Source organism: Arabidopsis thaliana, assembly GCF_000001735.4.
Source record: "Arabidopsis thaliana chromosome 1 sequence".
NCBI lineage: Eukaryota > Viridiplantae > Streptophyta > Magnoliopsida > Brassicales > Brassicaceae > Arabidopsis > Arabidopsis thaliana.
In genome coordinates this window covers 16,807,091-16,863,979 of record NC_003070.9, presented here as the reverse complement: position 1 = coordinate 16,863,979, position 56,889 = coordinate 16,807,091, and the positions used below count along the sequence as shown (strand labels likewise).

General features: G+C 31.9%; 8 protein-coding genes, 4 long non-coding RNA genes, 1 other non-coding gene and 3 pseudogenes across 21 annotated transcripts; 10 read left to right on the top strand and 6 right to left on the bottom strand.

Moving 5' to 3' along the window:
• Positions 1-6,144: 6,144 nt before the first annotated feature.
• Positions 6,145-10,533, top strand: AT1G44510 (annotated as a pseudogene; the record flags this gene model as incomplete). Its single annotated transcript has 1 exon — positions 6,145-10,533.
• A 208-nt stretch (positions 10,534-10,741) lies between these two features.
• AT1G44478 (Cyclophilin) lies at positions 10,742-11,639 on the top strand (the record flags this gene model as incomplete). The annotated part of the gene is made up of 4 exons (NM_103549.1): positions 10,742-10,780; positions 10,895-11,002; positions 11,102-11,207; positions 11,311-11,639. The coding sequence occupies 4 exons, from the start codon at positions 10,742-10,744 to the stop codon at positions 11,637-11,639; spliced, it is 582 nt and encodes a 193-aa protein (NP_175089.1).
• A 1,069-nt stretch (positions 11,640-12,708) lies between these two features.
• Positions 12,709-15,672, top strand: CH1 (Pheophorbide a oxygenase family protein with Rieske 2Fe-2S domain-containing protein). Of its 4 annotated transcripts, NM_103548.5 has the most exons (9): positions 12,709-12,914; positions 13,043-13,279; positions 13,548-13,652; positions 13,731-14,006; positions 14,089-14,236; positions 14,312-14,496; positions 14,585-14,697; positions 14,774-15,068; positions 15,152-15,672. In NM_103548.5, exons 1-9 carry the CDS (start codon positions 12,828-12,830, stop codon positions 15,314-15,316), a joined length of 1,611 nt encoding a protein of 536 aa, NP_175088.1. In that variant the 5' UTR covers positions 12,709-12,827; the 3' UTR covers positions 15,317-15,672. The 4 variants fall into 4 exon arrangements, with proteins under 4 accessions (NP_175088.1, NP_973970.1, NP_973969.1 ...); NM_202241.2 differs by having other exon boundaries at positions 12,756-12,914; positions 14,585-15,068; positions 15,152-15,621; NM_202240.2 differs by having other exon boundaries at positions 12,756-12,914; positions 14,774-15,602.
• On the bottom strand, positions 15,637-16,296 carry AT1G44414 (zinc-ribbon domain protein). The gene has a single exon (NM_103547.2). The coding sequence runs from the start codon at positions 16,197-16,199 to the stop codon at positions 15,894-15,896; it is 306 nt and encodes a 101-aa protein (NP_175087.1). The 5' UTR covers positions 16,200-16,296; the 3' UTR covers positions 15,637-15,893.
• Positions 16,297-16,654: 358 nt separating this feature from the next.
• AT1G44382 lies at positions 16,655-17,245 on the bottom strand (annotated as a pseudogene). Its single transcript has one exon.
• An 8,172-nt stretch (positions 17,246-25,417) lies between these two features.
• ILL6 (IAA-amino acid hydrolase ILR1-like 6) lies at positions 25,418-29,770 on the top strand. Its single transcript, NM_103546.4, has 5 exons — positions 25,418-26,249; positions 26,916-27,041; positions 27,606-27,905; positions 27,981-28,109; positions 28,863-29,770. The coding sequence occupies exons 1-5, from the start codon at positions 25,779-25,781 to the stop codon at positions 29,229-29,231; spliced, it is 1,395 nt and encodes a 464-aa protein (NP_175086.1). The 5' UTR covers positions 25,418-25,778; the 3' UTR covers positions 29,232-29,770.
• Positions 29,771-29,968: 198 nt separating this feature from the next.
• hemb2 (Aldolase superfamily protein) lies at positions 29,969-32,964 on the bottom strand (the record flags this gene model as incomplete). The annotated part of the gene is made up of 10 exons (NM_103545.2): positions 29,969-30,406; positions 31,186-31,239; positions 31,322-31,443; positions 31,513-31,568; positions 31,655-31,724; positions 31,813-31,896; positions 32,013-32,081; positions 32,256-32,329; positions 32,502-32,613; positions 32,728-32,964. The coding sequence occupies 10 exons, from the start codon at positions 32,962-32,964 to the stop codon at positions 30,064-30,066; spliced, it is 1,221 nt and encodes a 406-aa protein (NP_175085.1). The 3' UTR covers positions 29,969-30,063.
• A 7,193-nt stretch (positions 32,965-40,157) lies between these two features.
• AT1G44286 lies at positions 40,158-40,542 on the bottom strand (annotated as a pseudogene). The gene has a single exon.
• Positions 40,543-42,156: 1,614 nt separating this feature from the next.
• On the top strand, positions 42,157-43,051 carry AT1G44224 (ECA1 gametogenesis related family protein). The gene has a single exon (NM_001084209.2). It carries the CDS (start codon positions 42,224-42,226, stop codon positions 42,917-42,919), a length of 696 nt encoding a protein of 231 aa, NP_001077678.1. The 5' UTR covers positions 42,157-42,223; the 3' UTR covers positions 42,920-43,051.
• Positions 43,052-45,765: 2,714 nt separating this feature from the next.
• AT1G07267 lies at positions 45,766-46,170 on the top strand. Its single transcript, NR_139218.1, has one exon. It is a non-coding gene; the product is annotated as an other RNA (long non-coding RNA).
• Positions 46,171-46,661: 491 nt separating this feature from the next.
• AT1G07263 lies at positions 46,662-46,932 on the top strand. Its single transcript, NR_139217.1, has one exon. It is a non-coding gene; the product is annotated as an other RNA (long non-coding RNA).
• A 2,314-nt stretch (positions 46,933-49,246) lies between these two features.
• AT1G44191 (ECA1 gametogenesis related family protein) lies at positions 49,247-50,381 on the top strand (the record flags this gene model as incomplete). Its single annotated transcript, NM_001084208.2, has 1 exon — positions 49,247-50,381. One exon carries the CDS (start codon positions 49,247-49,249, stop codon positions 50,324-50,326), a length of 1,080 nt encoding a protein of 359 aa, NP_001077677.1. The 3' UTR covers positions 50,327-50,381.
• Positions 50,382-51,035: 654 nt separating this feature from the next.
• AT1G07257 lies at positions 51,036-51,234 on the bottom strand. Its single transcript, NR_139216.1, has one exon. It is a non-coding gene; the product is annotated as an other RNA (non-coding RNA).
• Positions 51,235-52,039: 805 nt separating this feature from the next.
• Positions 52,040-52,603, top strand: AT1G07253. The gene is made up of 2 exons (NR_139215.1): positions 52,040-52,122; positions 52,351-52,603. It is a non-coding gene; the product is annotated as an other RNA (long non-coding RNA).
• Positions 52,411-52,635, bottom strand: AT1G07247. The gene has a single exon (NR_139214.1). It is a non-coding gene; the product is annotated as an other RNA (long non-coding RNA).
• A 779-nt stretch (positions 52,636-53,414) lies between these two features.
• AT1G44180 (Peptidase M20/M25/M40 family protein) lies at positions 53,415-56,152 on the top strand. Of its 3 annotated transcripts, none has more exons than NM_001333229.1 (5): positions 53,415-54,412; positions 54,728-54,865; positions 55,326-55,565; positions 55,658-55,776; positions 55,885-56,152. In NM_001333229.1, the coding sequence occupies exons 1-4, from the start codon at positions 53,567-53,569 to the stop codon at positions 55,739-55,741; spliced, it is 1,308 nt and encodes a 435-aa protein (NP_001321916.1). In that variant the 5' UTR covers positions 53,415-53,566; the 3' UTR covers positions 55,742-55,776; positions 55,885-56,152. The 3 variants fall into 3 exon arrangements, with proteins under 3 accessions (NP_001321916.1, NP_001321917.1, NP_175082.1); NM_001333228.1 differs by having other exon boundaries at positions 55,658-55,778; NM_103542.2 differs by having other exon boundaries at positions 55,658-56,152.
• Positions 56,153-56,889: the final 737 nt, after the last annotated feature.

Genomic DNA, 56,889 nt, shown 5'->3' with positions numbered 1-56,889 from the left:
ATAAAATATATATTCAGAAAAAACATTATATGGAAATTACTTTCTCATTAAAAGATAAACATTTTATGGAAATTTACTATTTTACAAAAACAATATGCATCTTATATAATGAAAATAGAAATTAGATAAGCAGTCACTAATTCTAATTCAAATTACCAAATATTTTAAAAGGGAAATTTTACATCAATTATTAAAGAAAGAAAAAATGATGACTTTGTCCTTAAAAGTTAAACATTTTATGGAAATTTGTTTGAAAAAAACTAAATAAGATAATTATACAAAAACTATTTGTATCTTATTAGATAAAAATAGAAATTAGAAAAGCAATCACTAATTCTAATTCATATTACCAAATATTAGAAAAGGAAATATTAAATTAATTATCAATTATAGAAGAAAAAGGAATATATACATAATTCTACAAAAGAAAAAACAAATTGCAAACAAAACATTATCAATTAAAATTGTTAAGATTGTAATTATGTATAGGAACATATACATAATTCTATATAACAAAGAAATAATCTCTTTTTTTCTCACACAAAACAAAAAAACCTCAAAATCACTATTGACGGCTCCGGTCTTGAATTGCTAGCAACCGTCGGGAAGCTCTTTTACGCAGGGTCTCTTGGTACGTAAAACTTCTTTCTGGGCTGTTGACTATAATACTTACATCTTTCATATTTATTTTCTACTTTAGACGCGCATGACCAGAGACATTGCTATTAGAGTATTATTATATCATGCATGCGTTTGAAAATATTATTCTTGGTTGTTATGTTGACTATAATACGTATTATATCATGCTTACGTTTGAAAAAAACTCTTGGTTGTTGTTTACATTTACTTTTGTTCGATTTTTTAGAAACAATTTAGAATAGTTGTCATCGTGAAGACACAAGTTCAAAAAACCAACAAAGATTATATAACAATAGATCAACTTAACAAGAAACGATGCTATCGTCGAACGGTGGTACGTCTAGCAACAAAGTGAGAAGCAAGAAATTTTTTTGAAAAAATAATGAGTTCATAGGAATAAATTTCCTCCTACTTGATGAAAAAATAATTTTTCAGACTTTAATCAAAAATATTCTCCTATTTATTTATCTTTTTTTAAAAAAAAATACAGAAAAATAAATTCAAAGGTCTCTCCATTATTCTCTTAATGAAAAGTTTGGAGCTCAATTATGAGAAGGAAGCCTTATCAAAATTTGCAACTTTAATGTGCAAGATTGCAATAAGAACTACAAGGTCTTCGATCAAAAATTTCAGATGATACTAACAGAAAAAACAACAATCAAATCCATCGATCAACAATTTTGTAAAATATCCCTCAAAAAATTTCAATTTCGAAAGCACGAGGATTTTATAAAATTGAAAGATATGACACAACAATGTTTAGCCTAATAATCATTCTTTTAATTTATATATATATATATATATATATATATATATTGGAATGGAAATTCAAGCCACAATATGGGCAAAATAAGCAGAACAATTGGAAGATAATATTGTTCTCATCATGACAAATGTTCTTATCAAGACATATCAAGGTTCAATTTGTTTGTCAGCATCTTCTGGAACCAAATTCTATTTGAACCTTGACTTTGATCCTGTTAAAGCCTTTCGGAAAAGATACTTTATTAAAAAAAAAATTAAAATTTATCTAAATAGTTAAAAATTATTAATGAAAAATCAATTACAATTAAAAGTAATTATTTGGCTTATTAATTAGTTTCAGCTACGATGGTGGGTGTTTTGTTAACCTTGGCGGCATGATTGAACAAGCTCCAATGAATAATACAATTTTAGAACCGCTACATTCAATAAATGATATTTAGGAGTTTATCGCATTTGACATCCCTGAGGTAATACAGCTTCATGCAAATAATAATTTCCCAACTTATGAATTTTAAAATTGCAGAAAAACTTTTGTGTGTAAAAGCAACTATTACTAATATTATGTCACGTGATGGTTGGAATTACATATCATGTTCAACCTTCTCAACAAAATTGGAAAAGACAGGACCATCTCTTAAATGTCATAAATGTGGTAAATCATGAGAATATGTAGGAGTTCTAAAGTACTATTGGTTATCTTTTAATATATATTGCCTAAATATAATAAGTTATTATAAAGTTTAAACCATTATAAATAAATATTATAAATATTATATATCTCAGATTTTATGATTAAAGCATAGAACAATGTTTTACAATTTTCGTAAGAATTTAATAGGTTAATTAAATAATATTATTTTAGTGTAGGAATTTAGTAGAGTAATTAAATAATATATTATTTTTAATAATTATTTTCTACTAATTTTTTACTATTTTTTTCTAATGATTTTTTTTTTAATTTTCTACGATAACGGATTCATGGGAAATTGGAAAGAAATCGTTCCTACATTCTTTTCTCATGACTTTCCTTCCAATTTCGTACGATGATAAATTTTGTAGGATTTTCGTACGAAATTCTGACGACTAATTTTGTAGGAATTTTCTTTTAAATTTCCTATAAAATATATATTTCGTAACCAATTCATAGAAATTTGGTAGGAAATAACTCCCCCTATCAAAACTTTCATAGGAAAATTGGTAGGAAAACTCTATGTTTTCTTGTAGTCGATCTTGGTTAACGTCCAAGAACATCATCAAGTTAGACCCAACTATCATTTCTTCCTCTGTTTTTCGATATTGTTTTCGTATCAATCCTGAGACAGATTGAGATTTTATTTCAGGTAAAAAGAAAAAAGCAAGATCAACCATAGTCACTGAGCGAAAACGAATGAGAAGACGAGTTGCGAATGAGTTAACGAGAGAGAAATTGTATCAGGAGAGACATAGGGAGAGAGAGAGAAAAATGGTATTATATACAACATTGATTCAATTCTTTTTCTTACTAATAGAGATTTATTTTAAAATATTATTTTTCTAGTTCATTTGGTTCACAAAATAGAAAAAACAAAATGAAACCCAAATTGTTAATATATACCGTTTTAGTACAGAGAAAGAAAAGAAAAGCAAAACCCAATTATAATTTTCGGTTTAGTACACTATTTAAGATATTTATTTTAAAACTAATGTAAGAAAAAACTATTTATTATTGTTAGTTTACACAAGGTTTGAAAACTATTTAGTTACTGTCTCAGTAGATTATTATTATAAATTGCAAGAGAAACAAAAAAAAAACTCATTATAGTTTTTTTGCGGAGCCGTTGGATCCTCTTTTTTCTTACACTTGTCAGCATCTAGCTAGTTATTTAGATTTCAGAGATTATTTATACACAATTATATTTATTTCTTACATCCACCTAATTAGGCACGCTTTGTTTAGGATTGTGCTACATGTCAAGTCTCTCGATCAGATATTGACATATGTTAGAAAATTTTATTTTTTTTCCTTAACAAAATAGAAAACTAAAAAGGAAACAAATTTTTATGTTTATATTTATTATTTTTTTTCTTAACTAAAAGGAAAATTAACAAAAAATAATTTACATGTGTTATTGGTCGATTAATTTAGCATGTAAAAAAATTTTTAAAAAATTATTGAGTAAGGATAATAATACTAATTAAAAAACATTGATGTTTTCATAGATAAATGTGTAGATAATTGTTTTCAACAAAAAGTTGCACTTGATATTAAGACGCTATTTTCTTTTTAATCTAATTTAATATTACATTAAAAAAAGAATTAGTTCACATGAGTTAAAATTAACTTATGAGATTACAAAATATAGTTTTGATATGATATAAATATTGTTTTGATATACAACTGTTATTACTTAAGGTGAAGTGTATAAAATTAAAATCAAGTTTATTATGATGAAATAGATAGTTAAACTGTATTGCAAAAGAGAATGTGTAAGATATAATTTGTTTTTCTTATTCTCATTACTAAATTAAATATAGAAAAAATGTGTGAGTTACTATTAAGAATTCAAAAATCATCGATAAGATTGAGTGCGTATAACTAAAATGTATAATAATTATAAAATATGAATACTATCAATAAAAATTTACATTTATATCTTACACTCGCCTATTTAGGCGGACCTTATCTAGTATTACATAAAGTATTATTTTCAAAGTTAGTAACACATAGAATCGTGACACATGTCAAATTTATCGATCTCAAATTTGACACGTGTAAAATAAAGTTTTCTTTTATTTATTTAGAAAAAACATCTATCAAGAAATTTTAGTATATATCTTATATAATACAATTCTTAAAAAGTAAAGAAGATAATGATAAGAAATTTTTTTGTATCTTACTAAACAAAATATCAATTAAAAAATATTTTACTAATTCTAATTTACAGGTACAATATCTATAAAAAAGGATTACTTATTCCTTCAAATTTAAAAACGATTTAAGAAATTATACAATATTTAAAAATGATTTAAGAATAATTAAAGAAATTTTATAATCAAATTTTAATTATAGAGGAAATGATTTAAGAATTGTAAATGCCCACCTCTGTATAAACAAATATATAGTCTCATATTTTCTCACCAAACAAAAACAAACCAATTTAATTTGGCATGTATTCATTTTAAAAATAAATCATTTGACATGAAACTTAGCTAATAAAAAAGATGACAGTTCGAGTTTAAAATCACAATACAAGTTATTAAGATTAAGTTAATTGGATTAAATTATAGTTATCATTGTAATATAGTATTTTTCTTCGCTAAAGGAAAACACAAAAAAAAAACTGAAAAACAGATGAGAATAATAGTATAGCTATACTTATATTTTATTATAAAAATACAAAAAAATTGGAAAATAGCTTATCTATATATATATTTTTGCAGCCATTTTGTGAAATAAATCCTGGAGTTAGGACTTATTTACAATGGCTGCCATTGGCTTTTAATTATTGATTTTTTTCCAGCAATAAATTGATTAACAAACTAAAACTATTCCAAATATATTCAGCAACTATTTAAAACAAAAAATGTTTGACAAACAAAAATATAATTGCAATCCCTTAAAATGAGCAAAACACACCTAAATACATTCTTTATCTATCCAATAAATCTTTTTTCTCCAAAATTTGAACTAGATTTTGGCAACTATTTAAAACAAATATTTGTTTGACAAACCAAAATACAATTGCAATCCCGTAAAATATTTATTTTAATTATATATTTAAATTAGCGGTGTACCGCGGGTTTTTTTTAGGGGACGGATTTGGCGAGACGGGTTTGGTAGGACGTTACTTAATAACAATTGCAAACTATAAAATAAAAATAAATAGATTTAATTTGCAAACTTTTATATATACTAATTTAAAAAATAAGTTGTCCCCGCGGTATACCGCGGGTTAAAATCTAGTAGGAATATATTTTTGAAAACTTGATGAGAATGTTATTAGAATTTTTTTATGTTTTAATTATTAATTTTAATTAGCTCATTTAAAATTAGTTTGACATGAGGTAAAATTAACTGATGAGATTACATCATATGGTAAAAACTATATTTTAAACATTGTTTGTTTTCCAAGAAATTTTATCAATTTTGAGTTTTTATTTAATTATAATTTGTTATTTGTTAATATTAACTAAGATATATATTTGATATGATATATGTTACTTTTATATAAGAAGTTTAGCACATATTGATTAAGATGAATTGTGTAGATTTAAATCAAGTTTATTATGATGAAATAGATAGTGAAATAGTATTGCCAAATAGAATGTAAAATATTGAAATTGGGTTTAAAAATAGTTAATAAATTAAATTAAAAAAATATGTGGGTGACTATTTAAAATTCAAATATCTTAGTATATAAAGTATGGTATGTATTCGTTTTGTAAGATTTTTTTTTCTGCAAGAATGAAGAATGATGTAATTTGGTAAGATATAAACTTGAAATTGATGACAAAAAAAAAAAAAAAAAAAAAAACTTGAAATTCTTGGTATTAGATATAGAGTATATTAAACATGAAGTCTTAAAGGACATAATTGTAATTAGTTAATCCCTAATCATAGGGCTGTGCCTTAGTATATATATGTACATTCCTACTCTAATAATATTCAATACATTAAGCATTTACATGGTATCAGAGCTTCGATATCCTAAAACCTACTTTTCTTTTCTTTTTCTTCTTTTCAAAACCTAGCCGCCAATCATGTCTCAAGTCAACGGCCTCCCCGCCACTAGAGACGAAGCTATCGTTCTCACCCCTCAGACACTCTTTAACGTCAATACGTCGAATGTCACTAAGCTCACATCGACCAACTATTTGATGTGGAGTATTCAGATCCATGCCTTGCTTGATGGTTATGATCTAGCAGGTTATCTTGATAACTCTGTTGTCATCCCACCAGAAACAACCACCATCAACAGTGTTGTCTCTGCCAATCCGTCGTTTACTCTCTGGAAACGACAAGACAAGTTGATCTTCAGTGCTTTGATCGGAGCCATCTCTCCTGCCGTGCAATCTTTGGTGTCACGAGCCACTAACTCGTCTCAGATCTGGTCCACTCTCAACAACACCTATGCCAAGCCAAGTTACGGCCACATCAAGCAGCTCCGGCAACAAATCCAGCGTCTCACGAAGGGAACCAAAACCATTGACGAATATGTGCAAAGTCACACCACTCGCTTGGATCAGCTAGCTATCCTTGGGAAACCTATGGAGCATGAAGAACAAGTGGAACACATCCTCAAGGGTCTTCCTGAAGAATACAAAACTGTTGTTGATCAAATTGAAGGAAAGGATAACACACCGACTATCACCGAGATTCATGAACGACTCATTAATCATGAATCCAAGTTACTCTCTGATGAGGTACCTCCTTCATCCTCTTTTCCTATGTCAGCCAATGCAGTTCAGCAACGTAACTTCAACAACAACTGCAATCAAAACCAGCACAAGAACCGCTACCAAGGCAACACACACAACAACAACACCAACACCAACTCGCAGCCGTCAACATACAACAAGTCCGGGCAACGTACTTTCAAGCCTTACTTAGGCAAATGTCAGATTTGCAGTGTTCAAGGCCATAGTGCACGCCGGTGTCCTCAACTTCAAGCAATGCAACTTCCAGCAAGCTCCTCAGCCCACTCGCCATTCACTCCTTGGCAGCCCAGAGCCAACCTAGCTATCGGGTCTCCTTATGCAGCTAATCCATGGCTTCTTGACAGTGGCGCAACACACCATATCACCTCCGACTTGAACGCACTCTCTCTTCATCAGCCCTACAATGGTGGTGAATACGTTATGATTGCCGATGGTACAGGTCTCACAATTAAGCAAACTGGTTCCACCTTCTTGCCTTCTCAAAATCGTGACTTAGCTTTACATAAAGTGTTATATGTACCCGATATACGGAAAAACCTAATTTCAGTATATCGCCTATGTAATACTAATCAAGTCTCGGTGGAATTCTTTCCTGCTTCGTTTCAGGTGAAGGACCTCAACACGGGGACCCTATTGCTCCAAGGGAGAACTAAAGATGACCTCTATGAGTGGCCAGTGACTAATCCTCCAGCGACGGCTCTGTTCACAAGTCCTAGTCCAAAGACCACTCTCTCTTCATGGCATTCACGTTTAGGCCATCCATCTGCCTCCATTTTAAACACTTTACTATCTAAATTTTCTCTTCCAGTTTCTGTTGCTTCTTCAAATAAAACTTCTTGTTCTGATTGCCTTATTAATAAAAGTCATAAACTCCCTTTTGCAACCTCTTCAATACACTCTTCTTCACCACTTGAATACATTTTCACTGATGTCTGGACTTCTCCTATAATCTCTCATGATAACTATAAGTATTATCTAGTGCTTGTTGATCACTACACTCGATATACTTGGCTTTATCCTCTGCAGCAAAAATCTCAAGTCAAAGCAACGTTCATTGCCTTTAAAGCTCTTGTGGAGAACCGTTTTCAAGCCAAGATACGTACACTCTATTCGGACAATGGCGGAGAGTTCATCGCACTTCGAGATTTCTTGGTGTCCAATGGAATCTCTCATCTAACGTCTCCTCCGCATACGCCTGAACACAATGGCCTCTCCGAACGTAAACACCGCCACATTGTCGAGACGGGACTTACACTACTTACTCAAGCCTCAGTTCCAAGAGAATACTGGACCTATGCGTTTGCCACAGCGGTTTACTTAATCAACAGAATGCCCACACCGGTCCTCTGTCTTCAGTCTCCATTTCAAAAATTGTTTGGCTCGTCACCAAACTATCAGCGTCTTCGTGTGTTTGGTTGTCTCTGCTTTCCATGGCTAAGACCCTATACACGTAACAAACTTGAAGAACGGTCTAAGAGATGTGTGTTTCTCGGCTACTCTCTCACACAAACGGCGTATCTTTGTCTTGATGTTGACAACAACCGGCTTTATACCTCTAGGCATGTCATGTTTGATGAATCAACATATCCTTTTGCTGCATCAATCCGTGAACAGAGCCAGTCTTCTCTTGTCACTCCACCTGAGTCATCCTCCTCGTCTTCTCCTGCAAATTCCGGGTTTCCGTGTTCGGTTCTTCGCCTCCAATCACCACCCGCGAGTTCGCCGGAAACGCCGTCTCCTCCGCAGCAACAGAACGATTCGCCGGTGTCTCCTCGTCAAACCGGTAGTCCGACGCCGTCACATCACTCTCAGGTACGCGATTCAACTCTATCTCCTTCTCCCTCTGTTTCTAATTCTGAGCCCACTGCTCCACATGAAAATGGGCCTGAACCTGAGGCCCAGTCCAACCCAAACTCACCATTCATAGGCCCACTGCCCAATCCAAACCCTGAAACCAACCCATCTTCTTCGATAGAACAACGACCGGTTGATAAATCAACTACCACTGCCTTGCCACCAAATCAAACTACCATTGCTGCCACCTCTAATTCACGATCTCAACCACCAAAAAATAATCACCAAATGAAAACACGATCCAAAAACAACATCACAAAACCAAAAACCAAAACCAGTCTCACCGTTGCTCTCACCCAACCACATCTCTCCGAACCAAATACTGTGACTCAAGCTCTAAAGGATAAGAAATGGCGTTTTGCAATGTCCGATGAATTTGATGCACAACAACGCAACCACACTTGGGATTTAGTTCCTCCAAATCCAACGCAACACCTTGTTGGATGTCGATGGGTTTTTAAACTCAAGTATCTACCCAATGGACTCATTGACAAGTATAAAGCGCGATTAGTTGCTAAGGGTTTCAATCAGCAGTATGGTGTGGATTACGCGGAGACGTTCAGTCCGGTTATTAAAGCGACAACAATCCGAGTTGTTCTTGATGTTGCGGTCAAGAAAAATTGGCCCCTAAAGCAGCTAGATGTAAACAACGCCTTTCTCCAAGGTACTCTAACCGAAGAAGTGTACATGGCTCAACCGCCGGGCTTTGTAGACAAAGATCGTCCTTCGCATGTGTGTCGTCTTCGTAAAGCAATCTACGGACTCAAACAAGCGCCACGTGCATGGTATATGGAGCTGAAGCAACATCTTCTGAACATTGGTTTCGTCAATTCTCTAGCTGACACATCATTGTTCATCTACTCGCATGGTACTACATTACTCTACTTGCTTGTATATGTTGATGACATTATTGTCACAGGGAGCGACCATAAGTCAGTTTCTGCGGTTCTGTCATCTCTTGCGGAGCGGTTCTCGATTAAAGATCCCACCGATCTTCATTATTTCCTTGGCATAGAAGCTACAAGAACGAACACTGGCCTTCACTTGATGCAACGGAAGTATATGACCGATCTTCTTGCAAAACACAACATGCTCGACGCTAAACCGGTTGCGACTCCTCTTCCGACCTCCCCAAAGCTGACTCTTCATGGAGGTACTAAGCTTAACGATGCGTCTGAATATCGATCTGTTGTAGGCAGCTTGCAATATTTAGCTTTCACACGTCCAGACATTGCCTTCGCGGTCAACCGTCTATCTCAATTTATGCATCAGCCTACATCCGATCATTGGCAAGCAGCAAAACGAGTTCTACGCTACCTTGCGGGAACCACCACACATGGTATCTTCCTCAATTCATCGTCTCCAATACATCTTCATGCTTTCTCCGATGCAGATTGGGCCGGTGACTCTGCTGACTATGTCTCGACCAATGCGTATGTCATCTATTTAGGGAGAAACCCCATCTCGTGGTCCTCTAAGAAGCAGCGTGGTGTCTCGCGTTCATCTACGGAGTCGGAGTATCGAGCGGTGGCCAACGCTGCCTCTGAAATCCGATGGCTTTGCTCTCTCCTCACAGAATTACACATTCGATTACCACACGGTCCAACCATTTTTTGTGACAACATTGGAGCCACCTACATATGTGCCAATCCAGTCTTTCACTCACGCATGAAACACATAGCTCTGGATTATCACTTTGTTCGCGGCATGATTCAATCACGAGCTCTCCGAGTCTCACACGTTTCCACAAATGATCAACTCGCTGATGCACTCACCAAGTCTCTCTCTCGTCCACATTTCCTTTCAGCCCGTTCCAAGATTGGAGTTCGTCAACTCCCTCCATCTTGAGGGAGCGTATAGAGTATATTACACATGAAGTCTTAAAGGACATAATTGTAATTAGTTAATCCCTAATCATAGGGCTGTGCCTTAGTATATATATGTACATTCCTACTCTAATAATATTCAATACATTAAGCATTTACATTAGAATCGTCTCGTCTTTTGGTTTAGGTAGAACATGTCAGCAGCCTTGGGATATAGTTATTGATCTTTACACGGACAAATGTCCTTTGACCTGCAAGAGCTTCCTCAAGCTCTGAAAGTAAGTGTCTTTCTTATTCAGGAAACATCTCTCACTATATATATGATTCCATGAGGTTTGGTTTGTAACTGATCACTCAAAATTTTGTTAGGTCAATTAGTCAATTACTATAAGGGGTGTGTCTTTCAAAATGTGCAAAAGGGTTTCATAGCACAGACAGGTGATCCAACCGGCACAGGAACTAGTGGAGATTCAATATACAGATTCCTTCACGGTGATCATGTTCTTTTTTTAAGCGATGAGAACCATCCCGTCTTAAAACATTCAATGTATATATACATGTGTTGTTTGGAGCTTTAACAAGTTGTTGTTCTTACGCAGATGGACGGTACTTTTATTGATGATAGAAAAATACATGTAGGTTTTAATCAGAGTTCTTTCAAAATTTGGCGTCAGGTCTGGAGGAAAGACTCTCAACATGGTAAAGGTAAAAGCCCATTTTCCTATATAGACCAAACAAATCATGATTCATGAAATCCTTTCTTTGCCAAAACATGGAAAGTTAACAAAATGTTTTACAAGGTCGGGAGATCATGTTGCCAAAAGTCCCGAGAAGAGAGAGCTTCGTCGTCATGGCAGTGAGAAGATTCATAGGAGAAGTTCTCATGGTTATGGTGAAGGCAGAAAACGACACGGAGATGAACGTTATACTGAAGACAAGGCAGGCAAGTACGATGGTAGAAGACAAGAGTTCAGAGAACTGGAGAGGGTTTTCAATGATAAGTTGAGTAAGGAGAAGAAACTACAAAGAGAAGAGAAAGAGATCGTAAGGATGATGAACACAGAAGAAAAATATGCCGCCAAGAAACGAGAGTGGGGATTACATCATGTCCCGGCTCATGAGATAGGGCAGACGTAGAAACGAAATAACTTTTAGATTTAGTCGAACATGTATAGTATATAAAATACATAAATTTTAACTTTAGAATGTGTATTTTTAACTTCGTAAATCAAATTTTAACGATCCAAAACGGCAACAAAAATGACATATTCTTGACATTACATGAGTCTTCATGTCTTCTTCATCATTTTTTTCACGAGTTGCTTGATTTTTTTTTTTGAAAAATTTGATTAAATAGATAAAATGTTAGTTTAGAGATAAGTGACATATTACTCTAGAATGCATATATGGACTTTAAACAAACCTCCTTTATCTCCAACTTTTCCAAAAATAAATTATGGTTAAAATATTTTTATTAGTGTGTTTCTCACTATTAAAATAATAATGGTATAATCATTTTTTTTTTCAATTACCATAGATCATGTTTCTTGTACTTGCTTTAGATCCCATGATTCTCAACACGACTGAGAAAACCATCTTAGCACGAGATAATAACCAAAAAGTCTAAAATCCAATTTATCTCAAATTTGAGTTTACATAGTAAATTAGTATAATATATTTTTAGTTTAGTATAAGGTTTTCACATATTAAATGAATCAACCAAAACATAATACAATAATTTAACAAAGATATCCTAAATAATGTAAGATTCAAAATGTAACTTAATACTCTGTTTGGTCAACAACTTCAAATTATCTCAAATGCCAATCCCAAAAATATTGTTTTTGGACAATGAAACTCAATTTAGTTTGAATAAATTTGGGTATTTTAACTACTATCTCTCTAAAATAGATGTTTCCTCATTTTTCTACACTTAATCACTCTTTTAAATCTATCTTTTCTTTATACAATAAATACCATAGCACAAATAACATATACATTATTTTCACATTAAACAAACAAAAAAAACTAGTGATGGACAACCAAACCAGGAAAATGACAAAACATTACAAGAAAACTCACAAAAGCAAAGCTAATCTTAGAAAATCCTACCTGGCAAATCCCTCTTCATCATCATGTGGATATTAATACCGCCACGTGTTCAATTCTCTCTACACGTGTCATCTTCCCGAAGGCATTCTCAGATCGCGGGCAAAATCCTTTTCTTATCAACAAAAAAAATCTCAATAAAATAAAAAGATAAAATCTCAAACTTTCTTCTAAAATTCGTTTTCCATTTTTCTTCACTCTCTTTCCGGTGACGCCATGAACGCCGCCGTGTTTAGTCCTTCTGCTTTATCTCTCCCTATCTCCTTCTCTAAAACCCGATCCTCTTTTCTCTCCAGAAAGAAGGTAACTTTTTACTCTTCTTCTCCACTTTTGGCTTCAAACTCTGTAATCAGTGTCAAAGTTACGTTTTTGCGATATGGGTTTAGTAAAAGTTTAGATTTTTAAGTGATTGAGTGATTGTTTGGTTACAGGGCGTGAAAGGAGAATTTAGGGTATTTGCTGTGTTTGGTGATGAGAGTGGATTAGTTGAGAAGAAGAGTCAATGGAGACCTTTGTTTGATGTGGAGGATCCTAGATCAAAAGCTCCTCCTTATAAAGGAAAGTTTTTAGATGTTAATCAAGCTATTGAAGTTGCTAGGTTTGATATTCAATACTTGGATTGGCGTGCTCGTCAAGATCTTCTTACCATTATGATTCTTCATGACAAGGTTTGTTTCTACATTGATCTCTTTTGAACTTGTTTATGTCTAGTTAGTTGGTAAAGTTGTGTTTTATCGAGTTGTAGTTAAGGACATAGCTATAATATGCTACATTTAGTTCTAGGGTATATATAGTAGACGTATAGCTATGACTCTAGTAGCTCAAGTTCTTCAAATGTTGTTTTTGTAGCACTCTTTATAGTATTGACATTTGACAACCATTAATGGTTTATGTTTAGTGTTTTGATGCTAAGTTTGTGGAATGAATGTATGTTAGGTTGTTGATGTACTTAATCCTCTAGCTCGTGAGTACAAGTCCATCGGTACAGTGAAGAAAGAACTAGCTGGATTGCAGGAAGAATTATCGAAAGCACACCAACAGGTTTTTAACAATGCTATTCACTGAGAATGATTAGTTTTTTTATGAGACTTCCTCTAACTCTTAGTTGAAATGAAACAGGTTCATATATCTGAAGCAAGGGTTTCGACTGCTTTAGACAAGTTAGCCCACATGGAAGAATTGGTTAATGATAGGTTGTTACCTGGCAGAGTTGTAACGGAATTAGATAAACCCTCCTCTTCAACCACTGCTTCTGCTGTCGAGTTAGATAGGGAAAAGACAAACACGGGTGCGAAAAGCTTGAATGTTTCTGGTCCGGTTCCGCCTTATAGTCCACACTTGAAGAATTTTTGGTATCCCGTTGCTTTCACTGCAGATCTCAAGCATGATACAATGGTATGTATAGTGGTTCTTGCTTGATTTAAGCGTCTTCCATTAGTTACAAGCTTCTGAGAAATGCTATTGTTTATTTCTTAAGGTACCAATTGAATGCTTTGAACAACCATGGGTTATCTTTAGGGGTGAAGACGGGAAACCAGGATGTGTACGGAATACATGTGCGCATAGAGCATGTCCTCTTGATCTTGGCACAGTGAACGAGGGACGTATTCAATGTCCGTACCATGGTTAGTAACTCTTTCTTTAGTCTACAATGTTGATAACAAGTGAGAAACCATATCTTATTAAATGTGATTTTGTAGGATGGGAATACTCAACCGATGGAGAATGTAAGAAGATGCCGTCTACAAAGTTACTGAAGGTGAAGATCAAATCATTACCTTGTCTTGAACAAGAAGGTATGATCTGGATTTGGCCCGGTGATGAGCCACCTGCACCTATACTTCCTTCTTTACAGCCTCCATCAGGGTTTTTAATTCATGCTGAGGTAATTCTTACATTTCAAGTATATCTCCAATCCAATCATCTCATATGTATGCCGCATTTTCTCATTTGTTCTCTTATATAACTCTCAGCTTGTAATGGACCTCCCGGTGGAACACGGTTTACTTCTAGATAATCTCTTGGATCTTGCTCATGCCCCATTCACTCATACATCCACTTTTGCAAAAGGCTGGAGTGTCCCAAGGTTTCTTTTAACTCTCATTACTCTGTTCAGTGCTAAGATGAAACTTGGTTTAAGCTTTCTGTTTTTGGTACTGCAGTTTGGTGAAGTTTTTAACACCTACCTCGGGTCTCCAAGGATACTGGGATCCATATCCAATCGATATGGAATTTAAACCACCGTGTATTGTTTTATCGACAATCGGGATATCAAAACCCGGGAAACTAGAAGGCAAAAGCACACAGCAGTGTGCAACACATCTTCATCAACTCCATGTCTGTTTACCTTCTTCTAAAAACAAGACAAGACTTCTATACCGAATGTCACTAGACTTTGCTCCTATATTAAAGAATCTTCCATTCATGGAACATCTGTGGAGACATTTCGCTGAACAGGTAAAAGTACATCACAAATGGATCGATCATCTTCAACCATCGTCACAGTCTTGTTTCTTAAGTTACCGTTTCTATATTTCCAGGTCTTAAACGAAGATCTACGGCTAGTTTTAGGACAACAAGAACGGATGTTAAACGGAGCAAACATATGGAATTTACCAGTTGCTTATGACAAGCTCGGAGTTCGGTATAGACTATGGAGGAACGCAGTAGATCGTGGCGATGATAAACTACCTTTCTCCGGCTAACTGTTATTAAAGAAATCTAATGGAAGTTTTTGCAGCTCCTTATTCACCAGCAACCTCAGACAAGTGTAGGTTATTAATCTGGTTTATTCTCACCGAAGAAAGAGCTTTGCCGAGTAAAAGATCTGGAGTTTGTGGATTCATCTAAAAAACCGATGAAACAAAGAACTTTTGCGTAGATAAAAGGACAACATCCACTGTAAATCCAAAGGAGATATATTGTTATTCATTTTTCCCTGTGTACAGTTCACTCTCTATGAGAAATTGAATATCAGTTTTCCCCACTAAACTAATGTCTTCTAAGAACCAATCGAAAGTTTCTTCAGCAAAAAGAAAGCTAATATTTTCTTAGCATTGGTGGTAAAATTTGGCAATTTTTACCGGACAATTTAACCATACTATATTACCATCCAAGTACATGACTAAATTTCACATTCTGTATATGAATGATTTGGGTTTAGGACAGAACACTGAACACAACTTATAGACTTAGTAAACTGTAAACCAAAACATGTATTAAAAAGTTACTACAGACATATAATCAGAGAGATAAGATCAACTTTTTTGGACAGACCAAGACTCACAGAGAAGAGCCACAAAAAGGGCAAAAACGGAACTCAGGCTCAACAACACGATCACAGAATCGACACGTAGCTAAAGAAACTGGAGGCGGTGACAGAGACTGAGGGAAGAACAGATCACAGTCTCTACAATGAAGTAGAGGATCTTTTCCAGGCCATCTCCAGACAGGAACGAAGAAGAGCTTTATGACTTTGTCGTACTCGACCAAATCGGCTTGAGAACCGCATCTTATGCATGTTCCGGCGCCGGATTTTAGGACTTGTCTCACTTGTTGCCCTAATCCACCGACGAAGAAGAAGAACATTTTTTTTCGTTTTATTCTCCTCGTAACCTTCGTAAGAGTTCAATAAAAGTATCTGTTTAAGATTTCGTATTAAGGACATCAAATAAATATAGTAATAGAGTTTTTAATGTAAATGTGATGCCTTTGTTCTTGTTCTAGTTGTTTCTAGTCGAATGTAAGAACGAAAGTTTTTATTTTGCATTTGTTATTGTTCTAGTGGTTTCTAACTTTCTAGTAGAAAATGACCAAAAAAACAAGATAATAGAATTTTTTACATAGGACATTAAAACAAAATCTTTTAACCGTAGGTATATAATTTTTTTCTTTTTAAAACATCTTATATTTTGAAACTAGGATATATAAATATATATATATATATTTATGTTATTGAATGTTATAAAATAACGATTTAAAAACAAAACTGAAAGTTTTTATATTGAATTTTAAGAAGTCAAAACTAAATTTTGTAAATGCGCTAAAAACTTGCAGTAACATCCGAGCGAATCTCACAAACAAGAAAGAGACGGGCTAAGGTCCTCAACTTACATAATCTGCGCCAAATCCAGCTTCCTGAGGTCGAGGGATTGAGTTCCTAGAAATTCTTATTCCTTATGAGGTTGATTCTTACCCACGACACCCAGAGCGAGCCCGCAGTTGTGAAAAGTATCCAGATAAGCTTTAGAGCCAGCACCTTATTCCAAGCCACTAAGTCACGCAAACCAAGATCGCCACAGACTTTGGAGGTACAGACAATTTCCCAGGATATTTTTGCACCTCTGCCTGAATTAGGGGCTCCTTCCCAAAGAAAGGCATTACACATTTGCTCCAGTTTTCGTAAACACTGATTGGGTAAGAGGAAGATGGAGGTCTAAAAATTAATAGTAGAGAAGATGACAGACTTGAGAAGCTGCAGTCTTCCCGCAAAAGAAAGGTGCCGAGAAGTCCATGAACTATTCACTTTGTCGATGAGGGGTTGAAAATCCTGCCTCCTCATTCTGAGACATGAAGGCATGCTTCGTGTTCATTATACATACCACACATCCATAAAACAGACCAAAACGACATCGTATATCCCTGCCCAAATGCCACGTCAATGCCACAAATCGTTTGATTCATCAACCGTTAATCGCAAATTATCACCGTATATTCTTATGTTGAAATCGTCTAATTTTCTTTAAGTTCAGGTAGATTATTTGAATAATTCTTAGGTTTAGGTTTGAAATAAATCAAAGGTTTGAGTTCAGGTTGGAAAAACCCGCCAACAAAAAGTTTGAGTTGATAAAAGCCGTTTTCCCATCACATGTACTCTACTGATTTATGCTAGTGTTGTATTGTGTTACTATTTGGGTGTAACATGTTAGTATACTGCAAACATGTTAAATTGTAAATGAAGTATACTGCAAACACCTATGTGTTCTTAAATCTTAAGTAACATGTTAGTGAAGGGCTTTAGGTTCGGAAACCCGAAATTTGGTAAATTGGCAACAAAACAAGAATGGTAGTATGAGCAGCCTAAAGTCAAATCTGTTTGAAAGATAGTTTTCTGATGTGGTGAAACCAAAAGTGGAGCTTACGGTCCTCTATTTTGTTGCCTTATATCTAAATACTTAATTAGGGCTTATGGGTAAAATTGTTGTTAACAGAAAGTGAAGCGACAACAGGTATATGGTCCAAGGTAAGCTCACTAACCAAAAGTGAAGTTTGGGAACAAAAACAAATATAAATCAAAATATAAAGTAGAGAAAACCAATGATCTCAACATTCGAGAAACAAAGGGTGGATACTAACCAAAGGCACTCATGAAAGAACGAAGAAATCGTGGATACCAAGCAAAGCCATTACTTGGGTCTCATCAGCTGCAGTTCAAATTCCTCTCCTTAAAAGCATCTTTTGTGTACCGATTCATGTTCCAACAAAACCGTTCTAGCCAAAACCATGTTCAGCTTCACCACTATTGTGAAATACATTTCCTTCCTTATAGAAAATCCATTCAGGGAACAACAACTGAAACCATGAGATTGCATCTAAACGTAAGCTCACTCCTGTAACTTAGACACCTCATGGCCTCATATGTCTGAAATGGTACAGACATAATATAACATTTTAAACCCCAAATTTTCCATACCGAGCTATTGAAAATTCAGGGAGTTCGAATTCTTTTCTTTAAACAATGACAAGAAAAGACTAGCATTCTTCTACTCAGAACAAAAGTCTTATTAAGTACTAGGAATACGATCTTTGGTTAGGTGAAGTCTAATAATAAATTAAGAACTGAAGAGAATCATTAGTGAAGCAACTCTACAACAAATCCACTGATCATGTCAGTAAAATATAATAATTATTCGTCCAATTGATAGCCTAATCATATCAAAACAAATATCAATAATTCCATGCAAGTTTTCCAATGAATACACCATTTCTACATCTATATATATATATATATATATATATATATATATATATATATATTTTTGACTATTTTCTATAGAAAAATGTTTAAAACTTTTTTTTTGTAATTTTTAATGCAAATTTGTAACCAGAAAATAATCATATATTTTTTAGTGTGAGACATTTTCAATCTTATTTTTATTTTTTCCAAATTTTTTCTTTAAATGGATTCCTTAAATATTAGGACACGGAACTGGCCCTTGACAATCGCACTGTTAGCCATCCCTCCTCAACTGGTCCTGCGGAAATGACCGTGTAAAAAAAGGAGGTTTCAACGTTAAGATATTTTGCTTTTAAAGGAATTGTGTCTTCGGGTTTCCACTACAAACATAACATAACGGTTTTGGTTATTTCCAACTTTTTGCATCACTCATATGGAATATTATGAAGACAAAATACGATCCATTTGTAGTTCATTCAAGCTTTGTCAAGTTAATGCAGTTTATCTATCTAACTGCAATCCATAATTTTGAGGGTGACAATTTTTGGTCACACTTGCTTTAACTCTTAATTTTGATGGCCTTGAAATTGACGTGAAGTGTTTTTGGTCTTTGTATGTTTCTTTTTTATCGATTCAAAAAGTGTTTAGAGTTTTCAAGTCTTTTGTCAAAGTTTTACAGGGTTTAGGTTGCTTCGGACTTTGAACAAAAACAAAAAAAAAACGTTGCTTTGGACGTGTAAAGGGTGCTCTAGGCCTATGTGTTCCATGTTTGGTTTCGACTAAAACGCTTGATTTCTTGGGTAAATTATATACAGTAGCCATTGACCATGTTTTTATTTCAGGATTTGGCAAAGTAAAATGGGTCTTCCACCATTTAACCATTCAGCCAAATTCAGACGAAAATACCCCTGAACCATCAAATGGCGTCCAGTACGCACAGATCAGTTAGTTAGGATCGAACGGACGTACAGTCTATAGTTAGTTTATTAAAAATTAAAAATAATCATTTTTCATTTTTACTAGTTTTTACAGTTTTTTTTCATTTTTATTTTGTAAATATTTATTATTTTTGTACTTTTTGTTCAAATTCATTTTTTTATATCATTTAAGACCCACTTTCATATTTTCATTTTTATTAATTTATTTATTAATTTTTACATTAAAGATAATTAAAAATTAACAATATCATGTATACATTTGTACGTACACGTAATTTGTATCTATATATGTACATAAACATCGAAATAATTTGTATATTTACGTTTCAAATATTTTTTGAATATAAAAACAAAACATTAAATCCATGTACTAATTACACCTGAAAAATAGATTAAAACTTAAGAATCAAACGAACATATTCGAAAAATAAGAACTAAACCCAGAACTAACAAATTATTCGAAAGGTATTAAATTTCTATACATGAATAACCTGACATATAGTTGAAAACCCAAAATTTTATCCAAAGCAAACTGAGAACCGAATGTGTATCCAAAATATAGTTATATACTTAACATAAATTATATTTAGACTTTTGTATTCTAATTATCCAAATTCCAATTATAAAATCGAAGTTAACGTACACTAGTACATTTATCAAAGAATATGTACGTAAACTACTAACTATGTATCTGGTGAATTATGTAAAGATGAATGTTTTACGTACACGAATACATATAGGCATGGTAGATGTGAAATGAATTGTAATGGTGTGCAATTTACTATTGGAATATCGGTTTTACCTGAAAGAGAGTACGATTCTTTGAAATATTATATATGCATAATCTATATTAAAATATACAGGCATAAATATAACTTACATAATAACTTAATTTGGATGTCAAAAAAATAAAAATAAAATTTCTTCGTAGACAATGGTTAGAGAATTTTTAAACTCATTTTAATGTTATACCATGTACGTTCCAATAAATATTTTTGTGTACGTACATAGTATTAGATTTATGTGATTTAGACATTTTTATGATGTAACTGTTTGGAGCGGTCGTACACGTGTACGTGTATCTCAATATTATTGTGTACGTTTAGGGGTTTAGTTTAAAAACTTATTTATTCTCACAACTTTAATTCACCAACAAAGATATACGTACATTATTATACATGTACATACATAAAAAAATTCAAAAGTATGAGGAACAACTATACTTTGACCATATATTTTTATTTAATTATTATATATGAATAGATTTATGGAGAAAATCCCAAAAAATATCTCATCGAATCAAAATAACCAAAGTGTACAAACTCAATAAATATTGTGTATGCCGCATTTACAATAAAACAAAATCTAACATGTTTATTTCTATTTTAAATAATATTTTATTTATTATCATCCGAAGACAATTTACGATTAGCAATATCATATAAACATATGTGCGTAACGGTAATAATATATACATACACGGTAGTAATGTGTATGTACACGGTAGTAATGTGTACGTACACGGTAGTAATGTGTACGTACACGGTAGTAATGTGTACGTACACGGTAGTAATGTGTACGAACACGGTAGTAATGTGTGTGTATATGTACGTAAATATTTAAATAATTTGTATATTTACGTTTCAAATATTTTTTGACTATAAAAACAAAACATTCAAATCATGTATGAAAAACACATGACAAATATACATGAAACTGAACTATATATTTATATATTAAATTTGTTGTTGTGGATGGTTAGATATTTATTAGAATTCGTACCATATACGTTCCAATAAATAATTTTGTGTACATAAATTATAAATTATATATATATATATATATATATACATGAAAAAATCCGATGAAAAGTATAACTGTAATTTTCCAGTCATTTTCAACCTGAGTATCCTTTTCTACACTTGAGTGTCACTAATAAACATGTTCTTGACTGAAAAAAGTATCGATCATTTAGAAAATAATTAAGTCATTCAATCATTTGTGAGTCCTAAACAGGAGATAAAACATGATTTTTAGAATAATATAAGTACGCTACTAACTATGTATCCGGTAGAGTATGGAAAGGCAAATATTTTATGTACATGAATACATATAGTTATAAAAGATCTGCAATTTAGTATTGGAAAATCGGTTTTACCTTAATCATATTTGCATAATTTATATTGAGATATATAGTCAAACAAATAACTTAATTTTGTTGTCAAAAAATTAGATTAATGTTGTACGCTCCAATAAATATTTTTGTGTACGTACATAATATAAGACTTATGTGATTTAGGCATTTTTAGGATGTAACTGTTTGGAGAGGTCATACACGTGTACGTGTATCTTAATATTATCGTGTACGTCTATGAGTTTAGTTTAAAATCTTATCTATTCTCAACAAATAATATCATATAACATAACGCTTACAAAAAAGTTCAAAATAACAATTAAATAGAAATAACAACATCAAAAAAAAAATCATATATATCGTACTAAATACATAACATTTGGCTAACTCGCCGTATGTACCATCGTAGATACCAAACGTTACAAAGATTCGTAAAAAAACCATAATTCTCTTCAACAGAATCACATATAATTTTATTGTAACATTATTGTTAAGAAATATAAGACATGACGTGTCAAAGATGTTGGTGACACTCTACTTACCGTGGATCTAATATGAAAATTTAATTAATTAAAAGAGTCGTGTACATATACTAATGAATGTGTACGAGATTGAAAAATTATCGATAATTTTGGAGAAATTATGAGATTCAACCATTTGTGAGTCATAACCAAAAGGGAAGACATCATTATTAAAAGAATTCGATGATGTAGTCAATGTCCGAGTTGATGAAATAGAAGTATAAATGAGTATGACATGAGAGACATTGTAAGTTGTGAGTATGTTTAGAAACACTTATTTTTTTTTTGCAAATAACAATGTCTTCATCTCCACTAGGACTATCGTAGAATATACTCCCACCATCGCCAATATTGGTTTATTATTATATCAATAAATATTTCTCAATAATTTTAACTCATCAACAAAGTGATATGTACATTGTTATACATATACATACATAACATTTTTAAAGTATAAGGAACAACTATACATTGATCATATATTTTATTTAGTTATTATACATCCATAGATTTTATGGGGAAAACCCCTAAAAATATCTCATAGAAACAAAATAACCAAAGATTTCTAATGTACAAACTTAATAAATAATTTTATATGCCATTTTTAATAAAACATAATCTAACATATTTACATGTCTACATGTACGTACACTGTAAATTATAAATACGTACACATAAGAAATTTAATAAAGGGTATAATTGTAATTTTGCAATCGTCTTCAACCTCTGTAACCCTAATTTTGCAGCCGCTTGTTAACATTATCTCATAAATCTTAATTTTTTTAGATTTACGTTTTGGATGTTTAATACATCTAAATATTGTACATTTAACATATTATAAGTTCAAAAAGCTAAAGAGTTTGAGTTTTGTTTAATTATCCATTCATTAAGTCAATTCTTTCGGAAGAACATTTGCTTTCTCACCGGAATTCACTTTCATTTTTTTCGTTTTCATTACCAAAGAACACAAATCTGGGTTTCAGTTTGAGACATTTATTCTGCAATAAATAGTTTTGATTTTATTATAAATTTTAAAAATAATACTATAACTAGTAAAACAAATTAACCGAACATGAATAGTCATAGTTGCAGTTGTGTTGAAGGGTATTTTGGTCAAATTCAGCCCAAATGGCTAAGACGTGATTGAATCAGTTCACTTTGCCAATTGATGAAAGAAAAAATGAAATAAGTGTTGACCGTGAAAATAACTTTTATTTCTTTAATGTAACTCTTGGAATAGTTACTAACAAAATGAAAAAATGAAGAAAGATAAGTATGAGTAAGACTTATTTCGCAATGGTGGCTATGATATATGAAACATAATCTAAAGCAAAATCGCCAAAAAGGAAAACTAGTTAAAGACATCGATGTTTACAAAATGACTCAACAAAATAGTAAAGTACCCTAAAAGCAACAAGATTCTTTTATTTGCTCCAGCTATTTTACCGCCCAACGTCTTGGCAAAATTTTGGACTAAATTCAGCAATTTGTATAAGTTGTGAACTTTCGACCGTTGACTATGGCTGTAGCTACCAAAATCAGTTTCTCGAAGTAAATAGAGACTATTCGCTTTTCTATTTATTTTCATAAACCGACCATCCCCAAACCTTTTTCAAAATTTCTATTGTTTGTGAAAAAATAATCAAAGTTTGATATATGTTACGAAAGTCTACATTGATCTTAATTTATTTAAAAATATGTACGATGGTCTTTATCCGTATAAACAGTTTGTCTCTACCCTGTAATTTGTTTTTAGTTTTCGTTAACTCATTATAGTTTTTTTCTTCTCTAAATTATTTTTAAAACGAAAAAATTACTAGTTTACATATTTCATATAAAATATGAATATATAGTATTAAAATGAGTTTTATGTGCAAACAACTCTCAAAATCATCTATTTTTGTAATTTTACTTTTTACGTCTAAAAAATATAAAATAATTCTATAAATTCTAAAATAATATGCAATAAAGATAGTCATTTTTATTATTATCAAATTTTAAAATTTTGATAAATAATATATCAAATCGAAGCTCTCGAGATAAAGAGTACAATAATATTTTAAAATTTTCAAAAATAAATATATGTGATTGTAAAAACGTTTACAATATATGTAAAATTGTAAAAATAGATTATATTACGTATTATTTTAGATTTTATAGAATTATTTGATATTTTTTAGATGTTAAGGATAAAACTGCAAAAATAGAAGACTGTTTTTTCATAAAACTCTATTAAAATATATTATAAATATTCGGCCATTTATAATCGGATTATATATATTTTCTGGTTTAATCAGTTTTCGCCGTTGTAATTTTTTACATGATTAATAATAGTCATTTGTAGATTGTAGGTTAAGCTTTCCATTTTAGAGCTTCTTTGACATTCTATCAAAGAGTATAGTTACCGGCAATGGGTGATACATGGCATTTGAGATCCCTACGAATATATTATATATCTTATTATCAAATCAAGTGTGCGACAAAAAAAAGAAGGATATAGATGAAATTCTATTATAATATAGTTATTTAATTTATATAATAAATTTCGTTTTGGTCCCCAACGAAAACTCACAATAGTATTTTCTAGAGTCAAACTATTCCTTTGGAATACAGACAAAAGTGTTACAACTTCTCAAATTGTCTTTTTAAAGTTTCAAGAATATAACCTTTCCATCTTTAACAAACAATATTATATTTGAAATAAACCAAGAAAAAAACAAAATTCTATATATATATATATACATAAAAAAAAAATTTTGCTATAGAAACACTTGAACAAAGCAAAAAAAAAAACCCAACATTTTAATATTATATAAAAAAAATAGATTTGAAAGTAGAGGTGTGAGTTTGATGATTACGTTCGGTTCGAGAAAATTAGGTGCCAAATAGAACAAAGTTTGTTTTAATTGCTTTGATTCAGTTTGCCAAATTTTTGTTTGAATTTGGTTCAGATTTGGATAGTTAAAATCATAATTAAAATAATTACTATTGATTAATTTAAATTCAAATGTAACTGATATTTATATATTCAAAAATTGTTTCTTAACTAATAAATTAGAAAATAAAATTTGATTCGAATGCGGAAATTCAATTCAATTTGCATTAGCCTGGCTCAATTTTTTTTTTTTTTTTTTTTTTTGGGTTCATTTGTAGATAATGGTTTTTTTTCAAAAGCCTCTAACTAAATTGTAGTCGAATGTTTATGTGGAATCTTTATGTGGTTTACATGTCTCAAACAAATTTTACATCTCATAGTTTGGCCATCCCATCCATAAACGTTTTAAATAACACAAAAATATCCGATTTTTTTTATAGATTCTCAATAACAAAAATCACCGGCAGAGAGAAAGAAAAAAGAGTGGATGAAATAAAATCTAAAGAGGCGTGTCAAGAGTAAACAAGTCTGAACAATTCTCCGTAGAAAGTGGTGGGTCTCTCCAGCCGTTACGATTCGACATCTAATTAACCCACGTGCCTAAATTACTCTCTCATATCTCTCTATCTTTACCTCCTTTATACCCACATGCCCAAATATCCTCTCTCTTCACTCAGCATCCTTTTATAACCAAAACAAACTTTATCTCCCTCTCTCTCTCTCACAGACAAGAACACAAAGTTATGGACAATCTCCGGAAACTTAATCTTCTCTCTGTCTCTCTAACCATAATCTTTGTCTCTCTTACCATAGCCACCAACTTACCTTTCTTTGAAGTGAAATATCCCAACAACAACCCTTTTGGGATGTTACTACGGCCGACACCGATCAAGAACCAATCCTTGGGTCTACCGGCTCATGTCGGGTCAGATGAGTGTCGGGTTTGGACCAAAGCATGTTCTGATGAGATTCTTAGGCTGACTTATCAGCCGGATAACGTTGCGTGGCTTAAACGCGTTAGGAGGACGATCCATGAGAACCCGGAGCTAGCGTTTGAGGAGTATGAGACTAGTAGGCTTATTAGGTCGGAGCTGGACCGTATGGGTATCATGTATAGATATCCGTTAGCGAAAACGGGTATTCGGGCTTGGATCGGATCCGGTGGACCGCCTTTTGTTGCGGTTCGGGCTGATATGGACGCACTACCTATTCAGGTAATCACAACAAAGAAAAGTTTATTTTTTCTAAATTATATGTTTTGATGTATTTACTTTTTCCTTTTGCATACATAGCTTAAAAACCTACGTTTACAAAATGTAGCTCGTAGTCTAATTGGGCCGACTATATTATACGTTACAAAATGTGGGACTAGGTCCATGTGACATAAAAAATATTATTCAAAAACACATGGTTTTCACGTGTGAGCACACTCTGAGAACCGCCCCTGTTTGTACTGTATGAAACAGTAAGACTTTTGTTTATGTTTTTCTTGTTAAGACTTTTTAGTTTTGAAGTATAGTTTTATGAAAGAAAAGTCAAAATGATTCAGAAATAATGCAAATTGTTTATACGTTAAATGTACAATATTTTGTGTTACCAATTATATTGGCACATAACAATGCTTAAACTAGTTTCATTATATTCTTTGTTCCATGTGACCATGTGAAATGTTCTATTTTTGGAAAGATTTTGTACTTATATTGGTAGTTACTCACTGACAGAGAGGCTAGCTGTGTCACATGATATACCAGATATGATGATAATGATAGATTGTGTGGTTGAGGTGATATGGTTTATACAGATAAGGCATAGAGATTTGTTAGGATTATTTTTATTTACTATATTGACATAATAATATTAGTTGTGTTAATGCAAAATAGGAAGCAGTTGAATGGGAACATATAAGCAAAGTTGCAGGCAAAATGCATGCATGTGGTCATGACGCACATGTGACTATGCTTCTTGGTGCTGCCCATATTCTTAAGGCTCGTGAACATCTTCTCAAGGTACTTCATCAAACTCTATGCTTTTTATACGAGTTAAGAGTTTTGGTGTTTTGGCTTAATTTTGGTTTTATGGGTTTCTTTTAATATTGGTTTTAGGAGTTTTCTTTTTTACACAAAGTATTGTGGCCTATATAAGGTATCTTCATCTTAATAAACAAAAAAACTCCCAAGAATTAACCTTAACTTCCAAGAGAGACTAGGGTTAAGAGAAAGTTTGCTTACATATTTCCTTTTTTCCCCACGTTAATCAACGGCTACGATTACAAGATCTAAGTCTAAGGCTTTGGCTCCTATCACTGTTTTTCATAACATTGTTTTATAACTTATTTAAAAGTGGATGAGATTTCTAAACTTTATTTCTTGGTGGGTCACTGTTTGTTGTGCTATAATGACAACTGATGTGAATTAATGATTTGCTTTTGAAGATAAGGGAAATCATTTAATTTTTATTTTATTTTTTTGGTGTAATAGAGGAGTTATGGTCTTTAGGCCCATGGTTTCGTTGGACCGGAGATCAAAGCAAATAAATTAGTCCCTTTTGTTGCATGTATGATTTTTTTATAGGGAACAGTGGTTCTGTTATTCCAACCGGCTGAAGAAGCTGGAAATGGTGCAAAGAATATGATCGAAGACGGAGCTTTGGATGACGTGGAGGCTATCTTCGCGGTCCATGTGTCCCATATCCATCCAACGGGTGTGATTGGATCAAGAAGTGGTCCTTTGCTCGCGGGATGTGGAATTTTCCGGGCGGTTATCACTTCGGAAGATAGCCGTGGCGCCGCTAATCTCCTTCTTGCAGCTTCTTCCGCGGTCATTAGTCTTCAAGGCATTGTATCCCGTGAAGCTAGTCCTCTTGACTCTCAGGTACTTCATAAAATCCACAACCAGATATTTGAAAATTTATAGCTTAATTCTGATTCCCATTTTCTCGAGTTGTAGGTTGTGTCGGTTACTTCATTTGATGGCGGTCATAGTCTCGATGTGGCGCCGGACACGGTGGTCCTCGGTGGTACTTTCAGAGCTTTTTCTAACTCAAGCTTCTACTACCTCAAGAAACGTATTCAAGAGGTGCGTACCATAGACCATAACCACTTAGATTAGGAATTTTTGTTTATTGCTATTTATTAAAAAGCGGGCCAAAACCAATGATTAAAAGGTTCCAACTATAATTCTCACATGACCAAACCAGTCCAAAATTAGGGCCCAAAATTTTTTAGACCCAGTTATACTTGAGAGTTGTATGCAAACCAAATGGACCAACCCGAACAGAACTGAAACCTAAACAGTAATTACTAAACTAGTACAACATTCATGCTTAGAAGCCTAAACAATAATTACTAAACCTAAACAGTAATTACTAAACTAATACAAAAAAAAATTTATAAAATAATTACAGATTTTAGTGTGATTGAATTAAACTTGAACTGAATAAACCAAAGCTTACAAAAATTGAATTTGAATTTCATATATATAGAAATAGATGTAGTTATAAAATATAACATAAATTTGTTTAATTATTGATATAATACGTTTGAATTTATTATTTTGCTAAAACCAAACTAAGGTGAATTACAAATAATGTTTATAAAGCTGATCAAATGGGAAAAAGAAAAAAAGAAAAACAAATTGTAAATCGCATTTTTCACTTCTATCTTTAACTTGGTACGAGACGGTCCGAAAATACATTGGTTGGACTTGGTGCTTGGTCTCATCAGGTTCTATGTCACACACAACAATCACAATGGACATTACAAATATTTTGTCTAGCTCCACTGTTATTGCAACACCATATTAAAAGATATGCGTCTTTTGTACCGGCAGGTACTCATGGATCAGGTCGGGGTTTTCGGTTGCCAAGCGACAGTGAACTTCTTTGAGAAGCAGAATGCGATATACCCGCCAACTACGAACAATGATGCAACATACAATCACTTGAAGAAAGTCACCATAGATTTGCTCGGAGATAGCCATTTCACCTTGGCTCCACAGATGATGGGAGCCGAAGATTTCGCCTTCTACTCAGAAATCATCCCAGCCGCTTTCTACTTCATTGGCATAAGAAATGAAGAACTCGGATCAGTCCACATTGCTCATTCACCACATTTCATGATCGATGAAGATAGTTTACCCGTTGGAGCCGCGGTTCATGCCGCCGTGGCTGAGAGATACTTAAATGATAAACATTCATAAGAGTAAAAACAATCTCCCCGGCTTTTTTTTGGGTGGTTATATTTCTAGGCGTTACGGAAATTATATTGTTCTTAATCTATCTTTGCTTGGAAATGTTTGTGAAGAGTAGTTTTTTTTTTTAAACGTGTAAACCGCATATTGCATATGGTGTATGGATTTTAGCTAAAGAGGTTAGAGTAAAAGATAGCTAGCGGTACAAAATCTTAGACAACTATTTTCTTGATATCATGAAATATTTGGACGTTTGAGTATTTGCTACGAAATTGTATTACCATGTGATTATTAAGGTTTATATTGACAACAGAGGTTTCATATGTGATTATTAGCTTGTAAGTGAAACAAAGAAAAGTAACGTCAATTGAAGATAACTGCAAGGTTGACAATTTCCAAAGTCCAAGAAGAAAATTACGGAATCCGAAAGCATACAAACGAGGAAGATTTTCAAGATTTTAGGTCATAATTTTCTTGGTTCGTGTGGGATATTAATTTTTGGGTACTTTCTAAGGATTGATAAACTATAATATCTCTTTTTAGCATCTTTAAGGATTGATCTATATAATATTGATCTTGACAATTCAAGTTCCATATTTTATACGTAGCTTGCATAGTTGCATGTGAGACGATGCATAGTAAGTAGCGTCAAATAAAGATCGTTTAAGGGTTGAAATGGTTGATAGATTGTATATTACGGAAGAAAACCAATTTACAACATAATTCACAAGCATACATACATGTAGCAAACTTTACATTAATATGAGGTAGATTTAATTGTTATAAATGAATGCATACCAAAAAATATAAACGAACGCAAATACAAACGAACAATGGACGACTAGTTGGAACTAAATCGTTTATTTTCGCCGCATAATTTTGTAGCAGCTTGAAGAGCAAAGTATGTAAGAATGAGATCTGCACCAGCTCGGCGGATGCATAACAATGACTCCATCATAACTTTTTCTTCATCGATCATCTTGAGAAGTCCAGCAGCTTTGATCATAGAGTATTCACCAGAAACTTGGCAAGCTCCAATAGGCAACAAAGTTTGGTTCTTCAATAAGCGTATGATATCGAGAGATGGGAGTGCTGGCTTCACCATTAAGATATCAGCTCCTTCCGCTTCGTCTTCTCGTGCTTCTAGCAATGCCTCTCTTGAATTTGCTGGGTTTATCTGATAACTTTTGTTTACCCACCATATTAACAACAACAAATTTAGTTGGAACTTGGAAGGGGCACGCTAAGACATCTTTTAGATACATACACATATTCATTTAGGTTCTAGTTGTTTGAAACGCTTTTGCATTAAAAAGTTAATTTCAAAACTATTTCTACCAAACTTTGATTCAGTCTAATATTTGTTTTCAAATTTTGTTGCACTCGTTATACAAACGTTTATTGTTTTCTGAATATATTTTAACATAAGATTTTAAAAAAGAAACGTTTTTGTGTTCACGTTCAATTGTAAAAAAAAATGTATAATTCCTTCTTCATTTTAAAAAGAACTTGTTTGGTTCTTAAAATAATATATTTGTAAAAACTAGAAGAAAGTTTATTTTTCGTTAAGCGTTTAATTATTGGCGTGTGCAAATTAATAAAGATTTTTGTTTCATTTGAAAAAAAAACTATATTATATATAAGAGTATTTCCAATAAAGATAACTAGACACTCCTATTAAAATAACTAGATATGGAATTTTAATAAAGAATCCATGATATACTAACAAGAACTTCATCTAACATTTGTCATTATTATTTTTTTGTCTTAAATTTTCATTTAATTATTACTATAATAATTATTATTTTGTTTTAAAAAGTTAAATACTTTAAAAGATAGTCGTAGAAGAATTATTATGAAAATATATTTAACTAATGGAGATGCTCTCTAAGTTTAAGTTTATAAAGTCAACACAAACGCAAACGTAAACAAACACTTAAGATTACACAGTTGTTTTACGTACGTTTTCTTGTCCAATTGTACTTTGCGAAAACGGCCATATAATGAACTTGTATACCTGTTGATAGTGACAACAACTGATTAGATTGGACTAATTAGTAGAAAATAAAAAGAAGGTGAGATTTTATGAAGTAATTTACTTGACAGAGTAAGACATAATGGACACATCTTGAAATCCCTCAGCATCTAGAGCTGCACGAACCGCGCCTACGCGACCATCCAACATCTCACTCGTACAAACAACATCTGCTCCAGCTCGGGCCTGCATCAGTTCTTATTAGAATATTAAACGTTTTAGTTATTTAATTGGTCAAAATGGTTTCATTTTTACCTGAGAAACTGCTTGTTTCCGCAATTGGTGAATTGTTTCATCATTTAATATCACGCCTATAAAACATAGATGGATGTTTTAGATTTACTACAATTTGTGAATTGGTGAATAGGTTTTTAAATGTACAAAACAGATTTCTTACCATCTTCTCCTACGATCCCACCATGCCCAGTTGTTGAGTACTCATCAAAGTTGACATCAGTGTAGATAACCTTGAGAAATTAATAAGAAAGTTGTCATTATTCAAGTTCAGAACCACTTCCTCTAGCTATTGACCAAAGAAGTATATATATATCTTACAAGATCAGGGAATCTGTCCTTGAGAAGACGAACTGTCCTAGGTATTAGACCGTTGTCGTTAAATGCCTCTTCCCCTGTTGGAGACTAAACAAAGAAAGGTTAGTTATTGATGTATTCATATTTTGTAAACCATTGTCAAAATATGTGTCAAACAACTCAAAAAATATGCACAACACTGATTAAGAAGAAAATGATGAAACCTTTAACGCTTCCGGAACTTTAGGATACAACTTTACGCTATTCACACCAACATCTAGTGCCCTTGCAACCTATTTTCCTCACAAAACACATACAAGAGTTAGCCAAAAAGAATGCTTCATTATCTTTAAGTTTTATTTTAGGTCCTAATAGAACAAACCGTGAACAAAGTTGTTTACAAGTAAAATGAGAAGAAGATATCAAATTTATAGTCTCTAAAGTTTTCATATAGAATCATCACTCACTTCTTCAATGAGGCCGTGTCTCCAGCCAAGCATGTAACGTCCAGGCATCGATGTTATGGGAATGTCTACCTCACCTTCAAAGGTTCCATATTTCACGTAAGAAAACGAAGATAGTTTTTTTCGATAGCATGTAAAATACCATGTATTCTTGCCATTTAAAGAATCACATTGGCTTAAAGCACAACAACTATAAATCATTTTTGATAATTATAACCAAGTTAATCCTAAATAAAAACTCAAACTAACCTTCGTGAATGAAGAGAGGGTATATGAAATTTGCAGGAGAGATATTAGTCTCTTGGAAGGCAGCTCTCTGGGTAGGGCACTTTCGGTTACGACGTGCGCGTCGGCTTAGCTGCTGAAACACTTAACTCACATTAGATTGAAACTAACAAAAGAAGTTCAAAGCCAAAAGAAAAACAAAAGTGTTTAGGTTCTAAACATTTTGGTTTTAAAATAAGTGTTTACTTACAAGAGGCTGATCAATCAGAGGTGTGGCTGGTTTACTCGGGACTGGAGGCGCCTCGAGAGCATTTACCGGCCATATCAAGGTCGAGTCGATCTTTTGGAGTTGACTAGCAACTTCACTGCTTTTAAAAGAGTTGACTCTGACGTTATACGAAGCTGCTTTAAGGCCTACGTAGCTCTTTTGCTCAAAACCTTTCACCGACGGAATCTTGCAAGGAGATCGAAACATGGATGACGTCATGTATATATATATGGTGAAAAATAGGGAGAATAAACACGTGAATGAGACCGAGATGTATATAACTCAAGAGAGTGAGACTGCTATTTTATAGACCTTTTCTGCGAGAGAGAAATTATTGAACAGTAAATTATTCTTTTATTTTGTCGTCGTAGTTGGCAAATCTCGATCATCTTAGCGTGCAAGTTCTTAATTATAAAAAAATAAAAAAAAATTATCGTATTCAAAATTCATATAATCTTATAAGCATATCGAATTGGGTGATCTACGATATCTTGGTGTCAACGAATCTTCTAGTTGATTTCAAAAAAAAAAAAAAAAAAAACTTGTAGTTGAAAACATCAGGGCTATCTCCAATGATTTTCATGCCATGTTCAAAATTTTGTAAAAATTTAAAAATCTAATGTGTTCAAATAATTTTTTGCCTGTTTAATACGTGTAATATTAAATTCGGGATAAAAATACGGCATTTAGTTTAGGTGGCCTTTTAAAACCTTCGTTTTTTAAAATTTGGTAAAATCGTACTCCCGTGTTAACGGCTGTTAACTTTGCTAACGGAAACGGTAATTGCAGTTAAAACTTAACTCAAAGTCTTTAAGTTTATAAATTTAATCTCTTTCCATAACTTTTGAAAATATTGTCTTGGTCAGATGGTCAGATGGTTCGATTCCCCCTCTCTATCTATTATACGTTTTTTTTTTTTTTTTTTTGTTATATTCTTCTTCTTCTTCGTTTTCCTTAGCTTCAAATCTAACGACCTCTTCGTCGATTCATAATCTTCATCATGATTGAAAGAAAACTATTCTCATTAGAAAATGTCTCTCTACCTCTCTCTCGGCTGCAAAAGTTTTCGAAGGTTGAAGAAATTTGATTGTGAAAGGTTAGAGAAGAGGAATTAGGTTTTTCGAGAATCAAACAATTTTTTTGCCAATGGAGAGTTGAGTAGAGGAGTTAGATCGGAATTAATGGAGAGAGGAAATAAAAATCCTCAATCACCGGATTGTAAGGAGGGTTGATGATGGTTCACCAGATTGATGGTGGCTATAGCTCCGGTGACTGGAAGTTCCAGACGGCTAGCGATGAATCCCTACTGCTCCAAATTAGGGTTTCGTCTTTAGCTGTGTAGGTTGTACCGGTCAAACTGTGTTTTGGCTGATTCTGATTTTGTAAACCATCTTTTAATTTCCGGTTTGAAATGTTAAGTCAAAAAAAAAATTAAGAAAAATTTAAAAACTTATAAAAGAGAAAGAGGGGGAATCAAATCTAGGGTCATTTGGGATAGTCAATCAAGACTAAACCACCTGACCAAGGCAAAATTTCGTATAATGTTGAAAAGAGATTTTATTAATCTATTTAAACACCATGAGTTAAGTTTCTACCCTAATTAGTGTTTCCGTTAGTAAAGTTAATAGCCGCTAACTCGGGAGTATGGTTTTACCAAGTTTTAAAAAACGAAGGTTTTAAAAGGCCACCTAAATTAAATAACATATTTTTATTCCAAATTTAATACTACACGTATTAAACGGGTAAAAAAAATAGATAGCGATTTTTCCGGATTTTTTCCTAATTATAATCCCAAAATATTTAATTTGTTTTTCTTTGATTCGGGCCGCTTTCTGACTACTCCACTCGAACGTGCTCAAGCGGGCTCTTTTGCTTACGTTGATGACTCCATGTGACACACATACTATACACAATCCTGGTGAGAGACGAATCTTTTTAGTTGACAAAAATATGATACGATAAGTAGAAATTTACAGTATAATACAGAACGAACACCGCTGTTAACTTTTTCTTTCTGTGTTAGCCTAAACGTTTTAAGTGATGGAGAATCTTATTTTCTTTATAAATTTCCAGATTATTCATTTTGACATGATTTTTCTAGATTATACAAATGTTGAGTGTACACATGTCTTATGCATGTTAAGCGTACACATCATACATTATTGAGAAAATAAAATAAGAAAAAATTCAAAGTAATAAGAATTTCCTAATAAAAATAAGGTGTGATTGAGAAAGTATGGGAACTTGGACGCCAAACCTACCCAATGCATTATATGTTGGCTCAAGTGTGACGAAAGATCAACAATCAATTTCTTTATAGTTTCTCTGATCATGTTTATTCTCAGTTTGATAGTTTCCTTCACAATAACTGAATAACATTTTGAATCAGGAAATGCTTCTAAATTAATAATATTACTAGATTCTGATCCGCACATACGTGTGAGATTTCATATTTTTAATAAATATATTGGAATACATTTTTAGTAAAAGATATTATATTATATAAATTATAGTGTACAGAGAAAAGTGTATAATGTTATTTATGACACAATAACTAATGTTGTGAACCGCACATTATGCGGGTTGTAAGTATTATCATATAATTTTGATAAAAGTTTGTACTAATATTTTTTTTGTGTTAGTGAAATATATAATAGTATATATATAATAAATTTATCATTTATCATAATATTCGAAAGTAAGATGTGTGGAAGATAATGTAAAAAGTTTGCAAAATTTTTAATTAAGATTGTTTTTTCTTTTTTTGGGGTTAGTGAATTATATAATAGCATAGATATCATAATAGTATCATTTCATTGGAAAATTTTCTTTTGTCCTTAAATTTATTTAGGTACACACGTTTATTTTCTGTTTTATTAGTTTTAAAATTTGAATAGAAATTTTAGTTATATAAAGATTGAAATTTTTTTGCATTATTTATTAGTATTTTATTTATATAAATAGTTTGGTTTTCCTGCAGAACAAATAATTTTAACAGTTTTAGAAGTCTAATAGTTATAAACTTATAATAGAAATGTATATTTGTGAGAATAAGATTTTAAATAATGTAAATTTCTATGCAAAATTAGTTTATAAATTAAAATTTGGTAACTCAAAAAACCTCTCTAACAAAATTTATTTTAGTGGCCTATAATTCAAGCCAGATTTTTTAATTTGGACCAAAATATATGTTATTCTAAACCTAGTTTGTCTCTTCTGTCTTTATCATGATCCGGACATACGTGAGGAGTTTCATATTTTTAAAAAAATATTGAAATAAAGTTTTATTAAATATAGATTATTTTGTTATTTTTGTGATATATATTGTAGTATATAAATTATAATGTACATATAAAAGTATACAATATTATTTATAACACAATATCTAATATTGTGAACCGCACAATATCTATAATCTAATAATAAAAAACATACAACACAATTAAATTGGTGCTCGCAAAGAAGAAAAACATCTTCGACAAGTGATCGCTTGAATGGCTTTCACAATTTCAGAAATTTGAGTGAATACCATGGAAACGTCTTCAGCTATTTTCTAAGAAAACAAAAGGAAAGTAATTATTAATGAGAAAAGAATAACATGTAAAATGATCACATCTGAAACCAAAAGGAATAAAAAAAAACTTATTTCAAGAAATCTGCGAAAGTGTAATATGATAAGGTCGTTATATGATTTTAGGTATAACATGAACATAATCTACAAAAGAGTGATTTCAATGAAAAGGTTTCCAATAGATTCTAAAAAAAAGTAGAAACTAACAAATTATATTAGCATGGAGAGACATGAATTAAGAAGAGTACAAAAGTAAATATAGAGATATGGTTCATCTTTTAATTTGCGAAAGAAGTAGAGAAAAATAGTTTTATAGTGACGTATAGAAGAGTGATAAGGTTTTGTTTAGATTTTTCTTAAAGTTATACTCGTAAAAGTTTGCTCATCTAAAACCAGAAAGACTACAAAATCGAGTTTATTATTCAATTACAAATTTTTTTTCTATTAAAAATGTTAATAAGCAATTTACGATTTTCAAAATTAAGGATAAAAAACATCAATTGCATATCTTTAAAATAAAGTAAGATACAAAAAACTGATATTGCAAAAAAAAGGAAAAACTTTTTGAGTTACCATAAATAATTTAAAATTCTTTGACATATATTACAATAGTGTTGAGTTTGATATATATATATATATATATATATATATATATATATATATATATATATGTGTGTATTTTTTAGGTTTGATATATTAAGAATTCTTTAATTATATAAAGCAATGAATTCGTTTATCCAATTTCATCTAGCAATCTATTATTTTAAACATGAAGATCATGACAATTGAGTACTATTTTTATTTGATCTAATTATCTTTTAAAGTAATGAATAATAATATATATATTTGTTTTAAATATTATTGGTTTGTTAGGTATTGATAAGAAAAAAATATTAGAATATCTCAGTTAATTTATTTTTAATATGTTTTAAGGATTTTTTATTAATACACGGATTTATTATGTGCACAAAAGAGATTGAAGCTTTGAAGATATCTTTTTAAATGTTTTTAAAATTATTAGTGTAGTTTCTTAAGGAAATATATTAAAATCTAAAATATATGATGATATTAAATTGATATTTTTGTTTCCGGAAATATCTCAAAATATATTACCAAAATTAAAGAAGTTTCTATATATACAATTTCGAAATCAATAGCCTGATTTTTATGAAAACTAAATTCATTTAGTAGTAGTTAATTTACTAAATTACCCATGTAAAAATTCATTTAGTTAATTTAAAACTACCCTCACAATGTTGTAGTTCACAAAATGCTTCCCAATTAATAGTATCGACTAGATTTTAACCCGCGGTATACCGCGGGACGATTTATTTTTTAAAAGTAATATATATTAAAATTTGCAAATTTTATTTTTATAAAATATTTATATTTTTCAGTTTATAATTGTTATTAAGTAAGGCTATACCACGAATTTATGAAACAATTGTTAAAAAACTGAAGTTGTAACCCCTATTAAAACAGTATATTAATAATATTTTAAAATTTTATAAATATTGATTCAAATACATCCACCATATAACCCAATTCCAAAATAAAACCTGTTCTATAATTTCTTTACCCGTCCCGTGATTTTTTTTTAAAGTAGTAATTTTTAAAATTTAAGAATTATTTTTTATAGATAAAAGTTTTGCAAATTATATCATTCTCTAATACATTTATATTTTATATATAGTAACATTATACATACCACATAACATTTTTGGTTTTATATAATCTTTTCTAAATTAGGATGATTTGATATGTTTAATATTAGTGGTCTTAAAAAATAAAAAAATAAAGATTTAACCCGTAGTGAAACGGTGTATTAATTATATTTTACTTTTTTATTAATGTTGATTCAAAAAACCGTCACTCCAAATCCGTCTTGCCAAAAAGCCAATTATTTTATTAATATTAATTTTATTAGTGATATGACTCTGACTTATAATCTAAACATTTTAGCTAATAACATAGGAGTATACCATTTTTATTTAATAGGGGAATGTACCATATGACCCGAATGCACTTTTACCCAAATCCACCAAAAAAGTCTTGCAAAAATACTATAGAGATAAGAAACGATAATCGGTTTTGATAGGTATAAGATTAGCAAATATATTAGTTAGCTTAAATTTGTTAAAGAATACAAATTGAAAAGGTATATTACACTTTATTCGAATATAGTATCAAAACTTATATAACACAGAGATTTGATAAATTTTTAATTGTTGAATACTTTTTTTTGTGCTAATTTTTATGTGATTAAAGATTTAATTTAAGATTTAATTGATTTTGTATATAAAATATTAAAAGTAAACTGTGAGTTGTATATGTTTTGTTGATATTATCTATATTGTTTGGTGTTTAAGATTATACACTTGTAGTTTGATTGTTAATTTAAGAGTTTCACCTGTAGTATACCATCTTGTATTAATATCGATCTAAACCCGTCAATTCTAGGATTTTCCAGCTTGTATTAAAAATTGAATCACATCATACACATAAAAAAATCCAATATGTTATTAATTATTGTAGTATATAAGATTATAAATTTTCAATATAATATGTATGAAATTGAATATAAATATTTCAAATTATGACCCGTTACTCAGTAGAAAGTTTTCTTAAATCTATTTTTCACCCGTTATAATATTTTTTCATGTATTGAACAGTTTACGATTTCAAAAATTCAAATTATTGCATATGCGAAAAAACTCTAATTTTTTTTTATAATGATGATATTATTTTTCGCATAAATAGAATCATATAAAGATGAGAAGTGAACTATAATAATTAATAAAAAATTAATATGATAATTTAGATATCAAATCTAATTTGTTGATTTTAATAGGTTACTTTTTTGGAAATTAATAATGTATTTCGTTTTTCTAATTAAATTAAATTAATTAAAATTTAGATATCAAATCTTATATGTTGATTTTGATTGGTTATTATTTTTGAAAATTAATAATGTATTTCGTTTTTTAATTAAATTTAATTAATTAAATTAGTATTTGACTTTTTAATCCTTAAAGAGATAAATTAATTTACTCTTTAAAATTTTATTTTTAATGGCATACATATGTAATTACTTACAAAAATTAAGGTTATATTTAAAATGTACTTCCCAAATAATATAGTAGGATGAATTTTTAATATATAATTTAATTTCATATTTATCAATAATTTGTATATTCTAGCTAAACATGAAAATTAAATTTGAGACAAATTTAGAAAATCTGGAATTAGAAAATATTTAGAAACCATATGAAAATGAAAAAAATATATATAGGAAGACTCTATTTTTAATATATCAGGAACCAAATTATTTAGCATCCTAATTATCCGTTGAAATCAAGAGTATACTATTTTTTTTTTGCAGAATGAGAAAGCGAAACATATCTTTTAAGTTCTAACTTGTTCTACTCATATTATTACAACATATTTGCTTATACGTCACTGCATGAAATATGTAATCAGCTTTTAATGTTTCATATTTTCGTTGGTTAAATATTTAAGTCTTACATTAATTTCAATAAATTGGAATTATTATAACACTTAGAAATATCTTCTCAACCACAATTTAAAGATGTTTTTCAAAATTTTCCATTGTTTTTCTAATATTTTCATCATCCTAGAAACTTTTGTAGAAAAATACTAGAATGTTAAGAATGCATAACACTTTCACATCACTCATTACTTTTTCATATCAAACACAATGAACAGACACTCCCATATCCTTTAATAACTCTTCCTCCATGTATACTACTCTATGTGTACAATTAACAAGAGTAGGTAAACTATTAGAGGTCTCGATTTAATTGGAATAAATACACATAAAATGTAAAAAGGTGGTGCAGATATCATCCATACATACTTTTTCTTCCAGCCACTACAATATTATGCGATAAAAATTAACATATTATTTTGTCAGCTATCAGTAGTTTGTTTTTCGTTTACGCTTCTGTTTATGTTTGTTGGTGTAAGTAAATCACTGAACGCATCGATCATTTTGAAAACTTTTGCAGCTTTGATCATTGAGTACTCACCGTAAACTGACAAGCTCCAACGGGCAATAAAGTATGATCCTTTTGGTAAATGTATGATATGGAGAGAATGGAGAACTGGCTTCACCGTTAGGACATCAGTCCCTTCATCTTTGATCGATGACTCTCTTTAATTTGCTCGGTTCATCTGATCACTTTTGTTCATCACCCACCTTTTGACAACAAAATAAAACATGGTCTAAGATATCTTCGCCGCATATTTGACGAGCCTAAAAGCTTAATGGTCTAAGAAAACATCGTTAACCATGAGCCTAATCGCATGATGGTCTAGCTTGATGAAATCAATTTCGAATAGCTATGCTTCCATGTCTTTTAAACTTTTTTGGCATTAGACCATGTTAGCTTCATGAAAATGCATGTCATTTAGGTTAAACTCATTGTAAGGCATAAACTCTTCATTCTTAAACATACTAACAAATCTTTACATACATACATACGTAATTATTCATCTGTGTTGCAATTGTTTAAAAGGCCAATTTGTGTGTTCCTGCTTACGTTTACATGTATTTCTTTTTATTTTTGTGAAAACTTCTTAATTTTTAAACTAGTTTTTTTCTGGTTACCTAAAAAATAATTTTGAAGAGTGTAAACAGAAATGTGAAATGCAAATGATTTTTTTTCTTCTTACTGCGTTTGGGGTGAGCATTTTGCTCATTTAATACAAAACTATTATTAAAAATAGATATTTTGGTTTCTCTTATCAATACAACTAGGATTTAACCCGCGGTTTACCGCGGGCAATCGGTTTATGTGATTCTTATACTAAATATTTGAATGAATTTGATATCCTAAACTTATAAATATAAATTTTTTAATCAAACATAACTAAATAATAATTGAGATTTTTTTTTGTTGTTATTTAGTGATAAGAGAAATGTGTTAAAATGTGTTTAAAAATGTGTATTAATTAGTTATGAGTATGTATTTTTAGTGAAAGTAAAGTATTTACAAAAATGTAAGATTCACAAAATTGGTGTAATACTTTTTATGATTATAAGTGTTTTTTTAACTATTTGACAGGTTATACATTTTTTTGGCAAAATAAAGACCATATGAATTATGTTATTTATAATTATATGTCTTTAAAGTGAAGATAAAAAAAAAGTGATTTCACTTATTTTTGTTGAACGGTTTAGATTAAAGGGAATTAATTTTATTGAACGGTTTAGATTGAATCAGATCATATAAAGTTTAGGAGATTGTTAAGACCAAATTATCCTTAATGATTTTGAATAGCAAAGAACAAAATCCAAAATAAAAATAAAAATTGAGGCCAAATTAGACAAAATTTTAATTTGTACTTCCCTTTTAATAATAAGGGGATCCATCACACATTTGTTCTTGAAAACTTTATGTTTGTTTGCCTCATATATATATACGAAGAAGATCTAAACTTAATTCCCCAAATCCAATTTACAAAATTTAGTGTGTGGATCTTGCATCCATAACAGCCTCATCATCTTGCACCATTGTTCTTGTAAATGCATAAATGTACGTTGAGAAAAGTAATATAATCATATATGTTCATCTTACAATTGATGTAAAACAACATATGACATATCACATTATTTCCGTGATCCTGAGATTTAGTAAAATGAAAACGACGTGATCAGGGAAATGTTTTATGATTTTAAATCGATAGATAATTGTTATGCTCGTATGACCATCTACATAATTTTTATCTTTAATATTTTAATTTAAGAGATTGGTGTGAAGTAAAAGAAGAATATTAAGTGATAACACCTCGAGGCTCTATATAAACGAGTCCAGCCTTACAAAATTATATCCGTGCACAAATAAGTTCACTTACACTGACTAATCTTTCGTTTTTGCTCTAATCATGAGTAGCTTCATTTTAGCAACAACACTCCTTATGGCTCTGATATGCTTCGTCTCTCTCCCGATTTCAACCGTTGGATTACAAAAGAAACCGTGGCCTAAGCCGTCAGAATTAGTGGCAGGCCGCCACCACGGCAAAGGCTATAGCCGCCTTGGAGACTCCAAGATTGGTTGGGGTACCTCTTCCCTATCAGACTCTAAAGCACCTCTATCGCCCCCCGTATTGCTACCGGGGTTTCCTAGCATCCCATGGCTTCCTAACATCCCAGGAATTCCCATCATCCCGAGTCTTCCCAATATCCCGAGTCTTCCCACCATCCCTGAAATACCAAACATTCCGAGGATTCCTAACATCCCGGGGCTTCCTAACATTCCGGGCCTACCTAACCTCCCGAGCATTCCTAGAATCCCGGGACTTCCTCCTCTACCGTGGGTCAAGTCAGAAGTTGTGTCGAAATCGGCTAAAGTGGAGAACTGCTTGACGAAAGATGGATCAAAGACCTCAAAGAAATCCTTTTCAAAAATATTGTCTAGCTGGGAAAAGAAAGATTATTTCACATTAATGGACGAGGAATGCTGCGAGATCGTTGTGAATATGGACAAGAAGTGCAATAGCCACGTTCAAATGTTGTTCAAGAGCCCATTCTTTGTTCCTCTTCTTCGATACTCGTGTCACATCAAGCACACCAAAGACTAAGCGAGTCCCTCCAATGGATATTTAGTTATATATGTTCACCGTACACAGTATGTGTCATTTCCATAGTTCTCTGTCGTGATGATCTCATAGACTTATATATTATTATTTCTCTTCATTGAGTGATAGGAGGCAATTGAACAAAAATTACTGAATTGAATCGGAAAAAAATCAATTGCCGACATTTAAAATATGTTGTCAAGTATTGTAAACGATTTTATGTGTGTTTTAAATAACTTCTATTTAATAGTTATAAATCTTCATATAATATTTGATATAGTTAAATATAAATTTTGTCTAATTTTTGTTTACAATTTAACATATTTATTTTTTTTCTCGATATTTTATATAATATTTATGTATAAAATCATATTTATAATGTTTATATTATAAACGCTTTAACCGCCTAAAATTACGTACGCCCCAATTAAGCATTGTAGGCACTAGGTATTGGATCACTGTCCGCTTAGCGCCTACCACTTTCTTGAACATTGGTTTTAAGACTTTAAATGTAAAAAACTTTTATAGCAAAAAAAAAAGTAACAAATTAATTTATTTTATTTTCTATGAATACTAATTTTGTAATTTTGTATTTTTCGTGAACTTTTATTTCTATATTGAATATTAGAAAATTTTCCACGGGATGCGTGGATTATATATTTGATTTTAGTTTTGAATATAAAATGATATTTAAATTAAATTATATATAATTTTATCTATAATTGTTAATATATCGTTAGTAAATAATTAAAATATTAATTTTGATGTTTACAAATTATAATGTATCTAAAAAAGATATTATAGTTGATTAAGAGTTTTCAATGCACTATATTTAATTTTTTTCGTGAAAATTGTATATTTTATTATAAAATAAAACTTAAAATATTGGGTATTACTTTTTTTTGAAAATAAAAATGCATGTATTACAAATTGTCTTGAAACTCGAAAAATAGATGAACCTTCTTCATAGTTAAAATTCTAAAGCCTATGATTTAAGATAATTTTCAATTAAAAACCCTTCAACTTGACTAAAGATCTCATAATGTCAGTTCAAAGGAAAAAATAAGTCATATAAAATCTGATAAATATACTGAAAGACGTCATGTCACTATCTAGTTTCCAAATGATCAATAATACTTTATGTAAATGTAAGATAATTTTAAATAAATAAAATCTTCTCTTTAAGAACTTAAAACAACAAAAAAATTGATATTATATATTCATATAATGCATAATAAAATTAGCAGTTTAAAGTTAAAATATCATATTATTGAGTTGTTTCCTTAAATTTGATTTGTATATAATGTTAAAAAGTTAAGAGCAAATAAAAAAAGTTATCACCTTGAAGGGTTTTTTAGAGGATTTTCCGTCAAAATTTATGTTAAAACAATAAATATGTAGCATGGATAATAATACATTTGATACATGATTTTGAATTATACAAATAAATATCTTTTCGTTTATTGGCAAGTGAAGCCACAAATACAAAAAAATGACCAATTATTGTTGTTTAGGCTGGCACAAAATTTGGAATATGCTATGTGATAGAAAATATTTAGATTAAGTTTTTTATACGTTTAAGAATAAATTGTTATTTATTACAGGTCTAGAACTCTATTAGTACATTATTCTTATTATAAAAACTGAAATGAGATGCAAGAAAATAAATTGACAAAAACTAAGCAAAACATAAGAAAAATGTAAGCAAGTGTAAAAAAAGTAGTAAATAAATATCTTTATGTACTAATAGAAGGAATTTCTTCAAACTCACTTTACAAAAATCTAACAAGTGGCATCAGACAATTGACACTTGTCATATATTTTATTTAAATGTGTTCTATTAGATTGAATTAGATATTATAGTAATTTATTATTTACTTTAAAATGATGGTGAGAAAAGGAAAGAGTATAGAAATTGACAATGTCAAATTAGACACAATTTCAAATATTTTTCTTTGTTGTTTTTTCGTTCAAATAAAAAAACAAATAAGATCAAATAATTTTCTCGTCATTAACCTATTAAAAATAAAAACAAAAACACCTACAGATTTCTCGTCCCATACACAAACACGATCTTCAGCATGTTCATTTTTGATACCTTGTTCCAAGTCTTGTTCTTCATCTCTGGGCACTTGTATCTCTGAACGTTTTTGTTTTCTTTGATTAAAATAAAATAAAATAAATATTAAAAATAAAGGAGAAGAAAGAAAGAAAATAACGTATGTTTTATATGTATTACTTTAAAAATAAAGAACCAATACATAATAATAAATTATTCCTACGTTATATACGCACCTGCCATACAACTTTTATAGTGTTAAGATCATTTGTATCATAGTCTCCATAAGTTATCCAAATTTGAGAAATGCTCATCTTCATTTCTTTATTTTCAACCAGCGGTTTCCATATGTTGATGACAGCTTTGGTTCCGTATAATTTTAATAGGCCATCAGTGAGTACTTCTGCATACTATATAGCTATGTTACATAAGTTTGCCAGAAATGTTTTATATGTACTACTACTACTATTCTATCAATATAAATATATTTGTATTACCTTATAATATAAATATATCTCTTATAAAAATAAATACACAAAAGAAAAATAAAAATAAATTGATACTCCATATATCTCAATACTCAGGTAATTTATTACTAGTAATGAACGTCTACATATATATATACACAATATTTCCATGTTAGATTGACGTTATGTTTTTTTAGAGTATATTTAGTTGACCTTTAGAAAAATGATACTGAATCATTTAATTATAATGGCTTATATTTATCATTCAATTTATGAATTATAGGTCAGTATATATAATATTTAAATTAGATAAGGTATATCTCTCCTCTTTTCTCCTAGATACTAGTATTGAGAATTTCCTTCCGATCATAGTTTTTGACGTCGGTGAGTCAAAGCTCCACCTACGTTGAAAATTTTGCTTTTTTCAGCTCTCTAGATCTCCTATCTTCTTCTTTTTTTTTGTTAACAAATCTTTTTCTCTTTTTGAATCCCTTTCAAACCTTCCTGAAACTAAAGCATCTGAGATTATCAATAACTAGACTCAAAAGGAGACAATGGTGTTCGGCGATCTCCATCTCTCGTCCTCAACTTGCTCTCATATCGACCAATTATCTCTGGTTCTTCTCCCCTGCCTCGAATCTTGTCCAAAACCACCAAACACGAACCCTAGCTTCGCCAGAGATGTGTGCTGCACCACAATATTTTCTATCATCTCCGTACGATGGCTGCAAAGCTCTTTTGCCAGCCAAAGTGATTTTAGGGTTATAACTGGTGGGCTTATTTAATGTTGGCTCATTAATTTTTTTTGAAGCCTAAGTCTAAAAGGTGTAATCCATTACATTATCTATTAAAGCCCATATCTATAATCAACTTCTCTTTGTCCATCTCTAGGCAATCTTTGAGTCGTTTATCGAATCCCTTCGTTCATAGACATCAAAGGGAACATAAATTATTATTGTTGCTATGGTTTTTCAAGAACTCTTTGAGAACACTGCCATTAGATTCACCTAGGGTTATCAGTCATGAATCCAAAAGCTTAAATTTTAAAGTTAATCGATTGAAGAAGACCGGCATTGTGATCTCGTCTCCATGGGGAGCGGTGGTTAACGAAGCCTCTTCAATCTTATATTTATGTTTCCTAAGACTAAGTTCAAGCAAGTGCTAATCAACATCATCAAGACTTTTATTCATGAACTTATAAGCTTGAGAGAAAACGGCATTATGACCCCGTCTCCAAAGAGTGGTGGTTACCAAAGCTTCCTCAATCTTTTAGCCCCAAACCCACCAAACTATAGAACCGTAGTCAAACTTCTCCTTGCCGATGTGAGAATTCACCTAGCTCTTCTTGGGCCGGCAAGTTACTCGGCTATGGAACCCTTTTCTAGGTCATTATGTCTATCGACCATGACCATTATCTCGTCTACGATTCGGCCGTGGATGATTCTTTGAAAAATTGTGGTATCCCTTGCGCCAATTTGCTTCATAGCTTTGGTCTCCAAGCTTTCATGGATCCTTTGTCAAACTATTTTAGCTATCCTCGTGTAGCATCTACCTTTATTTTTTTATGTTGTTTGTGCTTTTATTTGTATCAAGCCTTTTTATCATTGTATCTTTGGCTACTTTAAACTTTGTTTTGTTATGATGAATGAAAACAAGCACTTGATAAAAAAAAAATGTCAAATATATAATCAAATATTTAAAGTATTTTAGTGGGAGAATGAATGTTTTGTAATTACTGGGGTAGGAGTTACATTTGGGTCAGATGTGTAGTTAAATATTGTGGGAGAATGAAACACAGAAGTTACGGGAGATTGAAACACATGACTTTGAAAATGAGTTTATTAGAAATAAATATTATAATCTTGTCTTGATTAAAATAAAAAATGTCAAGTGACCCAATGAAGTAAGATTTTGAAACCTTACTTATATATATATATATATATATGATTTAGGAGAAATAGTTATTATTTCTAATCTTGACTGGTTTAAATGCAGTGGATGCGGTTGCGGTTGCGAGAGTTTTATGATTGGTAAACCAGCGGATACTATAGCGGTTAAATAAAAAATGAGCAAAATAAATATAACATATAGGATTAAAAATATATTATCTTAGTTACAAGTAATGTTGATTTTTTATTTTATTTTTAACATTTGAATCTAACTACTACCGCAAACGCTTGCGGGAAGGAGCTTTTGAAATGTGGCGATTTCGAGCGGTGAAAAGCAGTTTCCTGCGATTTGTATGATTGTTGCCAATTGCTAACAACCGCTACCACCCGCAAACGCTGCGTTTGCGGATGGTAGAGGGAGAACCAATCATAATTGAATAACACTAAGAGCATCCTCAATGATGGTTTCTAAGCATGCGTTTGCGGGTGGTAGCGGGAGAACCAATCATAATTGAATAACATTAAGAGCATCCTCAATGGTGGTTTCTAAGCATGAGGGCCTGACTTGTTTAAACGTAGCGGGTGCGGTTGCGGTTACGGGAGTTTGTGAAAACGGGCGGTTGCAGTTTCAAGCGTTATCAAGCGTTTTAAACGACTGGTTGAGCGTTTGATAATGGGTGAGTTTGCGGGAGTTTTATGACTGGTAAACCAGAGGATGCTATACTAATTAAATAAAAAATAACTAAAATAAATATAATATATTACTATTAAAAGAAATAAAAATACAATATATTATTATAATAAATTGATAATATTAGAAATTGAACATGCTTAATAATTAAAACACTAAATTCAAAAATAAATAAATTTTGTAAGAAAAAGCTTAATACAAAATAAAAAAAAAACAATGATGCCATGAAATACTCAAAGAGTTACACTAGCTAATGAATGGATAAAAGGATAGATGACACTTACGTTTGATTCTTGATTTTGATTTTTATCAATTTATGTGAATGCCATAATTGAGAGAATTGAATTACAATATATTGATTAGGCTTTTCTAATAAGAATATATAAAGGATTATATTACTAATAGTGATTAGGGTTTGGGTGGAACCCAAAATTATTTTAATTAATTTTTTTAACCTAACCGCTACCGTCTGCAACCGCAAACGCTTGCGGGAAGGAGCTTTTGAAATCTGGCAATTTCGAGCGGTCCAAAGCGGTATCTAACGGTTTTTATGATTGGTGCCAATCGCTAACACCGCTACCACCCGCAGACGCTGCATTTGCGGATCGCAGAGGGAGAACCAATCAAGCCCTAAGTCTATTTATTAAGAGACAATTGGGATAGATTTCTCTAAATTTAAGAAACTCATTTAATATTTAAATTATATAAAAAAATTTATTATTTGTTAAGAGACATGTTTAAAAGCTCCCATTGAGGATGTTCGAAGTCTTAGGATTTTTGAATTCTTTACGTTTAAACTAAATCAAATTATTTTGTTCAATAACCTTCTAGTTTTGCTAGTAATAATAAGATATTACAAATTTGCAATACATATCTACTGAATCTTTTTTCACTGATCAATTATGTATAGGTATAGCATATCCCTCACTTGCGGATGTATCTTATTTTCCTAGGAGTTTTTTATTTTTAATTTCTGTGGATATGTTGAAGTCTGCAACATATCTTAAAGAAAACTACGGGATTGACAATTTCAAAAAGACATCCGAGAAAATTCAGTTTCGTAAAATTCTATATGCCCGCATAATTATCCATAATTAAAGGTCATACATGTTTAACCTTCACACACAATAAATCAAAACAAAAGAATAAAAATAGGTTAAACAAAAAGCTCCTCTATATAAGCTTGATAAATTTTCATGAAATTGCTTTCTTAAACACTCAACAATGAAGAGCCTCATCTTCCTCGTACCAATCCTTTGTCTCGTCATTTCACCAACCACAACGATCGCTAGTTGGCCAAAACCTTCGGAAGTTTCCAATGAGGACATGTTGATGAATACCGAACACAACCATTACTTTGGTAATAAATTGAACTTCAAAGATTCCAAAGTCTGGAAATGTACATACAACAACGGATCTGGAGCTGCCGTCTCTATTTCCTACCCTTCACCTCCACATCCGCCGTCTCCGAAGCCACCAACTCCGTCGTCTCGGCCTCCGTCACCTCTATCACCGAAAAAGTCTCCACCATCGCCTAAACCATCACCGCCACCACGAACCCCCAAAAAATCCCCACCACCGCCTAAACCATCATCGCCGCCACCAATACCCAAAAAGTCTCCACCACCTCCTAAACCCTCATCGCCGCCACCAACCCCCAAAAAGTCTCCACCACCGCCTAAACCATCATCCCCGCCACCAAGTCCCAAAAAGTCTCCACCACCTCCTAAACCATCCCCGTCTCCTCCAAAACCATCAACACCTCCACCAACACCTAAGAAGTCTCCTCCCTCTCCTCCCAAACCCTCGTCACCGCCACCAAGTCCTAAAAAATCTCCACCGCCTCCTAAACCATCTCCATCTCCTCCTAAACCATCAACGCCACCACCAACTCCTAAGAAGTCTCCGCCACCTCCCAAACCATCTCAGCCACCTCCTAAACCATCTCCTCCACGTCGTAAACCATCTCCGCCGACTCCTAAACCATCAACAACTCCACCATCTCCTAAACCATCACCTCCGCGTCCAACTCCCAAGAAGTCTCCACCACCACCAACAACTCCGTCGCCTAGTTATCAGGATCCGTGGGTGCATTTCGCGAACTGCATTAGCGAATTTGGACCGTCGGCAATATGTAAGCAACAGATGGAAGTAAGTTACTACAGAAGAGGGTTTCTTGTTAGTGACTATTGCTGCAACCTTATTGTCAACATGAGACATGAATGTACCGATGTCATTTTGGGCTTCTTCACCGATCCTTTCTTCGTTCCACTTATTCGTTACACTTGCCATGTTAAGTATTAGTTAGCTCTTATTTGGTTTTTCTTTCTTTTTTTTTTTAATTATAGGGCTTTTTTTTCTTCTTTGGTTCTTTATAGTCATGCAATTTTGTTGTTGTCCATGTCTTATGGACTGCTCTTTTGCTACATTTCACGAATAATTCATAAGGTTTTTTTTTTTCCTTCCTTATTTTCTCCAATACAACAACAAAACGAAATATTGATCGAACGCATCCTCATTCAACTACTTGAATAACATTTGTTTTTTCTTAAGGAAGTCGATAAATTAGATGACTGCGGCTAGTTAATGTTGTTAAGTCCAGTCTTGGCCGAACTAACTAAATAAGTGGGAACTTTGTACAAGACCAACATCCCAAACCCATCCATATTATTTTGGTAAAGGAAACCAAGTCCATAAGAGCATCTCTATCGGCGTTTCTAAAGTTAGGCCTTAGCCACCGCAAGGCTTTCTTCCTGTCCAAGAAACAGTTTAAACTTTCCAAACATAAAACCCTAGAAAACAGTTCTATCACAGCAAGTTCAGAGATATGGGAAATATTAAACTTTTCCTTCACCAAATAGAAGAGAATCGTGATGATACACATTGGTTCGTTTCAGAGATGCTATACGTGTAAACATGATCTCATTTTATTTTGATGTATCATGCATGCTACATTAACTGGTTCGTTTCTTTTTTTTTTTGTCAAAGTAACTGGTTCGTTTCTAAACTAAATTTTACATGCCAATGATGAAAGACGACGTAAACCGAACCAAACTAATCTTGACCAGTTCTCATTTTCATTTTGGGATTAGTAAACTTCCAAAAACCGGTCATCCTATAAGAGCGGTGTTATGGTTTCGACTTCTCTTTCTTTAAGAATACAAAAGCAAACGGAGCCACTGACGATGTCGAACAAGTGAAGCCTTAGCCACAGTGAAGCTTCCTTCCTGTGCAAAAAACAGTTGAAACTGTCCAAACCTGAAACCGTAAAATACAGATCTATCACAACAACTTCAGAGTCTCGTGAGAGATTCATGTGAAAGTCGGATCTGACTAAAACTTGGTGGAGAGCTTCATACTTCATGCTTTATATTCAACAGTGGGATTGTGATTCCAACGATTAGTCGTTAATTTATTCGTGAATTTCCAAGACATATTTGTATTGAGTAAATTGTGACAAGCTCTATTGTTTGGTTGGACAACGAGCTTGATTTGAGCTTTTAGGAGTTAGGACTCATAGATTTCTTGGTTGATGGAAAATTAATTTAGACTTCAAACTTATGAGAAAATATGCCGTTTAAACTAAGATAGTGAATTTGTATAAATAACAAAAAGGGATAAGTGAGTTGTTATAATCTTCAAGTAGCTAAGGTGAGAGTGGTATTTGCGAAACATAATATTGTTTTATTTAGTTATGCTTCTTTATTCATGGCATATAGGCTTAAGATCACATTACCTTGGACAAGATTAGGTAATTATATGATTTTTGAGTTTATGCATATCATAGCATTTTTATCAAACATCAACTCAGCAATCACCATCATTACCTAGTTAATTTTGTCCTAGACAATCAGATCTAAAACATTTATGTCATGAATCAAGAAACATAATGAAACGAAACTATGTTTTACAAATAACATTCTCACCCTAGCTACTTGATGTTGAAAAACAACTTGCTTCTCATTTCTTCTCATTTAAGAGAGATTTACCACTTGAGCTTCAACCACATACTCTTACGCTCCAGTACTGTGGTTCTCCAACAGAAACCTAAATCCATGAGTCATGAAGGCTCCTAGGTAAAAAGTTTAAGCTCAAGCGGAGTTCGTTTCCCAAACCAAACATTACAATTTGTTAAAATATATTAAAACCAACCCAAACCCTAACTAATGCAATCACAATCCCATTATTGGATCTATAGCCAAGAGTTCCATGAAACTCGCCACCGAATAAACTTCTAAACGTTGAAAAATCCATATCAGAACTGTTTTCTAGGGTTTATTTTTGACCATTTTTTAAACAAATAAACTTGTTTTTTTGCATAAAAAGAAATCAACGCCATGGCTAGGGCTTACCTCCACTGACAAAGGCATCATATGGCTTCTCTAACATGTGTCCGCAAAAAGAAATCCACCATTATCTGATCTCACTTACCTCACCATCACCGTGGAAAACTCTCGTCTCCATTGACGTCGATCTGCTTCTCCCCCTTCCTCCTTTGCTTTCACGGCTCGGGTCTGGTTGCTTCTTATTTTGGACCCATCACGATCTTCTCTCTTTTCTCTTCTCTCTCACGTAGCTTATGATGATGACTTACTACAGCGATCACAACATGACAACAACAACTTCTTGGACTTACTTTCATTAGATCTCTTATTTTTCTTTTCTGTTTTTTGCTTAAGCGGCTCGTTGAAGAGGATACGCGTTACGCGAACACAAGACACAACAAACTCTTGATGTTTTGTACGTTGCTCTTTTTGGGTTCTAATGGGCCTAATGGGCTTGGCTTCTTTTGTCAAAAAAAGAGGATGGGTTTGAGATGTTGGTTTTAGGTGACAAAAACTTAATGAGAACGATCTTGCACGTGACAAATTTGACTGATGAATTTGATCCATAATAAGTTAATATAGACACCTTAAAATGGATAATATTTCTAGAATATCATAAGTTCGAAAATTATTTTTATATTGACAAAACAATTACAATGAGCTTAATCAGTATCAGCCCATTGATATTTTTGATATCAGTATCTTTTGACTAGCATTTCCTGACTGGTCGCATTTGCCAAAAGCAAGAAAAAAAAATATATATCTATTAAATAAACATTATAAATAATATTAAAAAATTCTTAATGATACTTTATGAGTATCACCTATGACCATGTTGTAAAAATCAAGATTTATCTATCTTATAGTAAGATCACGAATTTGATAAATCTTATACATCAAGAAATGTAACTATGTAAGATAATATAGATTAATGGAATAATAGAGATCACTAGCTGTTAATTTAGATTAATGGAATAATATAGATCACTAGCTGTTAATTTCTCCCCCGCATAGCATAGGGTCATAGGGACAATACTAATGATTTGAATATATTATCAGGTCTCTTGTTTTTAATGTTATTTCAAAGACCATTTCGATCAAGAGTTATTAGTTAGTCAAGCTCAAGTCACAATGAATAACAAAAGATTTTTGCATTGACCCGAAGTTGCTCTTCTTGTTCACTCTCTGATCTAGTCTTAACTCCTCCAACTACAATTCCATGGCGGTGTCTCTTCTTCTCTGGACTCTCTTCCTCTTCTCATTTATCTTCTCCCTCCAATCACACAGCAAAGAAGAAGAAGAAGACACACCAATCACACGATTCCAGCAATACTTAAGATTCAACACCGCTCATCCAAACCCTAACTACACCGCACCAATCTCTTTTCTTCTTGATCAAGCAAGATCAATTGGTCTTACTTCTCGAACCATCGAGTTTGTTCCTGGTAAGCCAGTTCTTCTCCTCACATGGCTAGGCTCAAACCTTAACCTTTCTTCAATTCTCTTCAACTCTCATCTCGATTCTGTTCCCGCGGAATCCGAGAAGTGGATACATCCACCATTCTCAGCTCACCGAACCATCGATGGTCATATCTACGCTCGCGGCGCGCAAGATGACAAGTGTATAGGAGTTCAGTATCTAGAAGCAATCAGGAACTTGAAATCAAGAAGCTTCTCTCCTCTTCGTACGATCCATATCTCTTACGTACCTGAAGAAGAGATCGGTGGATTCGGTGGGATGATGAAATTCGCGGCGTCTTCGGAGTTTAAAGATTTGAATTTGGGATTTGTTATGGATGAAGGACAAGCGAGTCCCGGAGATGAGTTCAGGGTGTTTTACGCTGAACGAACTCCTTGGCATCTCGCTATCCGAGCTAATGGTATGCCAGGTCATGGTGCTAAGCTTTATGATAATTCAGCTATGGAGAATTTGATGAAGAGTGTTGAGTTGATTTCTAGGTTTAGAGAGTCACAGTTTGATTTTGTTAAAGCTGGTAAAGCTGCGAATTCGGAGGTTATCTCTGTGAATCCAGTTTATCTTAAAGCTGGAACTCCCTCCACTACTGTAAGAGCACCTCAAGTCCTACTCTATTTTTCTCTGTAATAATATATTTTATAAACTCACTCTATATTCCATTTTAAACAAGATTGGTAAACAAAATAAATAGGTTAATTAACATTTTTGATTAATAATGGATATTTTAAAGAATAAACAATTAACTAGAGAAGAAATTTATTCGAAATAATTTTTAGAATAGAAAATAGAGGAATAGATTGGAGTAAAACCAAACTCTGTTATACAGTGAAAATTAGAGGAATGAGTTGGAGAATGTTCTGTTATATAAGACTTTTTGTTAAACAGTTTATTTCTTTTTCTCAGGGATTTGTGATGAACATGCAACCTTCAGAAGCAGAAGTTGGGTATGATCTAAGATTGCCTCCAATGGCAGATCCAGTTGCTTTGAAGAAAAGGATTGCTGAGGAATGGGCTCCTTCTATTAGGAACATGACCTACACGGTAAAATGAATAATTATATGTCTCTAATCTCTACTAAGTAGAAAGTGTCAAAGCATTTTTGGTTATAATAATCTTTAGCTCTTGGTAATCTTTAGTCTGTCTAAGTGGTCCTTATGTTTGGTCTTCATTAGTTTTGTGTATACATTGAGGGGGAAAAAATGTGACTATGCAAAACAGTTCATCAGATTATTTGATCTTGTTTCTTTGGACTTAGTTTCATCATTTGCTTTTCTTCTTCTCTAATCTTCATTTTAATTTCTTTAGCCAGGAATATGAGATGTCATAACCAAATGTGTGCTCTCATTTGATGATGTTACATACGTTTAGTGAGATCTTCTTTGTTGTATCTCTAAACTTTGTAATTTGATCACATGTTACAAGAGTTTCCGTTTTAGTCAAATATAGTCATTTCTTTACATAAGAAGCAAAACTAATCCAATTAATTGTTTTATTGCACCAGCTAAAACAACAAGGAAAGTTAACAGACCATTTAGGGCGACCTATAATGACTACAACAAATGATACCAATCCTTGGTGGTCTATCTTCAAGCAAGCTGTTGAAGCAACTGGAGGAAAACTCGCAAAGCCTGAAATATTGATTTCAACTACAGATTCACGCTTTATTCGCACTTTAGGAATACCAGTTCTAGGTTTCTCTCCAATGATCAATACACCTATTTTAGTGCATGACCATAACGAGGTATTGGCATCATGATATTATCTATTGACATCTTTTAAATAATATATAGAACCACAATTGTGATATAATTAAGCATCTTCTCGTGGCCTCAGTTCCTTAAAGATACCGTGTTCATGAAAGGAATAGGAGTATATGAATCAGTTATCAGCGCTCTAAGTTCCTTTGAGGCTGCTTGAAGATGGTCAAGGCTCACATTTGATTTGACCAAGATGTGTAATAGATGTTTTCATAAGTATTTTTATTGACATATACTCTAGCCTTAAGACCTTAAATGGCTGCTAATAACTCTTTGTAAATGTCAAATATTTGATTTGTGCAGAATTCTCAAACTTTGAAAAGAAAGGTCATTGGTGATGGAAGCATGATTTCACTATCTTCTGATCTTTCGGCTCCCAAGACTTATTGTTACATATCCCTTGCAATTGCAAAAGAGCTTGGTTCTATACTAATATAGTACTACCTAGATATTAACCCGCGGTATACTTCGGGTAGGCTTATATTTTAATTAAACTAAAAACGTTTTTTGTAAAGATGATTTGTAAATATATGATATTATTTTATTTGATTTTAAATGTATAGTACACTGCAAGATGTATATGTTTTGTTGATATTATTTATATTGTTTAGTGTTTAAGATTATACACTTGTATTTCGATTGTTAATTTTAGAATTGTATTTGTAGTATACCATTTTGTATTAATATCGATCTAAACCCGTCAATTCTAGGATTCTCCCGCTTGTATTAAAAATTGAATCACATCATACACATAAAAAAAATCTAATATGTTATTAATTATTGTAGTATATAAGATTATAAATTTTCAAAATAATATGTATGAAATTGAATATAAATATTCAAATTATGACCCGTTACTCAGTCGAAAGTTTTCTTAAATATATTTTTGAGCCGTTATATTTTTTTTCATGTATTGAACAGTTTATATTCGTTTTTAAAAATTCAAATCATAGCAGATGCGAAAACACTCTAATTATTTTTTTTTATACCGATGATATGATGATATTATTTCTTTCGCAAAAATAGAATCATATAAAGATGAGAGGTGAAGTATAATAATTAACAAAAAATTAATATGATAATTTAGATATCAAATCTAATTTGTTGGTTTTAATTGGTTACTTTTTTGGAAATTAATAATGTATTTCGTTTTTCTAATTAAATTAAATTAATTAAAATTTAGATCAAATCTTATATGTTGATTTTGATTGGTTACTGTTTTGAAATTAATAATGTATTTATTTTTTTTAATTAAATTAAATTAATTAAATTAGTATTTGACTTTTTAATCCTTAAGAAGATGAATTA

Bases quoted from the DNA above. Each gene is read 5' to 3' on its own strand.
- ILL6 (NM_103546.4), top strand. From the start codon at position 25,779: ATGGACAATCTCCGGAAACTTAATCTTCTCTCTGTCTCTCTAACCATA. The intron at 26,250-26,915 runs GTAATCACAACA...AATGCAAAATAG, and splicing joins TGGACGCACTACCTATTCAG to GAAGCAGTTGAATGGGAACA. The intron at 27,906-27,980 runs GTACTTCATAAA...CTCGAGTTGTAG, and splicing joins CTAGTCCTCTTGACTCTCAG to GTTGTGTCGGTTACTTCATT.
- AT1G44414 (NM_103547.2), bottom strand. From the start codon at position 16,199: ATGTTCTTCTTCTTCGTCGGTGGATTAGGGCAACAAGTGAGACAAGTC.
- AT1G44224 (NM_001084209.2), top strand. From the start codon at position 42,224: ATGAGTAGCTTCATTTTAGCAACAACACTCCTTATGGCTCTGATATGC.
- AT1G44180 (NM_001333229.1), top strand. From the start codon at position 53,567: ATGGCGGTGTCTCTTCTTCTCTGGACTCTCTTCCTCTTCTCATTTATC. The intron at 54,413-54,727 runs GTAAGAGCACCT...TCTTTTTCTCAG, and splicing joins CTGGAACTCCCTCCACTACT to GGATTTGTGATGAACATGCA. The intron at 54,866-55,325 runs GTAAAATGAATA...TTATTGCACCAG, and splicing joins TTAGGAACATGACCTACACG to CTAAAACAACAAGGAAAGTT.
- CH1 (NM_103548.5), top strand. From the start codon at position 12,828: ATGAACGCCGCCGTGTTTAGTCCTTCTGCTTTATCTCTCCCTATCTCC. The intron at 12,915-13,042 runs GTAACTTTTTAC...GTTTGGTTACAG, and splicing joins CTTTTCTCTCCAGAAAGAAG to GGCGTGAAAGGAGAATTTAG. The intron at 15,069-15,151 runs GTAAAAGTACAT...CTATATTTCCAG, and splicing joins GGAGACATTTCGCTGAACAG to GTCTTAAACGAAGATCTACG.